The sequence below is a fragment of the Macaca mulatta genome, chromosome 19 (assembly GCF_049350105.2).
Source record: "Macaca mulatta isolate MMU2019108-1 chromosome 19, T2T-MMU8v2.0, whole genome shotgun sequence".
In the NCBI taxonomy this organism is placed as follows: Eukaryota; Metazoa; Chordata; class Mammalia; order Primates; family Cercopithecidae; genus Macaca; species Macaca mulatta.
The window spans coordinates 64430503-64502044 of record NC_133424.1 but is presented as its reverse complement, the minus strand read 5'-3'; the positions used below and the strand labels follow the sequence as shown (position 1 = coordinate 64502044).

The 71542-nt window shown below is 43.6% G+C and overlaps 2 protein-coding genes, 2 long non-coding RNA genes, 1 other non-coding gene and 1 pseudogene across 26 annotated transcripts in view; 2 read left to right on the top strand and 4 right to left on the bottom strand.

The window, feature by feature from the left end:
- Positions 1 to 20353, bottom strand: part of ZNF480 (zinc finger protein 480) — a 28084-nt gene extending 7731 nt beyond the window's left edge. Inside the window, exons 1-7 of one of the 20 annotated variants that reach the window (XM_077981610.1) lie at positions 18877 to 20353; positions 18406 to 18507; positions 17684 to 17802; positions 16899 to 16989; positions 8847 to 8964; positions 5367 to 5493; positions 3201 to 3329 (exon numbers count right to left, since the gene is read on the bottom strand). In XM_077981610.1, the coding sequence (XP_077837736.1) occupies positions 3201 to 3329; positions 5367 to 5400 (163 nt within the window). In that variant the 5' untranslated portion in view covers positions 5401 to 5493; positions 8847 to 8964; positions 16899 to 16989; ... (1 more) ...; positions 18406 to 18507; positions 18877 to 20353. The other 19 variants (XM_077981607.1, XM_077981602.1, XM_077981603.1 and 16 more) reach the window with 19 other exon arrangements.
- Positions 19541 to 21997, top strand: LOC106994838 (uncharacterized). Its single transcript, XR_001441533.3, has 2 exons — positions 19541 to 20223; positions 20483 to 21997. It is a non-coding gene; the product is annotated as an uncharacterized LOC106994838 (long non-coding RNA).
- A 9333-nt stretch (positions 21998 to 31330) lies between these two features.
- Positions 31331 to 54137, bottom strand: ZNF766 (zinc finger protein 766). Of its 3 annotated transcripts, XM_028839371.2 has the most exons (5): positions 54093 to 54137; positions 45607 to 45688; positions 40916 to 41042; positions 39733 to 39861; positions 31331 to 33704 (listed from the first exon to the last, which is right to left on the bottom strand). In XM_028839371.2, the coding sequence occupies exons 2-5, from the start codon at positions 45667 to 45669 to the stop codon at positions 32572 to 32574; spliced, it is 1452 nt and encodes a 483-aa protein (XP_028695204.1). In that variant the 5' UTR covers positions 45670 to 45688; positions 54093 to 54137; the 3' UTR covers positions 31331 to 32571. The 3 variants fall into 3 exon arrangements, with proteins under 3 accessions (XP_028695204.1, XP_028695207.1, XP_028695206.1); XM_028839374.2 differs by lacking the exon at positions 39733 to 39861; XM_028839373.2 differs by lacking the exon at positions 45607 to 45688.
- MIR643 (microRNA mir-643) lies at positions 41260 to 41356 on the bottom strand. Its single transcript, NR_032664.2, has one exon. It is a non-coding gene; the product is annotated as a microRNA mir-643 (primary transcript).
- Positions 50808 to 54131, top strand: LOC144337314 (uncharacterized). Its single transcript, XR_013410288.1, has 2 exons — positions 50808 to 51873; positions 52830 to 54131. It is a non-coding gene; the product is annotated as an uncharacterized LOC144337314 (long non-coding RNA).
- Positions 58076 to 59010, bottom strand: MACMULV1R-PS1043 (vomeronasal 1 receptor macMulV1R-ps1043 pseudogene; annotated as a pseudogene).

The window sequence follows — 71542 nt, the reverse complement described above, 5'->3', positions numbered from 1 at the left end:
AGTGCTGAAGAAAAAGGATGCCCATATGCAAAGGAATGAGGCTGAACCCTTACTTTACACCCTGTGCAAAAATTAACTTAAAGTCTATTCATGACCTAAAATGATAAAACTCCTAGAAAAAACCATAGGTAAAAAGCTTCATGAGATTGGATTCAATGTTTCCCCAGATATAACACTGACAGTATGGGAAAGAAGGTAAAAATACACACGATGCACTATGACAAAATTGACAACTATTGTGGATGGAAGAAAACATTTACCAAAATGTAAAGAAAACCTACCATATGTGAGAAAATATTTGCATAATATATCTGTAATAAAAACTTAATATCTAAAATATATATAGGCCGGATGTGGTGGCTCATATCTATAATCCCAGCACTTTGAGAGGCGGCTGCAGGTGGATCACCTGACGTCAGGAGTTCAAGACTAGCCTGGCCGACATAGTGAAACCCCAACTGTATTAAAGATACAAAAATTTAGCCGGGCACGGTGGTGTGCATCTGTAATCCCAACTACTTGGGAGGCTGAGGTGGGAGAATTGCTTGAACCTGGGAGGCACAGGTACCAGTGAGCTGAGATCACGCCACTGCATCCAGTCTCGGTGACAGAGAAAGACTCCATCTTAAATAAATAAATAAATAAAATAATAAAATAAAAATATATAAATAACTCTTATAAAGCAAAACAAATAATCCAATTAAGAAATGTAGAAAGAAATACACATTTTTCCAAAGGTGATATATGACCATATGAGAAAATGCAAAATATCACAAATCATTAGAGAAATGCAAATAGAAAACATAGGATATTTTTCCTCACACACATACAGAATATCACCTCATACCCATATAGAATATTTATTGTCAAGAAAGGAAAAAAAAAATGAAACACCAGAAAATCACAAGTGTTGTCGAAAATACGGCAAAATAGGAGAATTCTGTGCTCCTGTTAGTGGAAATGTGAAATGGTGCGGTCACTTTGTAAATAAGTATGACATTTTCTGAAAGAATCTAAAATCAAATAATTAGTATACGCAACAACTCCACATCTGGGTATACAGATTAAAAACTAAAAAGTCAGGCACAATGGTTCGTGCCTGTAATGTTACTACTTTCGGAGGCCGAGACAGCTGGATCACCTGAGGTGGGGAGTTTGAGACCAGCCTAGCCAACATGGTGAAACCCTATCTCTACTAATAATACAAAAATTAGCTGGGTGTGGTGGTGCACACCCATAATCCCAGCCGCTCAGGAGGCTGAGGCAAGAGAATTGCTTGAACCTAGGAGGTGGAGGTTGCAGTGAGCCGAGATTGTGCCATTGCACTCCAGCCTGGACAACAAGAGCGAAACTCCATCTCAAACAAACAAACAAACGCACACACACACAAATGAAAAATAAAATAAAAATAAAGACAGCATCTTGAAGAGATACTTAAAAATCCATGTTCAAGGCCAGGCACGATGGCTCATGCCTATAATCCCAGCACTTTGGGAGGCTGAGGTAGGTGGATCATGAGGTCAGGAGTTTGAGACTAGCCTGGCCAATATGGTGAAACCCTGTCTCTACAAAAAATACAAAAATTAGCTGGGCATGGTGGTGGGCACCTGTAGTCCCAGCTGTTTGGGAGGCTGAGGCAGGAGAATCACTTGAACCCTGGGGGCAGAGGTTGCAGTGAGCCAAGATCACACCACTGCACTCCAGCCTGGGCGAGACAGCGAGACTCCGTCTCAAAAAACAACAACAACAACAACAAAAACCCATGTTCATAGCAGCATTATTAAAAATAATAAAGAGGTAGGCGCAATGCAGGTGTCCACCAATGGATGAATAGTTAAACTGTGGTACAGACAAATAGAAAAACATTATTCAGTCCTGAAAGAGTATACAAATTTCTTGATGTGCTACAAAATAGATGAACCTGAAAGACACTACACTAAGTGAGATACGCCAGTCATAAAAAGACATATACTGTATGATTCCATTTGAGTATCTAAAATACTGAAATTCATACAAACAGAACAGAAAGGGAGAGGGGAGAGAGTGAAATTGTAGGAGGAATGAGTTAAATATTACTGGTAATCAATTAAATCTAAATTCAAAAAAAAAAAAATAAGACTAGGCATCGTGGCTCACGCCCATAATCAGAGTACTTACGGAGGCTGAGAAAGGAGGATTGCTTGAGCCCAGGTGTTCAAAATCAACATAGGCAACATAGCAAGACCCCTGTATCTGAAAAACAAAAATAAGCTGGGCACAATAGCTCATGCCTGTAATCCCAGCACTTTGGGAGGCTGAGGCGGGCGGATCACTTAAGGTCAGGAGTTCGAGACCAGTCTGGACATGGTGAAACCCCGTCTCTACTAAAAATACAAACAAAAATTAGCTGGGCCTGGTGGCAGGTGCCTGTAATCACAGATACCTGGAAGGCTGAGGCAGCAGAATCCCTTGAAGCTGGGAGGCGGACGTTGCAGTGAGCTGAGATAGCGACACTGCACTCCAGCTTGGGAAACAGAGCAAAATTCTGGAAGGAAGGAAGGAAGGAAGGAAGGAAGGAAGGAAGGAAGGAGGGAGGGAGGGAGGGAGGGAGGGAGGGAGGGAGGGAAGGAAGGAAAGAAGGAAGGAAAGAAGGAAGGAAAGAAGGAAGGAAAGAAGGAAGGAAAGGAAGGGTCTCCAGTCAAATAAACAAAAAATATATATATTTATTTATTTGAAACCGAGTCTTGCTCCATCTCTCAGGTTCTGTTTCACAACAGAGTGAAACTCCGTCTCAAAAAAAAAAAACAAACACAAAAATAAAAACAAAAAAACAGGCCGGGCGCGGTGGCTCAAGCCTGTAATCCCAGCACTTTGGGACGCCGAGACGGGCGGATCACGAGATCAGGAGATCGAGACCATCCTGGGTAACACAGTGAAACCCCGTCTCTACTAAAAATACAAAAACTTAGCCGGGCGAGGTGGCAGGCGCCTGTAGTCCCAGCTACTCGGGAGGCTGAGGCAGGAGAATGGTGTGAACCCGGGAGGCGGAGCTTGCAGTGAGCTGAGATCCGGCCACTGCACTCCAGCCTGGGTGACAGAGCGAGACTCCGTCTCAAAAAAAAAAAAAAAAAAAAAAAAACAAAACAAAATTAGATAAAAGAAAACAAAACAAAAAGCCCAAACAACAGCATGGCTTCCACCCTGCCCATCTGAGCTCTTACCTGTGTTCACACCTTTGATGTGCTCCTTCCCATCTGAATTTTTTGCTATTTTCACTTCACTCTCACCAGACCAGGGCTCCCTCCTTTGCTCCAACATGGAATTAATATTCAGGTCAGGAAGAGAGATTCCTGTTTGTAAAAAAAGAATCAAAATGTGCTGTGGTATCTCCAAAATCCAAGCCCTATGTGTAGGAAGGAGAAAGGATATCACAAATGAATCAAGAATAACGTTTCACAAATTAATCCACAGACTGCCTCCTTCTGAATGCTTAGGGAATGTAATAACAAGCAGACATCGAGCCCCTTTCCAGTAACTACTGAGTATAAAGCACAGGAGTAGAGGCCAGGTGCAGTGGCTCACACCTGTAATCGCAGCACTTTGGGAGGCTGAAGCGGGCGGATCACCTGAAGCTGGGAGTTCGAGACCAGCCTGACCAACACGGAGAAACTCCGTCTCTACTAAAAATACAAAAACAAAACAAAAAAAATAGCCAAGTGTGGTGGCGCATGCCTGTAATCCCAGCTACTCGGGCAGCTGAGGCAGGAGAATCGCTTGAACCCAGGAGGCGGAGGTTGCGGTGACCTGAGATCGCGCCATTGCACTCCAGCCTCCAAGAGTGAAACACTCCGTCTCAAAAAAACAAAACATTAAAAAAAGCACAGGAGTAGAAAACAGGGAAGTGGGTATCTGAAGTTTGCCATAAGGTTTTATGCAGCTGGGTGCTCATGCCTGTAATCCCAGCACTTCGGGAGGCTGAGGCAGGTGGATGGCTTGAGCCCAGAAGTTTGAGACCAGCCTGGCCAACACTGTAAAAATGAAAAATACAAAAATTAGCCGGGTGTGGTGGCAGGCGCCTGTAATCCTAGTTACTAGGGAGGCTAAGGCGAATTGCTTAAGCCTGGGAGGTGGAGGCTGCAGTGAGCCAAGATCATATCAGTGCCCTCCAGCCTGGGTGACAGCAAGACTCAATCTCAAAAACCAACAAAAAAGGTTTTATGCATAGTTCAGCCCTGGTATCACCCAATGATGTATAATGAAGGGGACAGAACCTCTGAAGAAAATCGACATTTCAACTCCAGAAAACACTATGGAGCTTTTCATTTCTGAGTCAACAAGACTTTTAGATTTTTTTTTTCTTTTCTTTTTTTTTTTTTTTATGAGACGGAGTTTTGCTCTTGTTGCCCAGGCTGGAGTGCAATGGTGCGATCTCAGCTCACCACAACCTCCAACTCCCAGGTTCAAGCAATTCTCCTGCCTCAGCCTCCCGAGTAACTGGGATTACAGGCATGTGCCACAAAGCCCAGCTAATTTTGTATTTTTAGAAGACACAGGATTTCTCCATGTTGGTCAGGCTGGTCTTGAACTCCCAACCTCAGGTGATCTGCTCGACTTGGCCTCGCAAAGTGCCGGGATTACAGGTGTGAGCCACTGTGCCCAGCTGTGTGTGTAATTTTTAAGAGAGACTGGGACTCGCTCTGTTGCCCAGGCTAGTCTTGAACATTTAGCCTCAAGAGATCCTCCCATCTCAGCCTCCCAAAGTGCTAGGATTGGAATGAGACCACCACTTTTCCTGTTGTCCTTCCCAGCTTCTCTGCCACATCCCTTTTCCCTAGTTTATAAGACAAGAGAAAAGGGAGAAAGCAAAGATCACTCTTGTTGCCCAGGCTGGAGTGCAATGGCTTGATCTCAGCTCACCGCAACCTCCACCTCCCAGATTCAAGCAATTCTCCTGCCTCAGCCGCCCAAGTAGCTGAGATTACAGGCACACACCACCATGCCCAGCTAGTTTTGCCTTTTTAGTAGAGATGAGGTTTCTCCATGTTGGTCAGGCTTGTCTTGAACTCCCGACCTCAGGTGATCCTCCTGCCTTAGCCTCCCAAAGTGCTGGGATTACAGGTGTGAGCCATTGGTCCCAGCCCGAGTCAATAAGGTTTTTTTTTGTTTTTTTTGTTTTTTGTTTTTTGGGGGGAGGACAGAGTTTCGCTCTTGTTGCCCTGGCTGGCTATGACGTGATCTTGGCTCACCGCAACCTCTGCCTCCCAGGTTCAAGTGATTCTCCTGCTTAATGTCAGTCAAACAATGCAGGCGCTCCCAGGAGGCACACAAGGGAAAATGCTGAAATAACCAAGGGCAGATCCCGGCTTCTGCAGGGGCACAATCCTCACCCAGGGATACCAGGTTCCTGTAGTTCTCCAACATCACATCCTTGTATAAAGCCCTCTGTGCAGGGTCCAGGCATTTCCACTCCGCCTGAGAAAATTCTATGGCCACATCCCTGAATGTCAAATGTCCCTAAAATGAAAAACACATTTCACCAACAGGATATGTAAAGGGTATTTATCTTCACTCAAAATGAGAAGGGAGTTATAAAGATTAACTCGATTGAAGAGAATGTTCTGACGAATCTAATTAAGGTATTTGTGATGTAGTTATGTGTCTGTAAATGTTTTTTTTTTTCTTTTTGAGACAGTCTTGCTCTGTTGCTCAGGCTGGAGTGTAGTAGTGTGATCTCGGCTCACTGCAACCTCCATTTCCTGGGTTCAATCAACTCTTGTGCCTCAGTCTCCCAAGTAGCTGGGACTACAGGTGCACACGATCACACCAGCTAATTTTTGTATTTTCAGAAGAGACAGAATTTCACTGTGTTGGCCAGGCTGGTCTTGAACTCCTGATCTCAAGTGGTCCAAACATCTCGGCCTCCCTAAGTGCTGGGATTACAGGTGTGAGCCACCATCCCAGCCTGTGAGTTGTGTTTTATTATGCTTTTCCAAAATAAGTTATATTTTAAAAATCAATATAGATTTTTCATTTTGTGGACATACAAGAAATACAAATAAAAAAGTAACCCATGGTAATCTCTATAGAAGGATTAGATATTATTTTTTACACTCCAAGTGATATTCAGTATCTACCTGATCTGAATATCTACCAATAACACCACCACTACTATACAAGTGGTGTCTTCGGAGAGGACGATGTCCACAGTGGCTTCAAAAAAAAAAAAAAAAAAAAAAGAATTATAAGCATGGTGGCTAATGCTTGTAATCCCAGTACTTTGGGAGGCCACGGCAGCAGATCACCTGAGGTCAGGAGTTCGAGACCATCCTGGCCAACGTGGTGAAACCCCGTCTCTACTAAAAATACAAAAATCAGCTGGGTGTACTGGTGGGTGCCTGTAACCCCAGTTACTCAGGAGGCTGAGGCAAGAGAATCGCTTGAACCCAGGAGGCGGAAGTTGCAATGAGCCAACATCAACGCCACTTGCACTCCAGCCTAGGCTACAGAGTGAGACTCTGACTCAAAAAAAAAAAAAAAAAAAGAAGTATAAAACTGTGATAATAACAATAGCAATGACTAAAGCTTTTGAACGCTTCCCATGAGACACGCACTACTCTAAATGCTTTACATGTACTAACTGCTATAACAACTAAAGCCCAGGAAAGAAACACCTGTCCCTGTCTTACTGAGAAGACAACTGTGTCACAGATACTCTAAGAAACTCGCCCCAGGTGTAAGGACTAAAAACAGCAGAGTAAGCACTGCCTCCCAGGTGTCCGGGCATTAGAACCAAACCAAAGAAATCGAACAATGAACAGATCAGCATCAAAAGTAAATTGACAATTACCTAAGAAAAAAGTTAAAACAAGTTTAGGGATAAAATCATGGACCTTCATAAAAGGTCATTATATATGAGTACACACATGTATCCCATAATATGCTACTATTCACAGCTATCAACTCATTAACATGATGATGTAGGATAATATCTGAGGTCATGGAAAATATTTGAAATGTAATTTCAACTGTTAAAAAAATAAAATACATAAAAATGATGATGTGTCTTAATAAAACCATAGGCTTGCTCATCTGTGCAGTCATGGACACATGTCACATGTACACACATAAATATGTACATTTAGACCCATATACACTAGCACACATATACACTTATACACATTAACTGAAATAGGAGTTGTCTGTCAATAATCTATTTTTTAGATGACATTTGTCATCACTTTTGTTTTTTAATTCTTAGAGACAGGGTCTCATTATGTTGTCCAGGCTGCATGGTGGTGGCTTATTCACAGTGTACTACAGCCTTGAACTCCTAGGGCTCAAATGTTTCTCCCTCCTCAGCCTCCCAAGTATATGGAACTAAAGATTTGTACCACTGCACCCACCTGTCATTGTTATTTTTGCTATGTACATTTCAGCATGTTTGCAACAAAAATGTAAAAGCTGTACTCAATTTAGTTTATAAACATGGTTGTATATTAAGCCATTAAAAAATTATAGACGATAAAAAAACACAGAAAGTTGAACTCCAATCTCTATTAAATACCCAGATTCAAAAATATAAATGCAGGCTGGGCATGGTAGCTCTACCTGTAATCCCAGGACTTTGGGAGGCCAAGGTGGGAGGCCTGCTTGAGGACAGGGGTTTGAGAACAGCCTGGGCAACACAGAAAGATCCCATCTCTATTTATATAAAAAATATGATTATATATAATACTTCAAAAAATTGAGATGGGGTTTCAGTACGTTGCCTAGGGTGGTCTCAAACTCCTGCGTTCAAGGGATCCTCCTGCCTCAGCTTTCCAAGAAGCTGGGATTCTACACACATGTGATTGACTCCGACTTACATAAATATAATAATTATGTCCATAAAATTTACGTGTTTAGGTATTTATAAAAGCCCAATGGGGCTTATCAATATATTCCATTAATAAAATAAAACATTAATGCAGGATAGAAAATTTATTATTATATAATAATTTAACAAAATAAGTCAAAGAAAATATCTCAGCAGTATACATCTTAAGAAATTACTAGATAAGGCCGGGCGCGGTGGCTCAAGCCTGTAATCCCAGCACTTTGGGAGGCCGAGACAGGCGGATCACGAGGTCAGGAGATCGAGACCATCCTGGCTAACACAATGAAACCCCGTCTCCACTAAAAATACAAAAAAATTAGCCGGGCGTGGTGGCGGCGCCTGTAGTCCCAGCTACTCGGGAGGCTGAGGCAGGAGAATGGCGGGAACCCGGGGGGCGGAGCTTGCAGTGAGCCGAGATCGCGCCACTGCACTCCAGCCTGGGCGACAGAGCGAGACTCCGCCTCAAAAAAAAAAAAAAAAAAAAAAAAAAAAGAAATTACTAGATAATTAAAAACAAGGCCAAAAATAAAATTCGAAAACAAAAACAACAATATCATTAAGCAAGAACATCTCATGAAACACGATAATCAGCAGTAAACATGGCAGACATTTGCTCGACTTTAAGGCAGGGAAAAGGGGGCTGGTCTGTGCTACAGCCAATCACCACTGCACAGGATGCCTGAGCAGGGACCAGAAGGAGAGGTTAAAAAAAGAAAAAATTAGTGGGGCTGGGGGCAGGAAAAAGCTGTATTTAAAAATATATATAATTAATAAAATTATTGTAACCAAGACAAAGAATGTCATTTTAGCATATTAACTAATAAGAATATATTAGCCTGGTGCAGTGGCTCACGCCTGTAATCCCAGCATTTTGGGAGGCTGACGCAGGTGGATCACTTGAGGTCAGGAGTTCGAGACCAGCCTGGCCAACATGGTGAAACCCCATCTCTACTAAAAATATAAACAATTAGCTAGGCGTGGTGGTAGGCACCTGTAATCTCAGCTACTCGTGAGGCTGAGGCATGAGAATTGCTTGAACCCAGAAGTCAGAAGTTGCAGTGAGCTGACATCTTGCCATGGCACTCCAGTCTGGGTGACACAGCAAGACTCTGTCTCAAAAAGAAAGAAAAAAGAGTTAAAAGAAGAAAATAAATTTTAAAAAAATATATTATATTGAAAAAAGTTTCCTTCTTTAGCAGCAATATTTATAAAATGACACATACAGTAAAGATACATCTGACATCTCCCTTAGGAAATATACATGGCCCCTAACTAGAAGGCATTCCAGACCTGTGTAAGAAATCTGCAACTCTACTAAAAGAGTAATGTCAGCAAGACAGAGGAACAGGAAGCCCTAGACCATTTTTAATCCATGTAGACACAACTTAAACAAGAATATGTGGGCCAATTGCCTTTGTGAGAAATCTAGAAGACACTCAGGAGGCTGCACTGAGAGGTGCACCAGTACCAAGTCAAGCTACTGGGAGCTGATTGTGAAAATATGTGACACACGCTCACCAGAACCCCTGCCCAGGCATGACATGCCATCATCCAGAGGATACTACGAACTCTAGATTTCTCCTGAGAGAGGAAAACAATGGGAATGTCTTTCCAACCTTCTGACTTTTCAAGGGACTGAGTAAGCTTTGAAGTAACAGGGCCCCACGTCAGGAAGCCACTGAGAACAAAGGCACCAGCATAAACCAGAGCCAGCAGTAATGCAGGCAGACACTAGGTGGCGGTGCAGACCCCAGCTTCCTATTGCCCCACACAGGCTGCAGAGCAGGTGCAGAAAGGGGAACTCCTGAGCAGAACCTGGTCATCCCCTTCAGTGAGGAGGTAACAAGCAAAGCCCAGAGAGGACGCATCCCAGATAAGGCGCGGGACCTCCAGAGTCTCCAGCTGGGCTGTCCAGAGTGCATCCTCCCTGAACCAAGTCAGACACTAAAAACAGAGAGGTGAATGATTTTTAATTCAGACAACGTTCACATGAGGGTGTAAAGGAGCAAATTTTCACAACTTACAGAATAAAGTATCATAAAACAATCACCGAGAATTTTACGTAAAACACCATAATGTTGTATAAATATAATTCTACAGGACTTGCTCTCACTCCTGACAGAGCTGACAGCAGTGGGTCCCCAGTGAGACTGAGGGAGGGTTGAAGACTCCCTCCCATAACAACTATTTACATGTCACTTAGACATTTAGGACAGGGAATGCTTTGTATTTGATGGCCTAACCTGTACATTTGGAGTTTTCCTGTAAGACAAATGTATATATAACTTGATGTTGAAAAAAATGATAATAATTGGTGGACAAGAATATTATTTCCTCCTCTCTAATTTAAAAAAAAAAAAAAATCTGCTCCAATCTCTGAGCAAAATTACCATATTCTTTGCCTAACATAGCTGGTGCAGGAGACCCCCTGAAGGAAAATCAGTCTCTGGGAGAGGTACATGCTGAGGATGATGAGAGAACGTTCTCCCTGAACCAAGCTAGATGTAAAAAACTGGGAAAGGCATTTAGCTTCAAATGTAGTAAAAATCAGGCAGGAAGGCTGGGCATGGTGGCTCACACCTATAATCCCAGCACTTTGGGAAGGTGAGGCAGGTGGATCAACTGAGGTCGGGAGTTCAGGACCAGCCTGGCCAGTATGTTGAAACCCCATTTCTACTAAAAATACAAAAATTAGCCAGGTGTGGTGGTGGGCACCTGGCATCCCAGCTACTCGGGACACTGAGGCACAAGAATTACTTGAACCAGGGAGACAGAAGTTGTAGTGAGCTGAGATCGCACCACTGCATTCCAGCCTGGATGACAGAGACTCAGTCTCAAAAAACAAAACAAACAAAAAAAAATCAGGCAGAAAAGGTTTCTCCTTCCTGTACTCTTTTCCTACAATTTACTAGGTGCTTGTGCACAATAATACATGACTTCTATGTGCAGTTTCTGGTCTACAGAGAGGTGATGGTGCACTCAGATGTGGCCCCTGAACAATCCCTACTGTCCAACAGCTCTAATGCCACGGGGCCCACACCCCATCTCCATCCATGTTAGGGAATAAGCCCTTCCCAGAACCATGCCCGGTGGAGCCTCATCCCCAGTTCATGTCACTGGGTAATGGGAGATGGAATCTAAGTGAGATAAGAGGGACTGAGGTGCTGACAACAGGCCCTAAGCTTGTCATAAACAGGCTTTAAAGAAACTGGCCATAAACAGGATTTCTGCAGCAATGAAACATGCTCGTGATGGCTATGACGCACACTGCTACAAGTTGTTGGTTTACTGGAGCAAGGCAAGGAATACCTGGCCTGCCCGGAGTGGAAAACTGCTCAAACGACAAACAATAGCATGAGTGGCCTGGGCCTTAACAACATGTTTTTGCTGCAGATAATTAGCCAGAGCCCGTTTCTCTACTCCTTGCTAAGAATGTTTTGTTTCCCATAAGGAATGCTTTTAGTTACCCTAGAATCTATAGAAACAATGCTTATCAATGGCTAGCTGTCAATAAATATGTGGGTCAAACTCTGTTCACAGCTCTCAGCTCTGAAGGCTGTTGGCCCCGATTCTACTTTACACTCTATTCTTATGTCTATGTCTTTAATTCCTCTAGTTCCGCTAGGTTAGGGTCCCCACGACCGAGCTGGTCCCTGCAAGTGGCGCCCAATGTGGGACTCGAACCCAAATCAAAGGGTCGCCAGAGCTGGAGAACGTGGAACTATGCTGGAGGACACCCGAGTACTCTTAAGCAATCCCCATGGTAAAAGAGGAGCTCAGAAGCATCAGGGTAACAATGGGAAAAGGGTCAAGCAGACATGAGGCTTATTTGAGCCTGCTTTGGCAGCTCCTAAGAAAAGGAGGAATAAAGGTTAGCACTAGCTGACTCATGCAGGTTTTTAGGTGTGGTAAAGAAATATTGCCCCTGGTTTCCGGACCGAGGAACTATGAATGTAGAGGTCTGGGAAAAGGTAGGCAGCACACCAAAGAAGGCATATAACAATGGTACTGAGGATATTCCTATAACTGTCTGGTCAGTGTGGGCTCTGGTTCGTTCCACCTTGGAGCCTTTCCACACAGATGACGAGGAGGAGGAATCAGAGGAAGAAGGAGCATGTAACGAAGTAACAGAAGAAGTGACAGAGCAGGTTTCCTTACCAGCTAAAGCAGCAAAGGAGGGAGAGGTTTGTCCGTACCCGTCTACATCCCCTCATCATTTTGAAGAAAAAGAGTGGCCTGACCCTCCAGATCTTTCTTTTCCAGAGGACACTGGGTGAAAAGTAGTTGCCCCAGTGACTGTTCAAGGAGCACCTCAAGGGACTGCTCTCGGTTCTATTCAGGCAGGAATCCAGGAAGCTAGACGAGAGGGTGATATGGATGCTTGGCAGTTCCCTGTTAGAATACACCCACCTGATCAACAGGGGAATATTATGGCTACATTTGAGCCTCTTCCTTTTAAAATACTTAAACAATTTAAACAAGCTATTAATCAATATGCACCAGGTTCTCCTTTTGTAATGGGATTGTTAAAGAATGTTGCTGTCTCCATTCAAATGATTCCTACTGATTGGGATGCACTTACTTGAGCTTGTCTAACTCCTGCTCAGTTCTTACAATTTAAAACTTGGTGGGCAGATGAGGCTTATGCAGGATGATGCCATAGAGCAGCTTAGAGGACTGTGCATTAGAGCTTGGGGAAAAAATCACCTCAGGTGGGAACAATACCCCTCAAGTGCTGTAAAGCAGGGACTGAAAGAACTGTATACAGATTTTATAAGTAAATTACAGGAGTCTCTTAAAAAGGTGATCGCAGATTCAGCTGCTGAGGACATAGTATTGCAGTTATTAGCTTTCGACAATGCCAATCCTGAGTGCCAAGTCACTCTGCGACTTATTAGGGGAAAAGCACATTTGGTTGACTATGTTAAACCTTGTGATGGTATCGGAGGTAATCTGCATAGGCTACTCTGCTAGCCCAGGCAATGGCAGGAATGAAAGTGGGTAAAGGAAATACTCCATTTCCTGGAGCTTGTTTTAATGTGGGAAACATGGTCATACTAAAAAAGACTGTAGAAAAAATCACCAAGTCAGGCCACCAGTTTGGGGGGAAAAAGATAACTGCTAAGCCTGGAATATGTCCAAAATGCAAAAAAGGAAAACAATGGGACGATATTCTTTGTGCTGCCCCCACTCAGGAAATATTACTCCAATGTTACAATCACTTACAAAATTTGATTTCTCGTGCCAGTTTAATTATAGCTCCTGACGAAATTCAGGACAAGTACTCCTTACTCCGACTTGGGGAGTAAATGACACTACAATAGTAAATGACACTACTTAGTAAATGACACTACAGTACTGCCACAGAAAATAATCATATGTAAGGATCAATTGAAAACACTGAATGACTTTCAAAAATTACTAGGGGACATTAATTAGATACGACCTGCTCTAGGCATTCCTACTTATGCAATGAGTAATCTATTTTCTATCCTTAAAGGAGATCCTAGTCTCACTAGCCCTTGGCAATTAACAAAGGAGGCTGAGGCAGAGTTACAACTGATTGAAAAACAAGTATATAAAGCTCAAATAAATAGAGTAGATCCAGAAAAGACTTTAGACTTACTGATTTTTCCAACTCAGCATTCACCTACTGGTGTTATTGTCCAAGAGCAGGACTTGGTAGAATGGCTCTTTCTTCCCCATACTAATTCGTGGATGCTAAGTCCTTATTTGGATCAAATTGCTACTCTGATAGGCAATAGGAGAACTTGAATTGCTAAATTGCATGGAATTGCGAAATTGCATGGATATGATCCTTTTACGAAGGCACAAATACAACAAGCCTTTATAAATAATCTTACTTCGCAAACCCAGTTAGCTGATTTCGTGGGTGTTCTTAATAATCACTTTCCAAAAACAAAATTATTTCAATTTTTAAAATTAACTAGATTCTCCCTAGAATAACTAAATTTAAACAAATTAAAAGTGCTGAAAATGTTTTTACAGATGGGTCTAGTAATAGTAAATCTTTTTATTCTGCATCAAAAACTAAAATTTTCCAGACGCCCTATACTTCAGCTCAAAAAGGAGCTTGTAGCTGTAATTAAGCTACTGACTGCTTTTAAGCTGCCTGTCAATGTAATTTCTAATTCTTCATATGTAGTCCATTCCACACAATTAATTAAAAACGCTCAGTTACGATTTCATACAGATTAACAACTAATGACTTTATTTACCCAATTACAAACCAGTTAGGAATAGAATGCACCCTTTTACGTTACTCATATTGGAACTCACACACACTTTATAGGACTTTTAACTGTAGGGAATCAAATGGTTGATCGCCTAGTTGCTACTGCAGTATCTAATTCTAGACACTTTCACAATTTAACCCATGTTAATGCCTCTGGTCTCAAATGCAGATACAGCATTACCTGGGAAGAAGCTAAAGCTATTATCCAGCAATGCCCAACTTGCCAAATGGTGCATTCCTCATCTTTTACAGGAGAAGTTAATCCTCGAGGATTGGAACCTAATTGTCTTTGGCAAATGGATGTCATTTATGTTCCTTCTTTTGGTAAATTGGCTTATGTGCATGCATGTGTAGATACCGTTTCTCACTTTGTTTAGGCTACCTGTCAAACAAGGGAATCTTCTGTCTGTGTTAAATGGCATTTTCTGCAATGCTTTGCAGTGATAGGCATTCCAGCTTCTGTTAAAACAGATGATGCCCCAGGCTGTACTAGTGAAGCTCCAGCTAGATTTTTCTCTCTATAGCATATTAAACACATTACTGGCATCCCATATAATTCACAAGGACAATCCATTGTGGAAAGAATGAATCTCCCCCTAAAATAGCAATTACAAAAACAGAAAGGGGGGAACAGTGATTATGGAACCCAAAATATGCAATTGAATCTAGCATTATTGACTTTAAATTTTTTGAGCCTGCCTAAAGTCCAGATGCTATCAGCAACTAACAGCATCTACAGAAATCAGCTGCAAAGATGGAAGTGCAACAACTGATTTGGTGGAGAGATCCGACAACAAAAAGTTGGGAAATAGGTAAAATAATAACTTGGGGTAGAAGTTATGCTTGTGTATCTCCAGGCCAAAACCAGCAGCCGATTTGGATATCATCAAGACACCTGAAGCCTTATCATGAGCCAGATGCTGAGGAAGAGATTTTTGGGAGGAACGTGAGGACCCCCCAGTTGCAGCCATGTCAAGACTGACAATAAGGCCTCCTTTCCTGTTTGTAGTGGGTGATTTAAAACCTGATGTCCCTAACTATCATGTGACTTGTCAAGAATGTAGATTGTTTTCTTGTGTGAATTCTTCCTTGTATACTATTGATCATTCTATTTTAGTGGTAACAGCCCAAGAAGGAGTATGGATACCCATAAAGCTTTCCTGTCCTTAGGAAGCCTCTCCTTCTGTACATATTATTACTGAAATTCTTCAAAAGAATTCAGCCGGGCGTGGTGGCTCACACCTGTAATCCCAGCACTTTCAGAGGCCGAGGCAGGCTGATCACGAGGTCAGGAGATCAAGACCATCCTGGCTAACATGGTGAAACCCCATCTCTACTAAAAATACAAAAAATTAGCTGGGCGTGGTGGTGGGCACCTGTAGTCCCAGCTACTCAGGAGGCTGAGGCAGGAGAATGGCATGAACCCAGGAGGCAGGGATGGCAGTGAGCCGAGATCACACTCCAGCCTGGGTGACAGAGCGAGACTCCATCTCAAAAAGAAAAAAGAATTTGAGGTGCTCTCGGCGTTTCATTGCCACTTTAATTTTAATCATCATGGGATTGATTGCTGTCACAGCTACTGCCACAGTAGCTGGAGTTACTTTGCATTCCACAGTACAAACAGCAGACTATGTAAATAATCGGCAGAAAAATTCTACTTTGCCGTGGAATTCCCAAACTAATACAGACCAAAAACTACCTAATCAAATCAGTGATCTCCAACAAACTGTAATGTGGCTAGGAGATCGAGTAGTTAGTTAGTCTAGAATATAGAATGCGGTTACAATGTGATTGGAATACTTCTGATTCTTACATTACTCCTCATCTGTATAATGAAACAGAGCAAGAGTAGGAAAGAGTTAAGAGACATTTAAAGGGTCATACTGGAAATTTATCTTTGGATATTGCAAAACTGAAGGAACAAGTACTTCAAGTCTCTCAGGCACATCTGATGCTAATTCCAGGAACTAAAGAGCTTGAAGGAGCTGCAGACAGATTAGCAGCTATTAACCCATTAAAACGGATCGAGACACTTGGAGGCTCTGATTTCAACAATGATTGTGCTTTTAATCTGTGTTGTTTGTCTTTGTGTAGTTTGCAGATCTGGATCCCAAATCCTGTGAGAAGTAACCCACCATGACAAAGCCTTTATCGCTTTGCAAAAACAGAAAGGGGGACATGCTAGCAACAGGCCCTAAGCCTGTCATAAACAGGCTTTAAAGAAACTGGTCATAAACAGGATTTTTGCAGCAATGAAACATGCTTGTGATGGCTATGACGCACACTGCTACAAGTTGTTGGATTATTGGAGCAGGGCAAGGAACACCTGGCCTGCCCGGAGTGGAAAACTGCTCAAGCCACAAACAATAGCATGAGTGGCCTGTGCCTTAACAACACATTTTTGCTGCAGATAATTAGCCAGAGCCTGTTTCTCTACTCCTCATTAAGAATGTTTTGTTTACTGTAAGGAATGCTTTTAGTTCATCTATAATCTATAGAAACAATCCTTATCAACGGTTTGCTGTCAATAACTACATGGGTCAAACTCTGTTTGCAGCTCTCAGCTGTAAAGGCTGTTGGCCCCTGATCCTACTTTTGTCTTGTGTCTGTGTCTTTAATTCCTCTACCGCCAGGTTAGGGTCCCCCTGACCGAGCTGGTCTCAGCACTGAGGGAAGGCATAGATGAGTGCAAGCAAACCTGTCAGACTCAGAGAAGATTCCCAACTCCAAGGCCCAACGTTTCTGAAACAAAGGAGACAGAAAAATCCACCAAGAATATCACCTCACCTGAGGAAGAGCCGTCCCTGACTCCTTTGCTTTCCTCTTCCTTCTCTTCTGGGCTTTTTCATCACACAGCATGACTCTTTAGAAGTCAATCCTAAATGTCAAAAATATGCTGTTTAGGGCTTAGAATCACACCCTCTTCCTGTGCCACAACCACACACACAGGTTAGACCTCACTCTGTGGAAAATGTCCTCTGCTGTCCGCTGCACCAGAGTTGATGCAGGGACAAGAAACTCCTACAGAAAGAACAACAAGTGAGTTTTTTACTCTTTTCTTCAGAATCTGCTCCTCTCCTAGGGATGCCCACATGCACGCTGCAGCAGTGGGGAGCTGGCCTGGACTAAGCTCCCCTTCAGGGCCAGACCCAGCCCTGACCAAACCCCATGCAGAGCACAGCCCCACTCCCATCTCTATGGATCCCAGACTCATGTAATCACTCAGAAATGGAGGACACAGAGCCTTGGTGCTCAGCGCCAGATACAGAACACAGTGGAATCTGCTTATCCATGAGGGACATGTCCCAAGTCCCCCATTGGATGCCTGGAACTTCAAACAGTACTGAACTCTATTTATTCCACTTAAAAGATGCATGTGATAGCTTCTCATTGGCATATCTAAACTGCCAGTGTCAGCCAGGCATGGTGGCTCATGCCTGTAATCCCAACAGTTTGGGAGGCTGAGGCAGGTGGATCACCTGAGGTCAGGAGTTCAAGACCACCCTGGCCAACATGGTGAAACCTCATCTCTACTAAAAATACAAAAATTAGCTGGGCATGGTGGCACATACCTATAATCCCAGCTTCTTGGCAGGCTGAAGCAAGAGAAATGCTTGAAACTGGGAGGTGGAGGTTGTGGTGAGCTGGGATCACACCATTGCACTCCAGCCTGGGCAACAAGAGTGAAACTCTGTCTCAAAAAAAAAAAAAAAAAAGAAAAAGAAAAAAAAAATCAGGGTATCCCAAAGCCCCTTCTTTTGATTAATTTGCTAGGAGGATTCTTCCATCGGGCTATTCATCTGTATCTTTTGCAATATTCTTCATAGCAAACAGATAAAACTAAACAAATGCTTCCTTGAGTTCTGTGAACCAGGCTAACAAATTAATAAAATCTGAGCAAAGGGTCAAGGGAATCCTCAATTTTTAGATGTTTGGTTGAAGTTCAGGTCCCAACCTGGAACTTACAACCAGCACATGAAATAGGGGCAGGCTTGTGGAACTGAGCCCCCAACCTGTGGGATCTGATGCTAACTCCATGTAGACAGTGTCAACTTGAGTGAAATTACAGATCCCCCAGGCGGTGTCTGACGAATTGCTTATTGGTGGGAAGAAATCCCCACACATTTTTTTCATCAGATATGAAGCATTTTGTGTTAAGTGTTCATTATTGTGTTGATTGCAAGAGTAGGAAGAACACTGGTTTTCCTGCTATCTTATACATTCGCCCACACCATACCCCATCCCAGGAAAAGGAAAGTGGGTGACCCACACCTGAATGACTCAAGTCACTGACCTGTGCCTGAATAGGGAATGTGAGTGGAAGCTAAAATCTGATGCCAAGAATTATAAAATGCACCAGCCTCACAGACAGGAGTTTTGCACATCTCATCTTCATCTGTATTTTTAAAGCACATTTCATATAATCAGATTAATCAATGTCACAACTTCATCATAATAGCCAATCAACTCACCATTCATCTGCACCCAGGGTTCCCTCTATTCTCACTACTGTGTTTCCCTCCCTCATTCTGTACGCATCTATCATTCTCACCTTCTTTCTCTAGCTTTTTTTCCCCCTCTTTACTTTTCCCCTAAGATTCTGCTCACTTTGAGCCTCTCTCTTCTCCTAATGTTTCTCCCCTTATTCCTTCTCTTCCTTCTCTTCCACCTGTTCTGCTCCATTCTGGCAACTTGTTCCACACCTTTTCCAAACTTTCTGCTCAATCTTTGATCATCCCAATCTCCACCTATTTCTGCCTCTTACTTTTTGTTGTTGTTGCTGTTGTTGTTGTTTTCTGAGACGGAGTTTTGCTCATGTCGCCCAGGCTGGAGTTCAATGGCACGATCTCAGCTCACTGCAACCTCCGCCTCCAGGGTTCAAGCGATTGTCCTGCCTCAGCCTCCTGAGTAGCTAGGATTACAGGCGCGTGCCACGATGCCCGGCTAATTTTTGTATTTTTATTAGAGACGGGGTTTCATCCTGTTGACCAGGCTGGTCTCAAACTCCTGACCTCAGGTGATCCACCCACTTCGGCCTCCCAAACTGCTGGGATTACAGGCATGAGCCACCGTGCCCGGTCCTGCCTCTTTCCCTGTCTCTGTTCCCCCTCTGCTCTCCCTGTTAAACCCCTTCTTTCCTGTTGCACCCCTTGTCCCCACTCTCTGGCACCCGGAGATCCCAGCCCTCCCCCTGGTGTGGTTCTCCCTCTGCTCTCCTTGTCACCAGCTGACCCCTCTTGCTGTCCCAGCACTACGCTGCTCTGTCTGCCCTGGCTCCAAATCCCTCCTCCTCTCCCCCACTCTCAAACTGAGGAACTTCCCACTTTGCTGCCCCTCTCACTATCTTGCAGTCCTTCATCTCTCCGGAGATGGCACTTTTCTCTGCATTTCTTCAGTTGCTTTTCTCCCCCTGCTACTTTCTCGGCTTCATTCGCTGTCTCTGCAAATGCCCCATCCACTTTCTACTTTGCCATCTGCTTAGGGCTCTCCCTCAATCTTCCTTTCTCCTTCAAGATGTTTCTCTTTCTTCTCCCTCGCTCTCCAGATCTTTCTGCACACATGCACATGGAAGGAATTGGGATCAGATGCCCACATGCAGAAGAACCTTTTCAGTGGGGTGTTATTTAGACTGCAAGAACACTGGATGCCAAAAGACAGAGTAAGTCACCTCCCCACACCCAGGGTCAGGAGAAGCGGTGGCTGGGAAGAGGAGGCCTGGGAAGTAGCGGGGCCCCGGATCAAGGAGGGTCTGGATCAAGAGAGGGGTGGCGTCTGCAGAATCCCAGGACTCGGCAGAAGACGCGGCTTCTCCTGGACTGCGATTGGAGCGCTGCGCTCCAGGGTCAACAAAGGCGAGGCTTGGGGGACCTGATAGACCGGAATCCACCTAGCGGGGGAGGACTTTACGCGGTGCGGGGCGGATGTAGGCATCACAGAAGAATTTGAAGCAGGAAAACTCCTCGATAGGAGGTGACTACATGGCCCTGTGGCAGAAAGACGGGGGACAGGACCCGCCGCGGAGCGATTTAAACACACAGGGAAGCGACCGCGGGACTCTCACAGAGACGCCTGAATTTGGTCGGGGTAGAGGGAGCGGTGCCAGGATTTCAAGGTCTGTGTGGCCTCTCAGATCCCGGGTACAGAAGCGCGGGGGAGCTGGGAAGCTCAGATTTTAATTTACACAAAGGGAAACTCACGCGCCGCGGCGTGACCTTCACTCCACGCGATCCGCTTCCGGGTTTGTGGGAAACTGCGCGCGCAGCGGAGAGGTCGCAGCAGGGCGGCCTGGCCGGGGCGGGGTGGGGCGGGGTGGGGCGGGGCTTGCGCTTCCCTCCGCCTCGCTTCCAGCGCCTGTTTTCCGGGTTTTGCAGGAGACCTGCCAAGGAGGCTGAAGCAACTCAGCTGTCTCCGCACTGTACTCTTGCCGGGACAGAGCAAAGTCTGCTGATGATTAGATCCAGGAAAATTCCTGCTATTAAAGTTAACCTTAAGCCGGCTGTGGGGTGGGGCACCTGTACCAGCTACCCCGAAGACTGAGGCAGGAGGATCGCTTGAGCCCAGGAGTTCGAGTTTACACTGAGTTATAATGGCCACTGCGCTCCAGCTTGGGCGACAGAGACTCAGTCTGTAAAATACATACATGAAAAACTAATTTTAGCAATTTAATTAAAAAGCCCTGGGATTGTCTGTGAAAGCTGTGGGGAAAAGAAAGAGAGATCAGATTGTTACTGTGTCTATGTAGAAAAGGAAGATATGAGAAACTCCATTTTGATCTGTACTAAGAAAAATTGTTTCTGTTTTTCTGCTAACCTGTAGATGCTGTTAACCTGTAACTTTAGCCCCAACCCTGTGCTCACAGAAACATGTGCTGTAATGAATCAAAGTTTAATGGATTTAGGGCTATGCAGGATGTGCCTTGTTAACAGTATGTTTGCAGGCAGTGTGCTTGGTAAAAGTCATCGCCATTCTCCATTCTCGATTAACCAGGAACACAATGCACTGCGGAAAGCCGCAGGGACCTCTGCCCAAGAAAGCCTGGGTATTGTCCAAAGTTTCCCCCCATGGAGACAGCCTGAGATATGGCCTCATGGGAAAGGAGAGACCTTACATCCCCCAGCCCGACACCCATAAAGGATCTGTGCCTACAGTGAGATGTTTGGGTAAAGAGAAACATAAATCTAGCCTATGTGCACATCCGGGCACAGCACCTTTCCTTGAACTTATTCATGATACAGATTCCTTTGCTCACATGTTTCCCTGCTGACCTTCTCCCCACCTGTTGCCCTGCTACACTCCCCTCACTAAGATAGTAAAAATAGTGATCAATAAATACTGAGGGAACTCAGTACAGTACCGGCGCCAGTGCAGGTCCTCCGTATGCTGAGCGCCGGTCCCCTGGGCCCACTGTTCTTTCTTTATACTTTGTCTCTGTGTCTTATTTCTTTTCTCAGTCTCTCATCCCACCTGAGGAGAAATACTCACAGGTGTGGAGGGGCTGGCCCCCTTCAAAAACCAGGCAAGTGAATACGTGAACTGCAAAGCCCTGTCTGGGTGGAATGTGCAATTTCATGCTGATGGCTCACAAAGCAGAATAGAAATCCTCTCCTTTTCTATTCCCTGTTCTTATGGGAGGGACAGAGGTAACCCTGTGCTCAGCTCCAGAGAGTTTCCGAGTGACAGCACCTGGGGCATGGAGGGCTAAGGCCAGTGAGAATTCAGGTCACCAATTGTTGCTTTTAAAAAAGCGTTAACTGACCGGGCGAGGTGGCTCACACCTGTAATCCCAGCACTTTGGGAGGCCAAGGCAGGTGGATCACTTGAGGTCAGGAGTTCGAGACCAGCCTGGCCATGATGGTGAAACCCTGTCTCTACTAAAAATACAAAAATTAGCCGGGCGTGGTGGCGCATGCGTGTAATCCCAGCTACTTGAGGTGGAGGCAGGAGAATCGCTTGAACCCCGGAGGCAGAGGTTGCAGTGAGCCAAGATCCTGCCACTGCACTCCAGCCTGGGTGACAGAGCGAGAGATAAAAAAAAAAAAAAAAAAAAACTTTTAAAAATAGATGTAAATTACATAGTTCTTATTTACATTTGTTATTGTATGTTATTCTATTCCAATTTGAGATGAATGAACCTCAAATCCCTTTCAGATAAACTTAGTTGACATTGTAATATGCTTACATCAATAATTTCTAAGTATACTGTAATTTCAAATTCACTTTATATGCATTCTGAAAGTAACTAGAAAATGTACTTTTAACAATTGTGATCCTTTTTTAGGTGTTTTCTTTTCTTAATATTCTCTCATGTGGGAATAACAAAGCCTGTAGAGAGTCTTCAGAAGACTACTGGATTGATTTTCACCAAAGAACAATTTTGCAATAATGCAAGATTATTTGGTGAGCAAGTTATTCTTTTTCATGTGAACGTAGAAGAAAGTAAAACTAAATTATCAAAATTTAAACAGCCTCGTGTCTACTGGCAATAATTTTATGGCAATATTTGTGAATTCACATGTACTAATAAATACGCTTTTCTCTCACATCCCTATTATTGGAAGGTTGCATTCATCTTGAAGTGCTAATTAATTGAAATATGATCCTGTTGGCCAGGCAAGGGTATATAATCCTAGCACTTTGTGAGGTTGAGTCGGTGGATCCCTTGAGGTCAGGAATTCGAGACCAGCCTGGTCAACATGGTGAAGCCTCATCTCTACTAAACATGCAAAAATTAGCTGGGCGTGGTTGTGCATGCCTGTAATCCCAGCTACTCGGGAGACTGAGGCAGGAGAATCGCTGGAACCCGGGAGGCGGAGGTTGCAGTAACCCAAGATCAGGTCACTGCACTCCAGCCTGGGTGACAGTGTGAGACTCCATCTATCCTTCTAAGAAAAACAAAACAAAACAAAACCCAAATATGATCCTGTTAGGATATAAAATTAGCATAAAATTTTCAAGAGACCAACATGGATACAGTTTTTTCTCTAATAAGTAAAAATGGGTATTTCCTCAGTCAGAGATCTTAACATATGCTTACCCTGTAACATCATTATAACACAGATGCAAATCATTGAGGATTCAAAATATTTTACTAAAGTAGGAATTATTTTCAACTGTTGAGTATATTTTATAGCCTATGCCACACACAAATACAAAAGAATGAACAGATCTCAACACAGATGGCATAATGAAAATATTTACGTCTCTCAAAACACAAATTCATACTTTAGTTGGGAGAGATTGTATTCAAAAGGATTATTACAGGCCGGGCGCGGTGGCTCAAGCCTGTAATCCCAGCACTTTGGGAGGCCGAGACGGGCGGATCACGAGGTCAGGAGATCGAAACCATCCTGGCTAACACGGTGAAACCCCGTCTCTATTAAGAAATACAAAAAACTAGCCGGGCGAGGTGGCGGGCGCCTGTAGTCCCAGCTACTCGGGAGGCTGAGGCAGGAGAATGGCGTGAACCCGGGAGGCGGAGCTTGCAGTGAGCTGAGATCCGGCCACTGCACTCCAGCCTGGGCGACAGAGCGAGACTCCGTCTCAAAAAAAAAAAAAAAAAAAAAAAAAGGATTATTACAGTAGGAAGGATACTCCAACCACAAGCTCTCCACATGACCAAGAGCCACAAAGAAAAGTTTTTTTTTTTTTTTGAGACGGAGTCTCACTCTGTCGCCCGGGCTGGAGTGCAGTGGCACGATCTCAGCTCACTGCAAGCTCCGCCTCCCGGGTTTACGCCATTCTCCTGCCTCAGCCTCCTGTGTAGCTGGGACTACAGGCGCCCGCCACCTCGCCCGGCTAGTTTTTTGTATTTTTTAGTAGAGGCGGGGTTTTACCGTGTTAGCCAGGATGGTCTCGATCTCCTGACCTCGTGATCCGCCTGTCTCGGCCTCCCAAAGTGCTGGGATTACAGGCTTGAGCCACCGCGCCCGGCCGAAAAGTTTTTCTTTTATGTGGAGCAGGGAGCAAGGCTAGAAAGGATCAGGTATGGGGCAGTGCATGAGCACCTACCTGGCAGTGAGGACAAACAATCCAGTAATCCTCGATGTCAAAGAATGTGAATTTGGAAGATCTCTGTCTGGCTTTTACTTTTGTAAACAAGGTGGGGATCATTAGACTTAATGAAGTGCTATGAGGAAGAGTAATTCTTCATTGCTGGTTCTTTCCAGTAAGCTGTTCCTAGGAAAACAAAGGTGAGACAGGGAGGAAGGGGCGGGTGGGAGGGTGCTCTGGTAGTTGTTTAACCCTTGCTATTTTCTTTTCTTTTTTTTTTTTTTTTTTTGTGAGATGGAGTCTCATCTTGTCGCCCAGGCTGGAGTGCAGTGGCGTGCTCTTGGCTCGCTGCAAGCTCCGCCTCCCGGGTTCGAGCGATTCTCCTGCCTCAGCCTCCCCAGTAGCTGGAATTACAGGGACACTCCACCATGCCTGGCTAATTTTTTGTATTTTTAGTAGAGACGGGGTTTCACCATGTTGGCCAGGCTGGTCTTGAACTCCTGACCTCAAGTGATCTGCCCACCTCGGCCTCCCAGAGTGCTGGGATTACAGGCGTAAGCCACTGAACCTGATTCCTTTTTTTTTTTTTTTTAATCACGGGGTCTTGCTCTGTTGCCCAGGCTGGAGTGCAGTGGTGCGACTGGGGTTCACTGCAGCCTGGACCAGTCTCAAGAGATCCTCCATTTTAGCCTCCTGAGTAACCAGGATCACCAGCACAAATAATTTTTATTTTTATTCTATTTTATTTATTTTTTTCTTTTTCTTTTTTTTTTTTTTTTTTTTTTTTTTGAGACAGGGTCTCGCTCTGTCACCTAGACTGGAGTGCAGGGATCACTGCAGCCTTGACTTCCCCGGGTGCAGGTGATCCTCCTACGTCAGCCTCCAGAGTAGCTAGGATCACGGGTGTATGCCAGCATGCTCTGGTAATTTAAAAAAACAAAATAAAACAAAACACTTTGTAGAGATGGGGCCTACCTCTGTTGCTCAGGGTGGTCTTGAACTCCTGGGCTCAAGAAAGCCTCCTTCTTCAGCCTCCCAAAATGCTGGGATCACAGGTGTGGGCCATGGCACCCGGCCACTCTTTGCTTATTTTCTAGGAATTTAGGAGTGGAGTCAGTTTCAACATTGTCACCACATATTCTAACATGAAAAATTGCAAACATAATAAACACACGTTATAATTGTCAAATGGAACATGAAAAAGTTTAAACTGATAATAATGTCGGCATACACTTCGCCCATACCTCTTTGAATGGTATTGAGGAGCCCTAAGTATTCATGTTGGTTGTCTGGTATCTGTTCCTGTCACATACAAGAGACAACACTAGACGCGCACAGTGACACAGGCCTGTGATCCCAGCTACTCAGGACTATGAGGCAGGAGAATTGCTTGAGCCCAGAAGTTCCAGCCCAGCCTGGGCAACACAAGGAGACCTCCTTTCAAAGAGAGCGATATTAGATATAAATTGTTGCAAAGTGTGCTTGATCAATTTCCATTGTTAGGGTCTGTGTACCTGTTAAATGGAACAAAAACTTAGAATTACATTTAGGCTGGGCATGGTGGCTCACACCTGTAATCCCAGCACGTTGTGAGGCTGAAGGTGGATCACCTGAGGTTTGTAGTTTGACAGCAGCCTGGCCAAAATGGGGAAACCCTGTCTCTACTAAAAATACAAAAATTAGCCTGGCGTGGTGGTGCACAACTGTAATCCCAGCTACTTGGGAGGCTAAGGGAGGAGAATTGCTTCAACCCAGAGGCGGAGGTTGCAGTGAGCTGAGATTGTGCCACTGCACTCCAGCCTGGGCAACAGAGTGAGACTCTGTTTCAAGAAAAAAAAAAAGTTTTTCTCTTTCCTACTTTCCTACTAATCATGGGGAAACAGCATATAGAATTATGAATTCTTTGGTCTTACTAGAAGATACAAGCAGTAATTAAAATGTCATGTCTATGTAACATTAAAAAAATTAAATTATCGTGATATTTTCTCTTGTACCATCTGAGCCCTGCTGAAGACAAGAGAAGACGTTTTCTTTATCGGAGAAGTGAGTTGATAAAAATAAACTTTTATTTATTAATTCAAAGAAGAGTCTGTTTTCTGTAACCAGGAAAAAAAAGGCTATAATTGAATTTGAATTCAGACTGTGTATGTAGAGAGTACATATAGATGTGGATGAACTAGCCATTACTTTAAAATTATTTTCGTCAGCTGGGCACGGTGGCTCATGCCTGTAATACCAGCACTTTGGGAGGCCAAGGCGAGTGGATCGCCTGAGGTCAGGAGTTGGAGACCAGCCTGGCCAACATGGTGAAACCCTGTCTCTACTAAAAATATACAAATTAGTCAGGTGTTGTGGGCAGTGGCTGTAATCCCAGCTACTTGGGAGGCTGAGGCAGGAGAATCGCCTGGACCCAGGAGGCACAGGTTGCAGTGAGCAGAGATCACACCACTGCACTCCAGCCTGGGCAACAGATTGAGACCCTAAGAAAAAAAAAAAAAAAGGCAAACGACAACAACAACAACAAAGAAGGCTCACCCTTGTATATGACCCATTATGTACTTGTTTTTTCTTTCTTTTTTTCTGAGACGGAGTTTCGCTCTTGTTTCCCAGATTGGGATGCAATGGTGCGATCTCACTGTAACTTCTGCCTTGCGGGTTCGAGCGATCCTCCTGCCTCACCTCCCAAGTACCTGGGATCAAAGGCACCCGCCACCAAGCCTGGTTAATTTTTGTATTTTTGGTAGGGACAAGGTTTCACCATGCTGGCCAGGCTGGTCTCGAACTCCTGAACTCAAGTGATCCACTTGCCTCAGCGTCCCAAAGTGCTGGGGTTATAGGCATGAGCCACCATACCTGGGCAAGAATACATTTTTTCTTGTTTTAAGGCATTCACTCCAGTAGCAAGAGGAAACTAACAAAATAGCTGTATGTAGAATATTCCAAAAAAAATCTACAAAAGTCTCCAAACTAAAATTTAAAGGTCTCAAGGTACAACATCAACATACAAAAATCTTGTATATTTCTTTTTTCTTTTTTTTTCTTTGAGACGGAGTCTCGCTCTGTCACCCAGGCTGGAGTGCAGTGGCACGATCTTGGCTCACTGCAAGCTCCGCCTCCCGGGTTCATGCCATTCTCCTGCCTCAGCCTCCTGAGTAGCTGGGACTACAGGCACCCGCCACCACGCCCAGCTAACTTTTTTTTTAAGTTTTAGTAGAGACGGGGTTTCACCATGTTAGCCAGGATGGTCTCAATCTCCTGAACTTGTGATCCGCCCGCCTCGGCCTCCCAAAGTGCTGGAATTACAGGCGTGAGCCACTGTGCCCGGCCAAAAATCTTGTATATTTGTATCCACTAGCAATTAACACATGGAACCTGAAATTAAAAATACAATACTACATATGATTGCTCAATAGAAAGGTCAATGAAGGCCAGGCGTGGTGGCTTAGGCCTGTAATCCCAGCACTTTGGGAGGTCGAAGCGGGTGTATCATTTGAGGTCAGGAGTTCAATACCAGCATGGCCAACATGGTAAAACCCCATCTCTACTAAAAATACAAAAATTAGCCAGGCATGGTGGCATACTCGGGAAGCTGACGCAGGAGAATCGCTTGAACCTGTAAGGTGGAGGCTGTAGTGAGCTGAGATCGCACCACTGCACTCCAGACCAGGCAACAGAGCAAGACTTTGTCTCAAAAAAAAAAAAAAAAAAAAAGTAAAAAAAATGTTAATTTAACATTCTCAGGATTTTAAAACTACAAAATGCTGATGAAAGACATCAAAGACACCCAGATAGAGACATATACAGTATCAATTTATTGATAGACTCAACATAGAAAAAATGTGAAATTACCCCAAATTGATACACACGTTTAATATATTTACTATCAAGGCACTTTGTAGATACTGACAAGATTATACAAACAATTATGTAGAAAGGCAAAAAACCTGGAATAGCTCAAACATCTGAAAAAAAAGATAGAGGAGCACGCTCCCAGGAGGTGAAGGTTGCAGTGGGCTGAGATCGCGCCACTGCACTCAAGCTTGGGCAACAAGAGTGAAACTCCATCTCAAAAAAATAAATAAATATTAAAATAAATAAATAAAGGGTTGAAATCACTTCACGTTATTTCAAGTCCTCTAATATAATGAAAGCATTTTTCCTTTTTCATATTTACCATAAAACGTTTATACCTGCCATTGTCTTGTGCATACTCTTGTCACAAAATATTGTCTCTAAACAACAGTCTCATTTTTGTGTCCCCTAAAGTTTTACTACAGTGACACTGGGAAAAAATGTATTAAGCACAGCATCTGGCCAGGCGCAGTGGCTCATGCCTGTAATCCCAGCACTTTGGGAGGCTGAGGTAGGCGGGTCACCTGAGGTCAGGAGTTCAAGACCATGCCTGGCCAACATGGTGAACCCCATCTCTATTAAAAATACAAAAATTAGCCAGGTGTGGTGATGTTGCACATCTGTAATCCCAGCTCTTCGGGAGGCTGAGGCAGGAGAATCACTTGAGCCCGGGAGGTGGAGGCTGCAGTGAGCCAAGATCACGCTACTGCACTCCAGCCTGGGTGACAGAGCAAGACTCTGTCTCAAAGAAAAAAATACAAGCATAGCATCTGGATGCAATGTATAGAAAAAGAAAAAAGTAAAAAAAAAAAAAAAAAAGTGTGTGTGTGTATATATATATATATACACATAAAGACAAAATATAATTTTATTAGAGTTGAAAATGAACCATAGAATATACTGCTTAATGCTATAATGGGAAAATGACATTTCCATAGTTTTTAGAGAAATGCCCTTCTAGTAATATATTTATAATAAATATATTTTAATAAATCATATTATATAATACATTATATTATAAACCCTTCCACACAATAATTTTCATTGTCTACTGTAAAAAGTAACTTAGGCAATTTTACTACAAAATAATTCACAAGCATTTTCAACAATCATATTGTACAATGAGACTTGCATCTGTAGCTATAAAAGGAACATAAGATATTATCATGAAGAAAATTTGGGGTCTTTCCTAACCAAGATGGCAGGAGTTCCAGAGGAAACATTCAGTGTTGTACTAGACTTGACTGCATTTTGTGATGTCTGAACACTAACGCCTTTGACACCTCTGCACTCCCTCTTCCTATTCTGCCCATCTGGCCAACTGAAAAATCCTCAGTGCCCACTCCTTTGGCACCAGCTGGAAGTTCAAACCACAAGTGGGCACCCCTGCCCCAGCCATATCCCTTAACAATCATCTTACCCCAAGCCAGTGCCGATTCCCTAAAGTCATTTTTGAACCAGCTGGGGAAGTCTACCCTGCTCTCCCCAGAAAGCCTCATTATGGGTAAACATTTTCAGATCACGTTACTGAATGGCATCATCATTCTCAAAATCCGAACCAAACTTCAGGTGGATGTCAAAGCAGTTCCAGAAGAGTGATCAAAAGTTCAAATAACCAAAAATGTTATGAGGGCGAAAATATGAAGTTTCTAGTTAATCTACCAAAGGAAAACAAAATTCCCATTCTGTATGTTCATCCTTAAGAGAACATTTCTGAACATTAATATTTTCAAATTATGTCACTGAGCACTACAAGGTCAATAGCAATATTGTTACAATATTTTCATCCTGAAGTCCACACTTTGTCCTATTTTCCACATTACTGTATCTGTGTTTTTGCTTCCTGAAAATGAAGGTGCTTGCCACAGGTCTTATTTAGCACACAAGAAAAAGGCACATAGAGGGCCGGGTGCGGTGGCTCAAGCCTGTAATCCCAGCACTTTGGGAGGCCGAGACGGGTGGATCACGAGGTCAGGAGATCGAGACCATTCTGGCTAACACGGTGAAACCCCGTCTCTACTAAAAAAAAAAAAAAAGAAAAAAGAAAAAGGCACATAGAAACATAATACAGTGCATGTTCATCAACAATGATGAACACAGAGGGTGTTGATGAAGTTGATGATGAAGTTGCGCTGTTATGTGATTTTTCACTTTATCCACATAAGCATCTTACGGCAGAGTAGAGAGGTAAGCCAAGTGCGGTGGCTCACACCTATAATTCCAGCACTTTGGGAGGCCGAGGTGAGCAGATCACCTGAGGTCAGGAGTTTGAGACCAGCCTCATCAACATGGAGAAACCCTCTCTCTACTAAAATAAAAAATTAGCCAGGCATGGTAGCATATGACTGTAATCCCAGCTACTCGAGAGGCTGACACAGGAGAATCGCTTGAACCTGGAAGGCGGAAGTTGCGGTGAGCCAATATCACACCATTGAACTCCAGCCTGGACAATAAGAGCGAAACTCCATCACAAAACAAACGAAACAAAAAACAAAAACAAAGAGTAGAGAGAATAACTTCAGTACTAAGTATTACCCAAAATCATACTTACCTAAGTATATATACCCAAAAGTGTATGTCATTTCATTTCACACACAAAATTGTTGTGGATGCTTCAACCTTAAAAATCCTGGTCAGGTATGGTGGCTCACGCCTATCATCTTAGCACTTTAGGAACCCAAGGCAGCCAGATCACCTGAGGTCAGGAGTTCGAGACCAGCCTGGCCAACATGGTGAAACCCCATCTCTACTAAAAATACAAAAAATGTGCCAGGTGTGGTGGTGTATGCCTGTAATCCCAGCTACTTGGGAGGCATAGACAGGAGAATCGCTTGAACCCGGGAGGCAGAGGTTGCAGTGAGCCAAGATCATGCCACTGCACTCCAGCCTGAGCAACAGAGCAAAACTTCATCTCAGAAAAAAAAAAAAAAGGAATACTATGCAGCCATAAAAAGGATGAGTTCACGTCCTTTGCAGGGACATAGATGAAGCTGGAAACCATCATTCTCAGCAAACTATCACAGTGACAGAAAACCAAACACGCCATGTTCTCACTCATAGGTGGCAACTGAACAATGAGAACACCTGGACACAGGGCGGGAAAGATCACACACCGGGGCCTGTCAGGAGGTGGCGGGCTTGGGGAGGGATAGCATTAGGAGAAATACCTAATGTAAATGACGAGTTGACAGGTGTGGCAAACCAACATGGCACATGTATACCTAGGTAATAAACCTGCATGTTGTGCACATGTACCCTAGAATTTTAAGTATAATAAAAAAATAAAAATAAAATGCTAATGGTGCCTCATTATTGTCTGCTATAAAGTATCCTCCTGAGATAAACAATATGGTAGAAAGAAGGTGAATCATTCACACTTTGGAAAATTTCAACTTTATTGTTCCAAACATGAGAACTATGGACATTCTAAATCAAACAGAAGCAAATTATGCCAGCAGTTAAACATGAATCCTACTCAAGAACATGTTCCATTGGTAGTTTTGATTAAACTCTCTACTCTGATGTAACTGTTCTCTCTTCCATTTCAAAAATAAGAGTACTTTTTAATCAGTCTTTGCTAAACAGGAGCTATTGCTATTCAATGGAGAAGGTGGCCACCATTTCCCCTGCATTCTCTCTACTACGTAATCAGTCCCTAATGACTTGACTCTCTTCCCATAAAAATCCCTGTGTCCTAAAGTCATGGCATGCTATATTTCATGGTCACTTGTAGAGCACAGCAGCACTGTGCCCGTCAGGAAAATAGTGTGCTAACTGCAATAAACATGATGACTACCATCACGGTTTTGTTCTTCTCTGTCCATCTCCATGGCCTCTAAATCAGACAATCTTTAATCTGAAAAGGAAGAGTCCTTATTCTTCCAGGAAATTGGATAGAAACGTTCCTCAGCTAATGAAGTCAGCCCTGTCATCTGACTGATTCTTTCCCAGAGACCACAGTGAAAGGCCTGTAGGGAAGGCACATGAAGAGATTTCAAAGTTCAGGTTGAAGTCATAAAAACTAGCCTTTTTTTTTTGCTTTCTTTTGAGACAGGGACTCGTTCTGTCACCCAAGCTGGAGTACAAATGGCAAGATCAGAGCTCACTGCTCAAACTCTCAAACTCCTGGGCTTGAGCAATCCTCTTGCTTCGGCCACTCGAGTAGCTGGAACTACAGACACATGCCAAGGGCTTGGGTTTTTTATTTTGTAGAGATAGGCCTTGCTACGTAGCCCATGCTGATCTTGATCTCATGGCATCAAGTGACCCTCCTGTCTTGGTTTTCTATTGTGCTGAGATTATAGGCATGAACCACTGCACCTGGCCTTTCAAATCCAAATAATTACATTTTTAATAACCCGAATATAACAGACCATTTCCACGTGTCCTTGCACCCTTTATACACATCATATCATCAGGTTCAACAGATTTTGACTTGTTAGCCTTGGCACACACCATCCATTTGTGTGGTTTCACCAAAGACGAATGTTTTGATGTCTACTGATTTGGTAGGTGTCGATACAGCCTGTGCCATAGATAGTATATTTAAATGATATCTTTCTAGTATGGACTCTTGGATGTTGATTAATGCTAGAACTCATGATAGAGTTTGCCAAACTCAGTTTGTAAGGACTCTCTCATGAATGCTTCTCTGATGCTGTACAAGCCATGAGCTGTGCCTAAAGACCTTACCGCACACACGGCATTTGTAAGGTTTCTCTCCAGTATGGATTCTCTGATGATTTGCAAGGTGTGAATTCTGAGTGAAGACTTTGCCACACTCATTACATTTGTAAGGTTTCTCTCCAGTGTGAATTTTCTGATGTCGTGCAAGGTGTGAAACTTGAGTGAAGACTTTGCCACATTCATGACATTTGTAAGGTTTCTCTCCATTATGATTTCTCTGATGAACTGTTAGGGAGAACTTGTGCCTAAAAGCCTTGTCACATTCTTTACATTTGTAAGGTTTCTCTCCAGTGTGGATTAACAGATGGGTGGTGAGGCTTGAATGTCCACTAAATTCTTTGCCACATTTATTACATTTGTAAAGTTTCTCTCCTGTATGAATTCTCCAATGTTGTGCTAGGTATGAACTGCTACTATAAACCTTGCCACATTCGTTACATTTATGAGGTTTCTCTCCAGTATGAATTTTCTGATGTCGTACAAGGTATGTAATACGACTGAAGACCTTGCCACACTCATTACATTTGTAAGGACTCTCTCCAGTATGCAGTTTCTCATGTCGTGCAAGGTATGCAATTCGATTGAAGAGCTTGCCACATTCTTTACATTTGTAAGGTTTCTCTCCCGGACGAATTTTCCAGTGTTCTGCAAGGCCTGACTTGTACCTGAAGGCTTTACCACATTGATGACATCTGTTAGGTTTATCTGCAGTGTGGATTACTTGATGATTAGGAAGGCTTGAAGACACTCTGAAGACCTTGCCCTGCTCATTACATTCGTAAGGTTTTCTCCTAATGTGTGCTTTCTGTTCTTGTGACAGCAATGGAAAATCAACAAAATCACTCCTGTGTTTATAAAAAATGTGGGTTTTGACCCCAGAATAAAATATTTGAAGTGGTGAAACTGAAGAACTGTGGCTGATGAACTTTTCAACTTGATTACATTCATAAATCTTCCCTTCACCTTGAAATATCTCCAGTTCTGGCAGAGGTAACTGAAAGGTTAATCCAAGTTGATTTGTAATAGGCTTGTTTCCTGCTTTGCTTCTCATTGCACAGCACCTCCCTAGGAAAGCAAGTAAAGAGTGTAATTGGAACCCATGGTTCTGGTATGTTTAGACCCTGACGGAGGGACTGGAATCTGCCTCATCTGACTTAGACACTAGAAGAAATATCAGCATACTTCGTATTATCACACTGGCAGTGGAGAAAACCCAAAAGGTGGGGTGATGCACTGAGCAGTGGGGAATCTGCAGGAGTCAGCTGAGTTTGAGAGGGATTATGAGCAGAAAAATACAACAGAAATTGAAAGCTTCTAAGAAAAAGCAGGATGAGCCTCTCAGGGAAAATAAGACACTTAAGAGCAGCTGCATAGGCCAGGTGCGGTGGCTGTAATCCCAGCACTTTGGAAGGGCGAGGCGGGTGGATCACTTGAGGTCAGAAGTTCGAGACCAGCCTGGCCAACATGGTGAAACCCCATCTTCACCTAAAAATACAAAAATTAGCCAAGTATGGTGGCATGTGCCTGTAATCCCAGCTACTCAGGAAGCTGAGGCAGGAGAACTGCTTGAACCTGGGAGGCAGAGGTTGCGGTGAGCTGAGACTATGCCACTGCACTCCAGCCTGAGTGATAGAATGAGACTACGTTTCCAAAAAATAAAAATAAAAGCCGGGTGCGGTGGCTCACGCCTGTAATCCCAGCACTTTGGGAGGCCAAGGCAGGTGGATCATGAGGTCAGGAATTCAAGACCAGCCTGACCAACATGGTGAAACCCTGACTCTACTAAAAATACAAAAAAAAAAAAAAAAAAATTAGCCGGTTGTGATGACGGTGTGTGTGCCTGTAATCCTAGCTACTCAGCAGGCTGAGGCAGGAGAAGAATCACTTGAACCCGGGAGGCGGAGGTTGCAGTGAGCCAAGATCATGCCACTGCACACTGCACTCCACCTTGGGCGACAGAGTGAGATTCCATCTCAAAATAAATAAATAAAAGTAAATAAATAAATAAAAATAAAAGGAAAATTAGAAAATATCTTGATATAAAAGAAAATATAAATATAACACAGCAGAACTCATGAAATGCAACAAAAATAGTGCTGGAAGGGATATTGTAATGATGTATGCATATATGAAAAATAAAGAAATGGCTGGGTGGCTCACACCTGTAATCTCAGCACTTTGGGAGGCTGAGGTGGGAGGATCTCTTGAAGCCAGGAGTTGCAGACCAGCCTAGGCAACAAAGTAAGATCCCCTATCTCTAAACAAAATAAATAAAATAAAATACATTCCTGTTTTAATTAGTGAGGCACAGTGTCGTGTGCTTGTAGTCCCAACTACTCAGGAGGCTAAAGTGAGATCATCACTGGATCCCAGGATCTATAATCATGCCGCTGCACTCAAGCCTAAGTGACACAGTGAGACCCTATCTCTTAAAACATAAATAACTAAACTAGAATAAAATAACATATAAAAAAACCTAACTTTATACCTCAAAAAGAAAAACATGAACATGGCTGGGCGCAGCGGCTTACGTCTATAATCCCAGCACTTTGGGAGGCCGAGGCAGGCGGACTGCCTGAACTCAGGATTTCAAGACTAGCCTGAGCAACACGATGTAGCCTCATCTCTACTAAAATTCAAAAAATTAGCCAGGCATGGTGGCGTGCGCCCATAGTCCCAGCTACTTGGGAGGTTGAGGCACGAGAATTGCTTGAACCTGAGAGGCAGAGGTTGCAGTAAGCTGAGATCGTATCACTGCACTCCAGCCTGGGTGACAGAGCAGGACTCCGTCTAAAAAAAAATGAAAAAGAAAAAAATGAACACAAAGATAGCAGAAAGAAAAAATAAAGGTTATAAAACAAAGAAAACAGCAGAGAAGCACTAGAGAAAGTCAGGAAAGTAAGAGTTCACACTTTGAATAAGACTGACAAATCCTTACCTAGATAAACTAGAAAAAAGAAACATGAAGCATACGACCGAAAAAACTACAATGAGAAAGGTAAAAGAGGACATTACAAACAAGTCTATACAAATAAAAATGGAAGTTAAATGAGACTCAACAATTACATAACAAAAAATATGATAACCAAGAAAAAAATGGATACATTTGTAGATAGACACCACTTACCAAGACTTAACGATGAAGAAGTAGAAAATCTAAACACACCAGTAACAAATAAGAAGACCGAATCAGTTATCAAATACCTACCAAGTAAAACAGCAATGGACCAGATGACTTCAGTGTAAAATTCTATCAAATATTGAAAAAGATTTAACACTAATCCTCCTCAAAACATGCCATAAGCTTGATGAGGAGAACCACTTCTACACTCATTCAGTGAGGCCGGTGTTACCTTGAAAGCAGAGGCAAAGGCCCTAAAGAAAACCGCAGGGCAGGCTGGGCACAGTGGCTCACACCTGTAATCCCAGCACTTAGGGGGGCTGAGGCAGGCAGATCACCTGAAGTCAGGAGTTCGAGACCAGCTTGGCCAACATAGTGAAACCGTCTCTATTGAAAATATAAAAGTTACCCGGGTATGGTGAGAGGTACCTGTAGTCTCAGCTACTTGGGAGGTTGAGAGAGGAGAATCACTTGAGCCCAGGAGGTGGAGGCTGCAGTGGGCCGAGATCACACCACTGCACTCCAGCTTGGGCCACAGAGTGAGACTCCATCTTAAAACAAAACAAAACAAAACTGCAGAGCAATATTACTGATTAATCTAATGCAAAAATCCTCAACCAAATGGTAGCAAAATAAATTTAGCAGCGTAGTAAAATGGATCACACCTCATGACCAAGCAAAATTTATTTCAGGAATACAAGAAGGATGCAACTTTGGAACATCAGTCCATGTAAAACCCCACAATAACAGAATAAAGAAAAAGAAATCCATGCAATAATCTCAGCTGATGCAGAAAAACATTTGAAAAACCTCAGCAATCATTATGATAAAAACACTTGCCAGGCTCATGCCTATGATCCAAATACTTTGGAAGGCCAAGATGGGGGGATCACTTGAGATCAGGAATTCCAGACCGGCCTGGCTAACATAGCGAAACTCCACCTCTACAAAAAATACAAAAATCAGCCAAGCGCGTGGCCTTGGTCACAGCTGTTCAGGCGGTTGAGGTGGGAGGACCATTTGAGCCTGGGAGGTAGAGGTTGCAGTGAGCCAAGATCGAGATCATGACAGCAAGAGACACCCCCTCAAAAGAAAAAGAAAACAACACTCAACACACTAGGAATACAAGGAACCTGCTTAATAGAGGCCATATATAAAAAGCCGAAAGGTAACATACTCAATATTGAAAGAATGAAGGCTTTTCCTTTATAATTAGGGGGGAAAAAAAAAGTCCGCTGGGATTCTTTCTTTTTTTTTTTTTTTTTAATTGAGGGCTTCCGGGATCCAGGTCTTTCTTGACTTTCTGGTCTTAAGTCATCTAAGTGCAGTGGTACCCACTTGTGCTTATTAGCTCTCTTTCACTGATTACTGACTGGGCGCACATCATTATTTCTATTCAGAATACCTCCCTAGGTATCCAGGGAGGACACGTTCCAGGCTCCTCTGTGTGGTGTTATGATACACACATACATTGGTTTTTGTCCGCAGTTCCTGGCTCATAACTCCCATAGCCCTTGCTGCAGTCTTTGGTTATGTTGGCTTAGGCCTTCTGTGCAGGCCTTAAGAAAAATAACCTCTCCAACCTTCTCCTCCTCTCCTTTCACCTGCTCTAAGGCAGGATTCTATAACTTCCCCCCCACCTTTCTGATTGCTGGTCTTACGACCTCCCCAGAGAGGGTCCTGCTGTATACGCTGGGGGAAGGAATGCTGATGTCACAAAGCTTCCATCAAAACCCAAGAGGATTAGGTTCCAAGAGCTTCAGGATGTCGGAACACATGGCGGTTTCCTACAGAGTGGCATGCCCAGGGAGGGCATGGAAGTTCCACAGTTCTTCCCCCATACCTGTCCCATATGTCCCTTCATTTGTATCATTTGCAATATCCTTCATAATAAACTGGTAAACGTCAGTGTTTCTGTGAGCTGCTCCAACAAATTAATTGGGCCCAAAGAGGGGATCGTGGAAACCTCAACTGGAAGCCAGTTGGTCAGAAGTTCTGGGGACCCAGACTTGCAACTAGTGGGAAGTGGGGCAAGTCTTGGAGACTGAGCCCTAAACCTGTGGGACCTGGCCCTATCTCCAGGTAGTGTTGGAAGTGAGTTGGAGGACACCCAGCTGCTGTCTGCTGCTTGGTATATGGGGAAAAATCCCCACACCTTTGGTCAGAGAAGTCTTCTTCTGTGTTGGTAATTGCGGTGGTGTGAGAGCAGAGGAAAAACATGGTTTGCGAGTTTTGTGCTAAAAAACCCTAAGATACCGAATGTGTGATGCTCAAGTCCCTTACTATTGGCCTTCATATCCATGGTTTCTGTATCTGCAGATATAGAAAGCCCAGAAAGACCAGGCCATGGTTAGAAGCATGGAATTGTCAGCACCAACCACCATCCTCCAGGAAGGGTACAGGGGCTGGAGACTGAGTTAATATCAATCATGTCTATGTAATGAAGCCTCCATAAAAATTCCTGAGAGCTTTCAAATGCTGAACACATGCGGTGGGACTGGAGGATGGCACAGCCAGTGAATCTCCCCACGTGCCTACCCTGTGAATCTCCTCATCTGGCTGTCCATCTGTATCCTTGGAAACATCCTTCATCATGAAGCAATGAACATAACGAAGTGTTTCACTGAGTTTTGTGAGCCACCCGAGCAAAGTAACCAAACAGAAGAAGGGGGTCAAGGGAACCCTGACTTGTGGCTGGTCAGGTGGAAAGGTGACTACCCACTACTGGCAACTGGTGGCTTAGGTGGGGGACAGGCTTGGGAACTCAACCCTTACCCTGTGGGATGCGACTCTAACTCAGGTACACAGTGTCACGAATGAATTGCAGGAAACCCCAAAACTGGTTTTTGGTGGGGAGAAATCTCCACACATTTTGGTGACCAGAAATGAAGCATTCTGTGCCAAGCAGCATGTGAGAGTAGGAAAATCACTGACTTTTTCCCACCTCAAACAGACCAGAACAGGCAAAGTGGGCTTGAAACAGCTCTATGCAGTTTCCAGGCCCCAGAAGCAAAAGACAACAACCTATGTTTTCCCTTCTCCCCATCAGGTCTTCCCAATACAGGAAATGGGCGGATCATGAAAAAGTCAAGGAGGCAGGTCTATGCGGACCTCAGCTCTGATGTATAAGGACAGAGAACTGAGCAACAGATAAAATCCCATACAGAGAGAGACCACAGGGGAAAGAAACTCCTTTGCAATGGCACTCCCTTTGCCCGCAGAATCAAGGAACTAAAGAGTTGACACAAGCCACATGACAGGATATTGTCCATCATGATAAAAGGCTTTGATTTTGCTTCTGTTTGGGCTGCAGTAACACTGGAGGGCAAAAACATAAAACTATTACACATTTAAATGAAAGGGTGGGCTGGGCGCAGTGGCTGACGCCATAATCCCAGCACTTTGGGATGCCGAGGTGGGCAGCTCACGAGGTAAAGAGACTGAGACCATCCTGGCTAACAAGGTGAAATCCCGTCTCTACTAAAAATACAAAAATTAGCTGGGCATGCTACTCGGGAGGCTGAGGCAGGGGAATCACTTGAATCCAGGAGGCAGAGGTTGCAGTGAGCTGAGATCGCACCACTGCACTCCAGCCCGGAGACAGAGCGAGACTCTCTTTCTGAATAAATAAATAAGCAAATAAATAAATAAAGGACGTGGTGACAGGTGCGGGTCAAGAAAGATTTCTCTTAAGAACTCACAGGATTTCAACTCCTATTTCTCCACATAGTTCTCCCGCTTACAGAGAGTTTCCCAAACACTATTTAATAGTGTGGCTCTGGTAGGCATGGGGCACGTGCCTATAATCACATCACTTTGGGAGGCCAAAGCAGGAGGACTGCTGAAGCCCAGGAGTTCAAGGCTGCAGTGAGCTGTGATGGCCACTGAACTCCAGCGTGGGGGACAGAGACTGTGTCAAAAAAAAAAAAAAAAAAAAAGTGTGGCTTCCACTCTGTCCATCTGAGCTCTTACCTGTGTTGATATCTTTGATACCTTCCCACCTAACGGGATTTTTTGCTACTTTCATTTCATTCTCCACAGTCCAGGGCTCTGTCCTTTGCTTCATCATGGAGATAATACTCAGATCAGGAAGACATATCCCTGTTTATAAAAGAAAGAATCAAGATGTGCTGTGATGTCTCCAAAATCCAAGCCCTCTGTTTAGGCAGGAGAGACGATATTAAAAATTAATCCTTTTACGCCAGTTAGAACGGCGATCATTAAAAAGTCAGGAAACAACAGATGCTGGAGACAATGTGGAGAAACAGGAACGCTTTTACACTGTTGGTGGGAGTGTAAATTAGTTCGACCATTGTGGAAGACAATGTGGCAATTCCTCAAGGATCTAGAACCAGAAATACCATTTGACCCAGCAACCCCATTACTGGGTATATACTCAAAGGATTATAAGTCATTCTACTATAAATTAAAAAACAAAAAAAACTAATCAAGATTTCAAGAAAAACGTTTCAGAAATTCACCCACAGAGTGTCTCCTTCTGAATGCTTAGGGAACCCTGTAATAATTGGATATCGAACTCTCTTCCAAGAACTACAGAATCAAAATCACAGGGGTAGAAAACAGGGAACTGGATATTTTAAAAGTTTGTCATAAGGTTTTACACACACGTAAGCCCAGGTACCAACCCAAAGGTGCATCATGAAGGAGACAGAAGATCTGAAGAAAGGGGGCATTTCAAGTCCAGAAAGTATACGGGAGCTTTTCATTTCTGAGTCAACAGGCTTTCTTTTTTTTTTTGAGACAGAATCTTGCTCTGTTGCCCAGGCTGGAATGCAGTGGCATGATCTCAGCTCCCTGCAACCTCTGCCTCCTGGGTTCAAGCAGTTCTCTTGTCTCAGCCTCCCGTGTAGCTGAGATTACAGGCATATGCCGCCATGCCTGGCTAATTTTTGTATTTTTAGTAGAGATGGGGTTTCATCATGTTGGTCAGATTGGTCTCGAACTCCTGACCTCAAGCAATCCACCCACCTCGGCCTCCCAAAGTGCTGGGATTAGAGGCATGAGCCACTGCGCCCAGCCAAGTCAACAGGGTTTCAATCTCAGTCAAGCAATGCAGGGGCTCCCAAGAGGCACACAAGGGAAAATGCAGAGATACTAAGGGCAGACCCCAACTTCTGAGGGGCATTATCCTTACCTAGGGAGACCAGGTTCCTGTAGTTCTCCAACATCACATCCCTGTATAAAGCCTTCTGCACAGGGTCCAGGCATTTCCACTCCTCCTGAGAGAATTCTATGGCCACGTCCCTGAATGTCAAGTGTCCCTAAAATGAAAGATGCATTTGACCAACAGGGTATGGAGAGAGTAATTATGTTCACACAAAACGAGAAGAAGGTTGTAAGGATTGACTCAACTAAAATGCTGACGTGAACATTCTGACATATCCACATTAAGGTATTTTTGAGCTAGTTATGTGTCTGTGATTGAGTTTTATTATACTTTTCCACAAAAAGTTATGATAGTCTTTAAAGCAGTGTAGATTTTCCATTCAGTATCTACCTGAGCTAGAATACAAGTGTCTCTGAAGACACCAACTACTTGTATTCTAGCTCAGGTAGATAATGCGTATCAGTTGGTGTGTTGAACATAATACCTAACACTTCTATAGAGATAACTGTGGGTTAATTTTGTGTCTGGGCATTAGAATCAAACCTAAAGAATCAAACTGTTAAGTAACAGATCAGCATCAAAAGTAAACTGACAATTACCTGAGTAAACTTAAGTTCATGAACAAAAACCTAAATCTGCATAAAAGGTCATTATATATGCATATACACGTATCCTCCTCGTAATACATTACTATTCTTACTGTCATTAACTCATTAATGTGATAGTGTAGAACACATTTTTTTTTTTGACAGAGTCTCCAGTCTGTCACCCAGGCTGGAGTGCAGTGGCGCGATCTCCGCTCACTGCAACCTCTGCCTTCCAGATTCAAGTAATTCTCCTGCCTCAGCCTCCCGAGCAGCTAGGATTATAGGCATGCGCCATCATACCTGGATAATTTTTATATTTTTAGTAGAGACAGGGTTTCACCAAACCCTGGTTGGCCAGGCTGGTCTTGAACTTCTGACCTCATGTGAGCCACCCTTCTCGGCCTCCCAAAACACTGGGATTACAGGCATGAGCCCCGTGCCTGGCCCAATAGTGTAGAACACTTATAAGGTCATGGAAAGTATTTCAGATGTAATTTCAACTGTTCAAAAATATAAATTTTTTGTTTTTGACATGGAGTTTTGCTCTCGCTGCCCAGGCTCAAGTGCAATGGTGTGATCTCAGTTCACCACAACCTCTGCCTCCCAGGTTCAAGGGATTCTCCTGCCTAGCCTCCCGAGTAGCTAGGATTACAGGTATGTGCCACCACACCCAGCTAATCTTGTATTTTTAGTAGAGACAGCGTTTCTCCATTGGTCAGGTTGGTCTCAAACTCCCGACCTCAGGTGATATGCCCGCCTCGGCCTCCCAAAGTGCTGGGATTACAGGGGTGAGCCAACACACATGGCCAAAAGTATTGGCTAACGCCTGTAATCCCACCACTTTGGGAGGCCAAGGCGGGCAGATCACGGGGTCAGGAGATCAAGACCATCCTGGCCAACACGGTGAAACCCCATCTCTATTAAAAATATAATAATTAGCTGGGTGTGGTGGCGCACGCCTGTAGTCCCAGCTACTTGGGAGGCTGAGGCAGGAGAATCACTTGAACCCGGGAGGCGGAGGCTGCAGTGAACCGTGATCACGCCACTGCACTCCAGTCTGGGTGACAGAGCGAGACTCTGTTTCAAAAAAATAAAAAATAAAATTAAAATTAAAAAATTTATATAAAATGATGTTGTACCTTAACTATAGGCTTCCTTATCCATGCACTCATGCAAACACATCACAGGTACACACTTACACACACTTAGCTTATAAAGTAATAAACATATGCACTTTACATATAAATTAAATAAAGAGTTGTCTCTCAATGACTATTTTTTAGATGACATTTGTCATCTTTTTAAAAAAAAAATCTTACAGACCAGGTCTTGCTATGTTGTTCAGGTTGGGGTGCAGTGAGTAATCACAGCACAGTACAGCTTTGAACTCCTGATCTCAAATGATCCTACCTCCTCAGCCTCCCAAGAAACTGGGACTAATGGTGCACATACGGCCCGGCAGTCATTATTATTTTTGCTAATGTGTATTTCAGCATGTTTGCAACAATAAAAATGCATAAATAGTACTCAGTTTAGTTTACAAACATTACTGTATATTAAGCTATTAAAAAAAAAAGTAGACTGGCTGGGCACGGTGGCTCACGCCTATAATCTCAACACTTTGGGAGGCTGAGGCGGGCAGATCACCAGAGGTCAGGAGTCTGAGACCAGCCTGGCCAATATGGTGAAACTCCATCTCTACTAAAAATGCAAAAATTAGCTAGGCCTGATGGCAGGCGCCTGTAATCCCAGCTACTCACAAGGCTGAGGTAGGAGAATTGTTTGAACCCAGGAGATGGAGGTTGCACTGAGCCGAGATCACATCACTGCACTCCAGCCTAGACAAGAGAGTGAGACTCTGTCTCAAAAAAAAAAAAAAAAAAGGAGATCATGAAAAAAACATAGAAACTTGAACTCCAGTCACAAATGCCTATTTTCAAAAATATAAATATAATCTGTTTTAAAATTTATGTGAGGTCTCACTATATTGCCCAGGGTGGTCTCAAACTTAAGAGATCCTCCCATCTCAGCCTCCCAAGAAGGTCAAGAAGCTCAAATTACAGGCTTATACTACTACACTAACCCACTGCTTTGTCCATTAAAATTTAGATTATTCTCTACAGTGAGAATTACAAACCACTGCTCAAATTGAAATCAGAGAAGACACAAACGGAAAAATATCCCATGCTCATGGATAAGAAGAATCAATATAATTAAAATGATCATACTGCCCAAAGAATTTACAGATTGAATGCTAATCCTAACGATGTTCTTTGCAGAACTAGAAAAAACTATTTTAAAATTCATATGCAACCAAAAAAGAGCCTGAATAGCCAAGGCAATCCTAAGCAAAAAGAACAAAGCTGGAGGCATCAAGTTATCCAACTTCAAACTATACCACAAGGCTACAGTAACCAAAACAATATGGTACTGGTACAAAAACAGGCACAAAGACCAATGGAACAGAATAGTCAGCTCAGAAATAAGGCCGCACATCTATGACCAACTGATCTTTGACAAAGCTGACAAAAACAAGCAATGGGGAAAAGACTCCCTATTTCATAAACAGTGCTGGATAACCGGCTAGCCACATGCAGAAGACTGAAGCTGGACACCTTCCTTACACGATATACAAAAATCAACTCAAGATGGATTAAAGACTTCAATGTAAAACCCAAAACTATAAAAACCTTGGAAGACAACTCAGATAATACCATCCTGGACACAGGAATGGGCAAAGATTTCACGACAAAGACACCAAAAGCAATCGTAACAAAAACAACAATTGACAAGCAGTATCCAATTAAGAGCTTCTGCACAGCAAAACAAACTATCAACAGAGTGAGCAGACAACCTACAGAATGGGAGAAAATTTTTGCAAACTATGCATCTAACAAAGGTCTACTATCCAGCATCTACAAGGAACTTAAACAAATTTACAAGAGAAAAACAACCCCATTAAAAAAGTGGGCAAAGGGCCAGGTGCAGTGACTCATGCTTATAATCCCAGCACTTTGGGACACCGAGGCAGGTGGATCACCTGAGGTCAGAAGTTGCGAGACCAGCCCAGCCACCACGGTGAAACCCCGTCTCTACTAAAAATACAAAAATTAGCTGAGTGTGCTGGCAGGAGCCTGTAATCCCAGCTACTAGGGAGGCTGAGACAGGAGAATCGCTTGAACTCAGGAGACAGAAGTTGCAGTGAGCTGAGATCGCACCATTGCACTCCCTCCTGGGCGACAAGAGCGAAATTCCTTCTCAAACAAACGAAAAAAGTGGGCAAGGGACATGAACAGACACCTATCAAATGAAGACATACATGTAGCCAACAAGCATATGGAAAAAAAGCTCATTATCACTGATCATTAGAGAAATGCAAATCAAAACCACAATGAGATACCATCTCATTAGTCAGAATGGCTATTACTAAAAGTCAAAAAAGGCCAGGCGTGATCATGCCTGTAATTCCAGCACTTTGGGAGGCTGAGGTGGGTGGAGATGGTGAAACCACATCTCTACCAAAAATTCAAAAAATTGCCGGGCATAGTGGTACGCATTTGTGGTCCCAGCTACTCAAGAGGCTGAGGTGGGAGGATCGCTTGAGCCTGGGAGGTAGAGGTTGCAGTAAGCCGAGATTGCACCACTATACGCCAGCTTGGACGACAGAGCGAGATTCTTGTCTTAAAAAAAAAAAAAAAAAAAAAAGCACAAAATCTTCCTAATTTTTTATTGCACAAGTTACCAGGTACTTGTGCACATTAATACGTGACTTCTGTGGGCAGCTCCTCTAATCCTGGTCCACAGAGACCTGACAGTGCATCCAGATGTGACCCCTGAACAATCCCTGCTGCCCAACAGCACTGACACCACGGGGCCCTCACCCCGTCCCCATCCATGCCTGGTGTGAGCCCTTCCCAGGCCCATGCCCAGGGTCGCCTCTTCCCAAGTTCATGTCACTGGGTCACGAGGGATTGAATCTAAGTGAGATGAGAGGGACTGAGGGAAGGCATGGGTGAGTGTGAGCAAACCTGTCAGGCAGGACACTTGAGACTCAGAAGACTCTCAACTCCAGTACTCTGCATTTCAGGAAGAAATAAGAAACAGAACAATCAACTGAGAATATCACTTTACCTGAGTAAGTGGCATCCCTGACTCCTTTGCTTTCCTCTTCTGCGCTTCTCCTTCACATAACATGACTCTTTAGAAGTCAATCCTGAATGTCAAAAACATGCTGTTTAGGGTTTAGAATGAACATACTTTCTTCCTGTGCCACAACCACACACATAGGGGAGACCTCACCCTGTGGAAATACAGTCCTCTGCTGCCCACTGCAACAGAGTTGATGCTGGGACAACAAACTCCTACAGGAAGAACAAGTGAGTTTTTGGCCCCTTTCTTCAGAACCCGCTCCCCTCCTGGAGAAGCCCGAGCACACACTGCAGCAGTGGGGAGCTGGGCTGGACTCAGATTCCCTTTAGGGCACAGACCTGGCTCTGACCAAACCCCATGCGGAGCACAGTACCCCTCACCTCTTTGTGAATCAGAGGCTGAGCTCAGCCTTCTGAAATGAGGACACGGCTTCGGTGCTCAATGCTGGATACAGAATACAGTAAAATCCCTTCATCCAAGGGGATATGTTGCAAAACCCTGAATGAATGGAACTTGGAACAGTACTAAACCCTATCTACTCCATGTAAAGGATGCACGTGACAGATGCTCACTGGCATATCCAAACTGCCAACATCAATGCTCATGTGCTTGGGGGCCATGTTAAATAAAATAAGGATTACTTAAACAAAACCACTCAGATACCAAAGATTGGATCTGATCAAAAAGACTGCTATTAAAAACAAAACAAAACAAAACAAAAAAGAAGACTATCAATGGATTGATGGGCAGACAGAGTATACAGTGCATGGGGTCTGTATCCAAGGATTCAACCAATTATAGACTTAAATAATTAAAAAAAAAAGGAAGCAACATACCAATATAAAACAGCAATAAAAAAAATATAAAATAAAAATAATACAAGAAAACCAGCCAGAATAACAAGTATTTACATAGCACTTATATTTAATTAGGTATTACAAGTAATCAGATGGTTTACTGTGGGGAAAAGAAAGTGAAATTAGACTGTTACTGTGTCTATGTAGAAAGAAGTAGACATAAGAGACTCGATTTTGTTCTGTACTAAAAAAATTTTTCTGCCTTGAGATGCTGTTAATCTGTAACCCTAGCCCCGACCCTGTGCTTGCAGAGACATGTGCTGTGTTTACTCAAGTCTTAATGGATTTAGGGCTATGCAGGATGTGCTTTGTTGAACAATTGCTTGAAGGCAGTATGCTTGGTAAAAGTCATCGCCATTCTCTAATCTCAAGTACCCAGGGACACAAACACTGCTCTGCCTAGGAAAGCCAGGTATTGTCCAAGGTTTCTCCCCATGTGATAGTCTGAAATGTGGCCTCGTGGGAAGGGAAAGACCTGACCGCCCCCCAGCCTGACACCAGTAAAGGGTCTGTGCTGAGGAGGATGAGTGAAAGAGGAAGGCCTCTTTGCAGTTGAGATAAGAGGAAGGCATCTGTCTCCTGCTCATCCCTGGGCAATGGAATGTCTCAGTGTATGTTCTATTTACTGAGATAGGAGAAAACCACCTTAGGGCTGGAGGTGAGACTTGCTGGTGGCAATACTGCTCTTTAATGCACCGAGATGTTTATGTATGTGCACATCAAAGCACAGCACCTTTTTCTTAAGATTGTTTATGACACAGAGACATTTGTTCACATGTTCTCCTGCTGACCCTCTCCCCACTATTACCCTACTGTCCTGTCACATCTCCCTCTCCAAGATGGTGGAGATAATGATCAATAAATACTGAGGGAACTCAGAGACCAGTGCCTGTGCGGGTCCTCCGTATGCTGAGCGCTGGTCCCCTGGGCCCACTTTTCTTTCTCTATACTTTGTGTCTCTTTCTTTTCTCAAGTCTCTCCTTCCACCTGATGAGAAACGCCCACAGGTGTGGAGAGGCTGGCCCCCTTGGGTTTACAGTATATGGGGGGATGGGGAGGATGTGCATAGGTTATATGCAAATACAGTCACACATTGCTTAATAACAGGGACATGTTCTGAGAAACACATTTTCAGACCATTTCATTACAGAGTGAACTTACACAAACCAAGATAGCATAGCCTACTACACATCTGGTATATATAACATAGCTTACTGCTAAAAACCTGTAGGGCATGCTATGTCCTGAATACTACAGTCAACTGTAACAATGCTAAGTACTCGTAAGTCAAAACATATCTAAATATAGAAAAGGTACAGTAAGGCCAGGCACGGTGGCTCACGCCTGTAATCTCAACACTTTGGGAGACCAAGGCAGGTGGATCATCTGAGGTAGGGAGTTTGAGACCAGCCTGGCCAACATGGGGAAACCCCGTTTCTACCAAAAACACAAAAATTAGCCGGGCATGATGATGGGTGCCTGTAATCCCAGTTACTCGGGAGGCTGAGGCAGGAGAATCACTTGAACCCAGGAGGCAGAGGTTGCAGTAAGCTAAGATTACACCACTGCACTCCAGCCTGGGTGACAGAGTGAGACTCTGTCTCCAAAAAGAAAAATAAAAGAAAAAAAAATACGGTAGTCATTTGGTATAAGAGTTTAAAAAATGGTACACTTGTCTAAGGCACTTACCATGAATGGAGTTTGCAGGACTGGAAATTGCTCTGGGTGAGTCAGTGAGTGATGAATGAATGCGAAGGCCTAGGACATGACTATACACTACTACAGGCTTTATAAACACTGCACATTTAGGCTACGCTAACTTCACAAAAAAATACTTTTTTCTTCAGTAATAAACTAAGCTTATTTATTGCAACTGTTGTACCGTACAAACTTTTAAATTTAACTTTTTGACCCTTTTGCAACAACAGCTTAAAACACAAACATGTTGTACAGCTATACAAAAATATTTTATCTTTTTACCTTAATTCTCTAAACTTTTTCTTGTTTTCAATTTTTTAACCTTTTTAAACATTTTTGTCAACAACTAAGACACAAACACACACATCAGCCTACGCCTGCACAGGGTCAGGACCATCAGTGTCACTGTCTTCCAGTGCCACATCTTGTCCCACCAGAAAGTCCTCCTGTGGTAACAATGGTTTCTCCCAGACGCCTCCTGAAAGACCTGCCTGAAGCTCTCCTTTCAGAATAGTCCACGGTAGTTTGCTTGCTTTGTTTCTTTTGTCTTCCTAAATGTTCTTATGAGCAGATAATGCATCATGGACGTTCCTTTCTATTAATGAAAATCTTTAGGTGTTGGTGCCTATGTTTTCAAACCTTTTAAGGAGCTTGTCAAGGTCTGCAAAAGCTTCTGCTATATATTTAACTGTGAATTGCCTTGAGAGTTCTTTCTTTTTCTTCAGTTTCCTATTGGCTCATTCTCTTTTTTTTTTTTTTTTGAGATGGAGTCTCACTCTGTCGCTTGGGCTGGAGTGCAGTGGCGCGACCTTGGCTCACTGCAACCTCCGCCTCCTGGGTTCAAGTGATTCTCCTACCTCAGCTTCCCGAGTAGCTGGGATCACAGGCATGTGCCACCACTCCTGACACCACTGACCTCAAGTGATCCACCTGCCTCGGCCTCCCAAAGTACAGGGATTACAGATGTGTGCCACTACGCCCAGCCAGTTCCCTATTCTCTTGCCTCTTCTTCAGCTATGCATTCCTGTATCAGTTCCAATGACTCCTCATTAACCCATTCCTCATGAACCACCTCTAAGAGATTCTTAATGTTATCCTCCTCCACATCCAGTTAAAGCTGTCTGGTAACGCACTAGGTTTGTTTCCCCCAGCATCACCACCAACACTGCACTATGATGTCATGACTGCTCTGAGGTAGCCAGGCAACAGGAATTTTTCAGCTCCAGCGTAATCTTATGGACCACCATCATAGGCGTGGTCTGTTGTTGACCGAAATGTCCTTATGTGGCCGTATTATGCAATTTTATATAAGGGTCTTGCAGATCATCTGATTTGGGTAATCTTGGGGGGGATCTTGGAAGCAAATCCTATGTGATACCGAGGGATGACTGTACAGAAGGACATACTGGACAAAGAGATGATTCAAGTCCTGGACAAAACAGAGTGGGACAGTGAGAGACTGCATCATCCTACTAAGAAGAGTGAGAAATTTAACACTTATGAATTCTTCATTTCTGGAACTTTCCATATAATATCCTTGGACTACTAAAACTGTGGTTGACCATGAGTAACTGGAACCTCAGAAAGTACACTGGAAGATAAGGAGCAACTACGGTAGAATCAACTTCAAATATTAATGCTGAGCCCAACCTGAGTATGTGAACGGGAATCTCAGGTAAGAGACTGGAGGCACAAGACGTGTATCTGCACTCCAATGTGAAGCCAGGGGTGAGCTCCACTCAGACAGCGGAAATCCAGCACACCCCCACCTTCTGGCTCTGCTCTATCCTTGGGTCTTGTTACCAGGATTTAGGTAGTGGAGCAGAAAGAAATATCCAGAGCAGGCAATGTGGACCACAGTGGGGGTGAGGGTGTAGCTGGAGTGTTAAACGTGGGGTGGAGAGGAACACAGAAGCCTCCATGAAGGAGGCAATATCAGAACAAAGACTTGGGGAAGAAAAGGTGTTTGTACCTGCAGCTGACAGGCTAGAGATATCCAGGCAGAGGGACAGCCCAGGTAGAAGCCCTGAGTCAGGAGCAACCCTGGCTCCAGGAAAGAGGCCTGTGTGGCTGCAGCAGAGGGAACGAGGGGGACACAGGCAGGAGGTGAGCTCAGAGAGGTACTGGGGCACAGATCACACAGGGACAAGGCCGCAAACATTTTCTCCCATACCTCAAAGGAATTTCGGAAACAACAAATTTCCTCACCTGTTTTAGTAAATATGTAATTATTTATGTTAAATTAATGTACTTACAGGCTGGGCGTGCTGCCTCACGCCTGTAATCCCAGCACTTTGGGAGGCCAAGGCGGGCGGATCACAAAGTCAAGAGATCAAGACCATCCTGGCCAGCATGGTGAAACCTTGTCTCTACTAAAAATACAATTAGCCAGGCGTCGTGGTGCATGCCTGTAGTCCCAGCTACTCGGGAGGCTGAGACAGGAGAATTGCTTGAACCTGGGAGGCGGAGGTTACGCTGAGCCAAGATCGTGCCACTGCACTCCAGCTTGACGACAGAGCAAGACTCCATCTCAAAAAAAAAAAAAAAAAAAAAACCTAATGTACTTACAATGTAATATCTTACATATTTTGACTATATGACAAGAAGTTCAGCTAAGCCCCAGGAAGTACAGGGTCACCCTCATCTGAGATGTGCAGGACTGCAAGGGAATGCATTTGGGGGAGCTCAGAAAGTGGCACATACGAGGTGGAGATGCCTGTTAGGCAGAAGTGAGGGGACAACTGAACACAGGTTTCTAGACCTCAGGCCAGAGGTCTGCAGGGGACATGGAGACAGGTAGATGGGGTTCAAAGCCATGAGATGAGATGATAAGGAACGGTAGTGTGTGTGGACAGAGATCAGAAGAGTTTTGAGATCTAAGCCTATTCAACATAGGGAAACCCAGTTTGTACTAAAAAATTAAAAAATTACTCGGGTGTGGTGGTGTGCACCTAGAGTCCCAGCTACTTGGGAGGCTGGGGCAGGAGGACCTCCTGAGGCCAGGAGTTCGAGGCTGCAGGAAGCTATGATTGCACGATGGCACTCCAGTCTGGGTGACAGGGTGAGACTGTCTTAAAAACAAAAACAAAAATGAAAAAGACCTAAATCACGGAACACTCCCACATTCAGAGAAGACAGCTTCAGGAGACACCAGCAAAGGAAACTGGTAAGACAAAAATCTGAAACAAAGTAATCAAATAAATTTAGAGCTAAGAAAAAAGAACAGGGAATGATCAGCTGTGCAACATGTTGCTAACTCAAAAAGATGAGGATAGGAAATTCAAAATTGGACTTCGAAACACAGAGGTCACTGGTGCAGTCTGGAAAAAAAAGGATCAAAGGAATGGTGGAGGTGAAAGTTTAATTGGAAGGGGGTAAATCAAGAACTTGAGGCAAGACTGGAGACAGAGTATATAAACAAGATTTTAGTGTACTGTGTTCTCAAATGGAGCATTGAAGCGGGGTGCTAACTACAGGGAGAAATGTAATTAGTAGAATATTTTTTGTTTTAATCATGGAGGAGTAGCAAGAAATAAAGACTTCATTCTGTGCCTTTTTTTTTTTTTTTTGAGACACCGTCTCACTCTTGCCACCCAGGCTGGAGTGCAGTGGTGCAATGTCGGCTCATTGCAACCTCCACCTCTAGGGTTCAAGTGATTCTCCTATCTCAGCCTCCCGAGTAGCGGGAATACAGGTGCGCGTCACCACGCCCAGCTAATTTTTGTATTTTTAGTAGAGGTGGGCTTTCACCGTGTTGGCCAGGCTGGTCTGGAAGTCCTAGTCATAAGTGATCTGCCCACCTTGGCCTCCTAAAGTGCTGAGATTACAGGCATGAGCTACCGCACCCAGCCAGCGTGTCTGTGTGTGTTTTAATGGACAATACCTCCACGTGGGTACACTAATCAAAGTAATCCCTTGAAGTAAATATTGGTGATGCCACAGAGAAAGGATGCCACACTGTCCTGAGATTGTGAGTAGGGCTGGCACATGGTGCACAACTGCAGGGTCAGCAACAGCCAGGGGGAGGGACAGACCATTCCCAGTTACTACAGAGTAGAGATCGCAGGCCCTGAGACAGGTGGGTGGGCCGGTTGGAGATCTCTTCCCTTTACTGTTTGAGGTGGAAATGTACACGTGTTTTTTCCCATGCTGAACAGTTCTCTGGCACACTCCCAGCTGGATGACCTACAATTTAACTCAATTTGGATAGTATCTACCTGGAGATAGAATCAGATCCCAGTTAAGGACTCAGTCCCACATGACTGCCCCTCACTTCAGATACGGATAAAATTAACGGTTTCCAAAACCCACTCCTCTGTTTTGATTTGTTAGGACGGCTCTTCCATCTATATCCTTTGTCATAACCTTCATAACCAATAGTAAACCTAAGTAAAATTTTCTCTGAGTTCTGGGAACCATTCTACCAAATTAATGTGAGGAGGCCGGGCAAGGTGGCTCAAACCTGTAATCCCAGCACTTTGGGAGGCCGAGGTGGGCAGATCACCTGAGGTCTCAAGAGCTCAGGACCAGTCAGGCCAACATGGTGAAACCCTGTCTCTATTAAAACTACAAAATTAGCCAGGTGTGGTGGCGGGCACCTGTAATCCCAGCTACTCGGGAGGCTGAGGCAGGAGAATCGCTTGAACTCAGTAGGCTAAGGTTGCAGTGAGCCCAGATTTTGAGCCCCTCTCCTCTCCCAGTTTCTCCCCTTCTTCCCTCTATTCCTTCTTTTCCACCTGATCTGCTCCATCTTGCAAATTTTTTCCTTTTGTTGCTCTTTCTCTCCAATCTTTTGATTGTCTCCAATCTCCATATATTTCTGCCTCTTTCTTCTCCCATCTGTGCTCCTCCTGTTAAATTCCCTCTTCTCTGTTATGCCCCCTTTTCCCCACTGTCTGGCAACCCCAGATCCCTGGGGTGGTTCTCCCTCTGCTCTCCTTGTCACCGGCTGCCACCTCTTGCTGTCCCTGCACCACGCTGCTCAGTCTGCCCTGGCTCCAAATCCCTCCTTCTCTCCCCAACTTTGTCTGAAGAGCCTCCCGCTTTGCTGCCCCTCTCCCTACCTTGCAGTCCTTCATCTGTCTAGAAATACAACTTTTCTCTACATTTCTCCAGTTGCTTTTCTCTCCCTGCTACTTCCTGGGGTGCTTCTTTCACTTTGCCAATCTCTCACCGTCCCTCTACGTTGCCGTCTTGATATGGATCTCCTTCATTATTTTCTCTCTAAATTTTTCTGTTTCCTCTACCTTGCTCTCCATCTCTTTCACTACACATTCACAGGGAGGGGACTGGAATAAAATGCCCACCTCCTCAAGAGCACAGTTTCCAACGGGAGGAATTTGGGACAGAAGAACACTGAGTGCCCTATGATAGGTCCCGGCCACCTCCCCCAACACAGGGTCAGGAGAAGCCGTGACTGCGAAGAGGCCTGGGGACAGAAGGGTCCAGCCCAAGGAGGTCTAGGGCGGCAGGCAGATCAGGGGTGGGGTCTGCAGAATCTCCAGGACAAGCAGAGGACGCGGCCCCTCCCGATTTGCGGCTGTGGCGCTGCGCCCCCAGGGGCCGACAAGGGCGAGGCTCGGGACCCGGAGGGCGTGGATCGGGCTCGCAGGTGGGGACTTTACGTGGCGCGGGGCTGGCGGAGGGGTCACTGAAGGGTTTTAAGCAGGAAAACGACGCGAAAGCAGCTGCCTACGCGGCCCTACGGCAGAACCACCGGGGACAGAACCAACCCTAGGGCGATTTTAACACACAGGGAAGCGAACCCCAGTATTCTGACGGGACGCGTGAATTTACTCGGGGTGGAGGGAGCGGTGCGGGGATTTCAAGGTCTGTACCGCCCCCCACATCCCGGGTACAGAAGCGTGAGGGCACCGCTAAGCGAACACTTAATCTAAACAAAGGAAAACTCACGCGCCGCAGTTGCGCCATCTCTCCACGCCATCCACTTCCGGGTCTGCAGGCGACTGCGCGCGGACCCAGAGGCCAGGCCTGGGCGGGGCCAGCGAGGTGGTGGGCGGGGCCTGAATGCTTATGGGCAGGGCCTGCGCTTCCCTCCTCCTATCTCTGGGCGTGTCTCGCTTTTCCGGAGTTTGCAAGCAACACTTCCCAGTCAGGCTGGAGCCGCTCCACGGTTTGTGACCTGGGATCTCACTAGGAGGGTCAACGTCTGCTGTTTGGATCCAGGAAAGTTCCCACAATTAAAATTAAGGAATTCAGGCCTGGCGCGGTGGCTCACGCTTGTAATCCCAGCACTTTGGGAGCCCGAGGCGGGCGGATCACGAGGTCAGGAGATCCAGATCATCCTGGCTAACACGGTGAAACCCCGTCTCTACTAAAAATACAAAAAATTAGCCAGGCATGGTGGCGGGCGCCTGTAGTCCCAGCTACTCGGGAGGCTGAGGCAGGAGAATGGTGTGAACCCGGGAGGCAGAGCTTGCAGTGAGCCGAGATCGTGCCACTGCACTCCAGCCTGGGCGACAGAGCAAGACTCCGTCTCAAAAAAAAACAAACAAAACAAAAAAATAAATAAAATTAAGGAATTCAATTAAAATTTAGAAATGTAATTGAAAAACCCTTAAATTGCCTGTGAAAGGAATGCAAACTAAAATACAATATGCAAACTCAGCCTGTGCGGAATGTGTAATTTCATGCTGATGCCCCACAGAATAGCATAGAAATCCTCTCCATTTCTGTTCCCCGTTCACTCTGGAGAATAGAGTTCCAAAGAGTTTCCTAGGGACACCTCTGGGGCGTGGAGGGATAAGGCCAGTGAGAAGTCAGGTCACCAACTGTTGCTTTTAAAAAAGCAGTAGAGGCTGGGCGAGTGGCTCACGCCTGTAATCCCAGCACTTTGGGAGGCCGAGGAGGTCGGATCACTGGAGGTCAGGAATTCGACACCAGCCTGACCAAAATGGAGAAACCCCGCCCCTACTCAAAATACAAAAATTAGCCGGGCGTGATGACACACGCCTATAATCCCAGCTACTTGGGAGACTAAGGCAGGAGAATTGCTTGAACCCTGGAGACGGAGGTTGCAGTGAGCCGAGATCGCCATTGCACTCCAGCCTGGGCGACAAAAGCAAAACTCCGTCTAAATAAATAAATAAGCAAAAGCTTTTAAAAGTATATGTAAATTACTTCTTCCTTTCACTTGTTCTATTCCACACGAGTTATTTTAAACACCTTTGAAATATGCTTAGGTCAATATTTTCTAAAAATACTGTAATTTCAGATTCACTTTAGGTGCATTCTGAAAGTAATAAGAAAACATACTTTTTATTTTAAAATTGTCATCTCTTTTAAATCTTGTTTGTTTTCGTTTCTCCAATGTGCTGGCACCTCTAGATAATAAAGCCCTTAAAATAGTCTTCGGAAGACAATTGTTATTTATTGATCTAAAGAATAATTCTGCAGTAATTCTAAGTGTATTTGGTAGGCAGATTATTCTTTTATAGAACGGTGATAGAAGTAAAACTAGATTATCAAATTTTAAATAGCCTTACATCTGCCGCCAATAATTTTATGGCAATATTTTTGCATTAACAGGTACTAATAAGTATGTTTTTCTGTCATATCTCACCTCCCCAACTTTTTTTTTTCTTAAGACAGAGTCTTACTCTGTCACCCAAGCTGGAGTACAGTGGCACGATCTCAGCTTACTGCAACCTCCACCTCCTGGGTTCAAGCAATTCTCCTGCCTCAGCCTCTGGAGTAGCTGGGATTACAGGTGCGTGCCACCACGCCTGGCTAATTTTTGTATTTTTAGTAGAGAGGGAGTTTTGCCATGTTGGCCAGTCTGGTCTCAAACTCCTGACCTCAGGTGATCATCTGCCCACCTTGGCCTGCAGAGTGCTGAGATTACAGGCGTGAGACTCAGCACCCGGTCTTAGATCCCTACTTTTGGATCCCTTCATCCATCTTGAAGTATGATCATGTTTAGATATGAAAATGAACATATTTAAAATATTAACAGGTTAAAATGAGAATAATATAGTGATGTGTCACAAAGATGGATACAAGATGACATATCAGCATTTTTTTTAATTTTTTTCAGACGGAATCTCGCGCTGTCGCCCAGGCTGGAGGGCTGCCGCGTGACCTCCGCTCACTGCAACCTCCGCCTCTGGGATTCAAGCGATTCTCATGCCTTAGCCTCCCGAGTAGCTGAGATTACAGGCACCTGCCACCATGCCCAGCTAATTTTTTGTATTTTTAGTAGAGACGCAGTTTCACCATATTGGCCAGGCTGGTCTCCAACTCCTGACCTCGTGATCTGCCCACATTGGCCTCCCAAAGCACTGGGATTACAGGCGTGATCCACTGCACCCGACCCATATCAGCATATTTTACTTCAATTATTATTTTTTTTTCTTAGAGGCAGGGTCTCACTGTGATTTCCAGGCTGCATATGAACTCCTGAGCTCAAGAAATCCTCTTGCCTCAGCCTCTTAAGTAGCTGGGACTCCAGGCACACTCCACGGTGCCCTAAGTCAGCATTTTGTTGTTGTTGTTGTTGTTGAGATGGAGTCTCCCGCTGTTGCCCAGGCTGGAGGGCAGTGGCGCAATCTTGGCTCACTGCAAGCTCCTCCTCCTGGGTTCACGCCATTCTCCTGCCTCAGCCTCCCAAGTGACTGGGACTACAGGCGCCCGCCACAATGCCCAGCTAATTTTTTGTATTTTTAGTAGAGACGGGGTTTCACCTTATTAGCCAGGATGGTCTCCATCTCCTGACCTCGTGATCCGCCCACCTCGGCCTCCCAGAGTGCTGAGATTACAGGGGTGAGCCACTGCGCCCGGCCAGCATTATTTTTTGAAGATGCAGTATCTGGGATAGATTTTGGGATCTGTACAAGACAGATATCTATATTATGCAATATTGCTAAATAGCTATGTTGCCACAAAACAACGTTTAGCATTGACTTCTATGATCTGAAGCAAAGAGTTTCACTGTTGTCACCCAGACTGGAGTGCAGTGGCACAATCTTGGCTCACTGCAACCTCCGCCTTCCCAGGTTCAAGCAATTCTCCTGCCTCAGCCTCCCGAGTAGCTGGGATTATGGACGCCCACCACCACGCCCAGCTAAATTTTTTTATTTTTTAATTTTTTTTTTTATTTTTAGTAGAAACAGGGTTTCACCATGTTGGCCAGGCTGGTCTTGAACTCCTGACCTCAGGTGATCCACCCACTTCGGCCTCCCAAAATGCTGGGATTACAGGCGTGAGCTACCATGCCCAGCCTGAGGGCTTTTCTTGATATGGGTTGAGGATCAGGAGACTTCTCAGGCTTAATTTTTTCCCTGAGCTCCAAAATTCTTGACTTTGGGGGATATTGCTATTTCTTGGCTGGAGTCTCTTATTACTCTGTACAGCAAACACATCTGTCCTGTACCCCAAAAAGGTAACACTATCTCTATCATTCAAGTCTCCTTATTAGTATAAACGTTCATGAAAAGAAAGTCCAGAGCAAATTGCACGTGTCTCTGCCTATAAGATCTGCACATGTACAGGTAGCCCACAGAGAATTGTCTTACAACTTCATCCACCACCCATTTCTTCACCATATTTACTTTTGGCAAATATTTTCATCGGTACATCGTGTACTAAACCACCCCAATTCGTCAGATGCAGGAGGTAAAACAAAACACATTTAGTTCCCTCAAGTAACATTTGATTAAGACTGCTGTAAACGGGATAATACACACCAGAATTAGGCTAACCTGCTTAAATCAACTCCACTCTGCTCATGGAGGTACCACATTCAGCCAGTGGAAGAAACTCCAATAACCATGAGGGTTTATCCCAGAAATTAATGTGGCTTCTCCTTCAATTTCTATATCGACTTTTTGAGGATGATGAGCAAATAAACTACTCAACACTGTGCAAAAATATAAAGTTTATGTCTTTCTAATAACATGATGGAATTTTTTATTCCTCGTCCAGACAAAAAAGAGCCTGGACACATTGGAATCACAGCTCATGAGCAGAAAGGGGCTGACAGTTGGAAAACATAGAGAAATTAATTTAGAGATGTTTGCCAACCACCAGCTGAGATTATGAAAGAGGGCGATAGAAGTGTGAAACATGGAGGAGAGGGTGTAGGAAGATACAAAGGTGCTCGCCAGGACGAGGATGCTTTTGGTGGCTCTGGACTCGGGGGAGGATCCAGGAGAAGCATGAGTTCTGTGAATGTACTGGACCTGCTGCTTGTGCCTGTACAGAATGAAAATCATTGAGCCACTCGCCCAGATTATAAGCACAGAAAATAAAACTTCAAGAAGCACTATCAATGCTGTATACACGGAGCCAGTGATTTTCTCATGATCTTCTCATGATCAAGTACAAAACAGTATCCCAAATCTCTTGTCTTCAAGATGTTTGGGGGGATCCATTTGCTCGACAAGTACAAAAAACATATGAGGAAAATAAAATTGACTACCATGTGTAGGATCCAGCAAAGGGAAATTGAGAAGCCAATATACTTTGGAGCTTTTACTTTAAGATCCTTCAGACAAGAGTTCACAGGGCTGATCATGATGGTCTGGAAGACACTCAAGAGGCAGGTGTTGCCAATGGACACTCCCCTGCCCACTATCTGAACATACAAAAGAAGGTTGCATTCAAAATCATTGATGAAATATTTCAATCCAAAGGCTACTATTGTCTGGGGAACTCCATTATAGAGAAGGATCAAGCAGTTGGCTATAGCCAGGTGCTTGAAAATCAAATCTGTGCACCTCAGCCTGCATACGGTGTGGTCAAGGAAGAGATAATGGTAAAGAAGAGATAAATTGCCCAGGATTCCAACGGTTGTCTGTGATAAGAACATCATTCCTATTGCCACGTCCCTGGAAGATGTTCTGTCATTCAGCACACTTTCCTTTAAATTATAGCAGCAATCATTCCTCTGAGCAAAATGGCTCATTGCAAAGTTTTGACACCAAGTATAACATTGGAGATATGCTCTTCTGAGATCACCAAAGACTTCAAAGAACAGGACGAGAGCACTTTATGGAGAAGTCAACACTAAGAATAAGGCAGCAATAACCTGTGTAAAAAAATGACAAGTGGGAGCAAATGGACAGAGAGCAATATCTAACATTTTCGGAATAACCTGGAATGTATCCTAGTCATATTTGAGAAAGAAAAACCTCAAACATTACCTACATCATATAATAAATCAAGTCTGACTGGACTGTTGATCCAGCAGTTTAAACTAAATTATAAAGGTTTTAAGGGGAGAAGAGCCTATTATCTGTGGTCTAAGGAGAAAATATTTCTTACAAAAAACAAAACACATTAGCCATATAAATTAAATAAAGATTATCTTAAAACTATTGGGCCTTCTTAGCAAAAAACATACACATAGGGACATGTAGGGGAGGAGACAGAGAGAGACAGAGAGACAGATGAAGACTTGTATCCATCATGAAAGAACTTTAACAAACCACACAAGAGGTTACAAAATGGGCAAAATGTTCCTCTTGAAACTGTAAAAAGCAAGTTAGTCAGTGGCTAAGGAATATGTGAAAAGTACTCAATGTCTTCAGTAATCAGGAAAATTCAAATGAAACGGATACCTACTACCCTCATACACCAAAGAGTAAGTGCAAATGAAAATGACAGGAAATGGCCCAGCATGGTGGCTCACACCTGTAATCCCAGCACTTTGGGAGGCCAAGGAGGGTGGATCACCTGAGGTCAGGAGTTCGAGACCAACCTGGCCAACATGGCAAAACCCTGTCTCTACTAAAAATACAAAAATTAGCTGGGCATGGTGGCAGGCACCTGTAATCCCAGCTACTCAGGAGGCTCAGGCAGGAGAATCACTTGAACCCAAGAGGTGGAGGTTGCAGTGATGTGAGAGCTGAGAACATACCATTGCACCCCAGCCTGGGTGACAGAGTGGGACTTTGTCTCAAAAAAAAAAAAAAAAAAAAAAGAAAGAAAAAGAAAAAAGAAAAAAAGAAAATCACAGAAAATATTAAGTGTGGCAAGGATGTAAATAAACCCAGAACTCATGCACTGCTGGTGGGTGCTGAAATGGATACAAGCATTTTGGAAAACTGTTTGGTAGTGGCTACGTAAGCCTACCAGATGTCAATTTATGCTGCAATAATATCACTTCTGTGAATTTATCCATCATAAATTCATATATATATATATATACACACACACACACATACACACATATATATCACCAAAAGACAAGTTACATAGTTTATATAAGTAGGATTATTCATTACTTATAAAACCCACAAACTCAAAATTACCACATACCCTTTAACAATAGTATAACTGGGCTGGGCACTGTGGCTCATGCCTGTAATCCCAGCACTGTGGGAGGCCAAGATGGGTGGATCACCTGAGGTCCGAAGTTCAACACCAGCCTGGCCAACATGGTGAAACCCCATCTCTACCAAAAACACACAAAAAAATTAGCCGGGTGTTGTGGCGGGCACCTGTAATCCCAGCTACTCAGGAGGCTGAGGCAGGAGAATCACTTGAACCCGGGAGGCGGAGGTTGCAGTGAGCCGAGATCATGCCATTGCCCTCCAGCATGGGTGACAAGAGCCGAGACTCTGTGTCAAAAACAAACAAACAAAAGTAAAAAACAAACAAAATAGTATGACTCAATCATCTGATTATTCATACAGTGGAATCATAGGAACCAATGCTAATGAATATCACCAATAGAATGCAATAATTAAGGTATGTTCACACAAAACAAATTCTAATGGAATGGATATAAAAGCTAAATATAAAAGAATTCATGTTGATTCCATTTATATATAGTAGCAAACAGGCCAAAATAATCTAATCCCTTAAATACCAGAAGAGATGTAAACCAAAATCTCAAGAGTTCCACTCCTGCAAATAGAAACAACAGAATTATAATGTCGTGGGTAGTGACTTAGAGGGCAAAGAAGGAGCTTCTTGTGAACAGAACAATGTTCTGTTTTTGCATCTATATATTGCATAAAGAGCTATGTTTGTTTGCAAAATTCCAATGAGCTGTGATTTATAACCTGTGATGGGTCTTTAATTTGATAAAAATACGTATGACCAAAAGGAGTTAAAATAATTTTGGTGTGGGTAGGGAATATTGGTGCTAAGATTATGAATGACCTTCCACTTATGTCTGTACAGGAGAAAACTTATAGAGTCACAGATTAAGAAACACGGGACAGGCCGGGCGCAGTGGCTCACGCCTGTAATCCCAGCACTTTGGGAGGCGGAGGCAGGTGGATCATGAGATCAGGAGATCGAGACCATCCTGGCTAATAAGGTGAAACCCCGTCTCTACCAAAAACACAAAAAATTAGCCGGGCGTTGTGGCGGGCGCCTGTAGTCCCAGCTACTCGGCAGGAGAATGGAGTGAACCCGGGAGGTGGAGGTTGCAGTGAGTCGAGATCGCACCACTGCACTCCAGCCTGGGTGACAGATATAGGCTCCGTCTCAAAAAAAAAAAAAAAAGAAAGAAACACAGGACATGTTAGGGAATAATAACAATGTTGTAGACATTGACCCTCTGATTTGATTTTGTCATGAATACAGCAGAAAAGTATCCTATCTTCTTTTCTTTGTGATGTTTTTGCTGCTATATTTGGCAATTATAACATAGGAAAAATCCTTTTTTTTTTTTTTTTTTTTTTTTTGAGACAGCCTCGCTTTGTCACCCAGGCTGGAGTGCAGTGGCATGATCTCGGCACACTACAACCTCCACCTCCTGGGTTCAAGTAATTCCCGTGTCTCAGCCTCCCAGGTAGTTGGGATTACAGACCTGCACCACCACACCTGGTTAATTTTCATATTTTTCGTAGAGATGGGGTTTCACCATGTTGGCCAGGCTGGTCTCCAGCTCCTGGCCTCAAGTGATCTGCCCACCTCGGCCTCCCGAAGTGCTGGGGTTACAGGTGTGAAATAATGACTGTGCCCAGAGATGGTGGCTTTTGAGGTGTCACTGCATCATCCCCAGACTGTGCTTGTTAGACCTGTGGCAGCTTCCCATGTGCTGAGTGCCCTCTACATGGACACTCACAGGAGGAGCAGCTGGGTGTATTTGGAGCATTGGGCCTCAAAGCTGCAGCTTGCAGAGATCTAGTAAGAATTTAGCCCATACTGAAGAGAGAGATGATCTGATGAGATGGAAATCAGTAGAGCTTCACTAAGGAAATGTGGTACCAGGACCTCCTATTTCAGAGGAAAAGACTCCCCAAGTCCTGAACACAGGTGTAGGAGAAAAGCATGTGGACAAGACAATCTATTCCTGTCAGAGAAAGAACAAACTCTTTCAAAAGTTCAATTACGGCCAGGCATGGTGGCTCATGCCTGTAATCCCAGCACTTTGGCAGGCCGAGACAGGTAGATCACTTGAGGTGAGGCTTTCGAGACCAGCCTGGCCAACATGGTGAAACCCCGTTTGTACTAAAAATACAAAAATTAGCTGGGCCTGGTGGCAGGCACCTGTAATCCCAGCACTGTGGGAGGCTGAGGCAGGCAGATCATCTGAGGTCAGGAATTCAAAACCAGCCTGGTCAACATGGTGAAACCCTGTCTCTCCTAAAAATACAAAAATTAGTCGGGCCTGGTGGCAAGTGCCTGTAATCCCAGCTACTCGGGAGGCTGAGGCAGGAGAATAGCTTGAATCCGGGAGGTGGAGGTTGCAGTGAGCCAAGGTCACGCCATTGCACTCCAGCCTGGGGGACAAGAGTGAGACTTTGTCTCAAAAAAAAAAAAAAAAAAAGACTAGAAGTTTTTGGAAAAAAAAAAAAAAAACCCAGGATTTCTCTTTCTTTTTGTGACAAACTCTGTTTTAAATATGTTTCTTTAGATTTTGTATTTGTCTGTTTGGCACCTGTCCATCACAGGACTAATTATATTTATTATATTTCCTTATTTTCTGTGTTCTTGGTGCTGTGACTGTGTCATCCCTGACCAGGCAGAGACTGCCCATCTTGGGGCTAGCAAATTCTTAGAGGTAGAAGTGGGTTTCCTGAATCCAGCCTTTCCTATGAAAATTTACCCACCCAGAGCCCATGCCCCAACCCTCTCCTTGTCAAACTCTCAGACACCAAGCCAATATTCTGCTGTCCTAAGTCAACACAAAGTCAGGTACTAGAGAACTAGGAACAGCCCCTTTCCCCAAGGCCCTCAGAAATGCTTCAATCTGGCCAATCCTAAACCGTGTACCCTGCTCTGCCCTGCCTTTCCTTTAAAAATCCATTGGCCTCTCTGTATCATCACTCGGTCACTTTTCTAAATTAAGACCCATACACTGAATAATGTCAGAGCTAGAAGATAGAAGGCTGCTTCTCATGTGGTGAAAATTAAGAACAAAGAGATTTTACAGAAGGTTGAGAAAAATGCCCTTTTTGGTTAAATCCTGTAATTTTAGATTCTGTGAGCATCAGAAATCAGGAAGAAGATGAAAACATCTATGACTATAATATGAAGCCTCACACATGTGCAGTGATTTATATTTACCACCTCCTTTCACATGCAGAATGCCCTGGGAGACTCACAGTATCCCTGCGAGGAATGACAACAACATGCTATATCACTGGAAGATTCAGACTTAGAAAAGTTACCATTTGTCCAAAGTCAGTAACAGGAAGTTCTGCCTCTAAAACCAATCAATACTCTTCACGCTGCATCTCAATAGTTTCCCTCTAATGGAGAAGACCCCTTGCTGACTTTGTTATCCTTTAATTCCTGCAGATGGGCAAACAATATAATGGGAGATGTATCCCCAGGTTCTGTTTTCTTTATGCCTCCCTGTGAAGCCTCTCCTGAGAGGGTCAAGCTGTAAGAACCTCAGAGACTGGGAACCTGGAACTAATGAGAATGAGATATTATGAGAAACTCATAGAGGTATCAGCACTGAAAAGGGAGATTCTGCTGGGTGCAGTGGCTCACACCTGTAATCCCAGGACTTCGGGAGGCTGAGGCGTGTGGATCACTTGAGGTCAGGGGTTTGAGACCACCCTGGGCAACATGGCAAAACTCCGTCTCTATTAAAAATACAAATAGCCAGCCAGGTGCGGTGGCTCAAGCCTGTAATCCCAGCACTTTGGGAGGCCGAGACGGGCGGATCACGAGGTCAGAAGATCGAGACCATCCTGGCTAACATGGTGAAACCCCGTCTCTACTAAAAAATACAAAAAACTAGCCGGGCGAGGTGGCAGGCGCCTGTAGTCCCAGCTACTCGGGAGGCTGAGGCAGGAGAATGGCGTGAACCCGGGAGGCGGAGCTTGCAGTGAGCGGAGATCGCGCCACTCCACTCCAGCCTGGGCGACAGAGCGAGACTCCGTCTCAAAAAAAAAAAAAAAAAAAAACAAATAGCCAGGCGTGGTGGCGGGTCCCTGTAATTCCAGCTACTGGGGAGGCTGAGGCAGGACAATCGCTTGAACCCAGGAGGCAGAGGTTGCAGTGAGCCGAGATGGTGCCACTGCACTCCAGCCTGGGCGATAGAGAGAGAGCCTGTCTCAAAAAAATAAATAAAATAAAATAAAATAAGAAAAGAAAAGAAAAAAGAAAAGGCAGATTCTTACCTTGTGTATTAATCCACTCAGGCTGCCATAACAAAATGCCATTGACTGGGTAGCATAAACAACAGAAATTAATTTTCTTACTGTTGTGGAGACTGGAAGTTCAAGATTGAGGTGAAGGCAGGCTTGTTGTTTTCTCCTTGGCGTGCAGATGGTCACCATTATGAAGTGTCCTCAAAGTCTTTATGTGCACAACACTGTGGTGTCTCTCTCTGTGTCCATACTTTCCCTTTCTATAGGAGCATCAGTCAGATTGATTGGATCCCACTCTAACACCCTCATTTTAATGTAATCGCCCTTCAAATGTTCTATTTCAAAATACAGTCACATTCTAAGGTACTGGAGATTTGGGGCACTTCGATATTTGGATTTGGGTAGCAGCACAAAATTTCTCACATAACACCTTTCGGTGATCCACCCTTTGGCCCTTTTGCCTGAGCAAGGTGGCTTATGCCTGCCTGTAATCTGAGCACTTGTGGAGGCTGAGGTGGAAAAATCCCTTGGGCCGAGTTCAAGGCTGCAGTGAGCCATGATCGCCACTGGGTGGCAGAGCAAGATCCCATGTATTGAAGCAAAAAATGAATTAATCAAGGAATTTAGGATACCCATCATATTAAATGCTTATCATTTATTTGCGTTGAGAACATTTTAGATCGTCTCTTAGCTATTTTGAAATGTATTGTTAACAATAATCTCTACTGTGCTAACAATAGAACTTATTCATTCTAACCATATCTTTGTACTAATCAAAATTTCTTCACAACCACCACCCCAACTTTTTTTTTTTTTTTTTTTTTTTGAGACGGAGTCTCACGCTGTTGCCCAGGCTGGAGTGCAGTGGCGCGATCTCGGCTCACTGCAAGCTCCGCCTCCTGGGTTCACGCCATTCTCCTGCCTCAGCCTCCTGAGTAGCTGGGACTACAGGCGCCCGCCACCGCGCCCGGCTAATTTTTTGTATTTTTAGTAGAGACGGGGTTTCACTGTGGTCTCGATCTCCTGACCTTGTGATCCGCCCGCCTCGGCCTCCCAAAGTGCTGGGATTACAGGCTTGAGCCACCGCGCCCGGCCTACCACCCCAACTTTTTGCTGTACAGTTTTTTATATAATCCCAGTTGTCTATTTTTGCTTTCATTGACTGTACTTTTAGGGTCATATCCAAAAATCATTGCTTGGACAAATATGATGTAGCTCTCCTCCTATGAATTCTAGTAGTTTTATAGTTTCAGACCTTATAGTTTAAGTTGTTAATGCATTTTGAGGCAATATTTGAATAAAAATCGGATTAAAAAAACAATGTTATTGTTTTTCTATGTAGATATCCAAATGCATCCTTCCACATCATGTGTTCTTGGCACTGTTGTTGAAGTCAATTGACCATGAATGCAAGGGTTTATTGCTGAGCTCTCTATTCCATCCCATTGGTCCATGTGTATGTTTTTATGCCAGTGTCATGTGTTTTGATTAGTATAGCTTTGGAGTAGATATTGAAATCAGGTAGTGTTACAGCTTTGTTTCCTTTACCCAAGATTACTTTGGAAAATTTGGGGGGTTTGGGGTTTCATATGAATTTCAAGATTTTTTTTCTATTACTGTGAATAGTATCATTAGAATTTTGATAGGGATTGCACTGAATCTGCAGATTGATTAGTATGCTTTGGTTAGATGGACATTTTAACATTGTTAATTCTTCCAATTCCCAACCATGACATATCTTTTCATTTTTTCGTATATTCTTCATTGTTTTATCAACATTTTATAATTTTCTGCTTACAGATTATACATCTCTTTAGATAAAATCACTTCTATGTATTTTATTGTTTTTCTGGTTATTGAAAATAAGATTGTTTTGATTTCTTTACAGAGAGTTCATTGTTAGTATATAAAAATGCAACAAATTTTGCTCACCAACTTCATATCTTCAAACTTTAAAGTTCATTTATTATCACTTATTATTTCTTTTTTTTTTTTTTTTTTTTTTGAGACGGAGTCTTGCTCTGTCGCCCAGGCTGGAGTGCAGTGGCCGGATCTCGGCTCACTGCAAGCTCCGCCTCCCGGGTTCACGCCATTCTCCTGCCTCAGCCTCCCGAGTAGCTGGGACTACAGGCGCCCGCCACCTCGCCCGGCTAGTTTTTTGTATTTTTTAGTACAGACGGGGTTTCACCGTGTTAGCCAGGATGGTCTTGATCTCCTGACCTCGTGATCCGCCCGTCTTGGCCTTCCAAAGTGCTGGGATTACAGGCTTGAGCCACCGCGCCCGGCCCCACTTATTATTTCTTTTTTTTTTTTTTTTTTGACACGGAGTCTCACGCTGTTGCCCAGGCTGGAGTGCCGTGGCGCGATCTCGGCTCACTACAAGCTCCGCCTCCTGGGTTCACGCCATTCTCCTGCCTCAGCCTCCTGAGTAGCTAGGACTACAGGCGCCCGCCACCGCGCCCGGCTAATTTTTTGTATTTTTAGTAGAGACGGGGTTTCACTGTGGTCTCGATCTCCTGACCTTGTGATCCGCCCGCCTCGGCCTCCCAAAGTGCTGGGATTACAGGCTTGAGCCACCGCGCCCGGCCTCACTTATTATTTCTAACAGTATTTTTGTTTAGTCTTGAGTTTTCTGTGTATAAGGTCATTAACAAACAAGAATAATTTCACTTCTTCACTTCTTTCTTTTTTATTTTAATGTTTTATATCACTTTTTCTTGCCTAATTACTCTGGCAAGGACATTCACCACTATGTTAAATAAAAGTGGTGAGAGTGTGCATCCTTGTCCTGTTCCTAATCATAGAGGCAAGGCTTTCAACTGTTTATCTTTGGGCATAGTATTAGCTGTGGGTTGGTCATATGTGGCCTTTGTTGTGCTGAGGTACATTCCTTCTATACCTAATTTGATGAGAGTTTTCATCATGGAAGAATATTGAATTTTGTCCAATGCATTCAGTGAATCTGTTGAGATGCTCATATGGATTATGTCTTCATTCTTCGTATGTGGAGCATCACAATCACAGATTTGCATAGGTTGACCCATCCTTCTTCCAGGGATAACCTACCACTTCATTATGGTAAATAATCCTTTAATATGTTGCTTTCTTTTTTTTTTTTTTTTTTTTTTGAAATGGAGTCTCATTCTGCCACCCAGGCTGGAGTGCAATGGCACTATCTGGGCTCACTGCCTCAGCCACCTGAGTAGCTAGGATTACAGGCACCTGCCAGCACGCCCAGCTAATGTTTGTATTTTTAGTAGAGACAGAGTTTCACCATGTTGGCCAGGCTGGTCTCAAACTCCTGACCTCAGGCGATCCACCCGCTTCAGCCTCCCAAAATGCTGGGATTACCGGTGTGAAGCCACCATGCAGGCCAATTTTTTTTTTCTTTGCTAGTATTCTGTTGAGGATTTTTGTATCTAAGTTCATAGGGAATGTTGACCTGTAGCTTTTTCTTGTAGTATTCTTGTGTGTAGCTTTGGCATCAGGGTAATGCTGGCCTCAAAAAAGAGAATGGAAATGTTTTCTACTCTTAAATATTTTGAAGGAATTTGAGAATGATTGGCATTACTCTCTTCTTAATGTTTGGTAGAATGCTTCAAAGAACACATCACATCCTGGACTTTACTTGGATGCGAGTGTTTTATTGCTGATTGAATCTCGTTTCTCATTCTTGGTCAGTTCCGATTTTTAATTTGTTTTCAGTTTTTTTTTTATTTTTTTTTATTTTTTATTTTTATTTTGAGACAAGAGTCTCCCTCTGTTGCCCAGGCTGATGTGCAGTGGTGCGATCTAGGCTCACTGCAACCTCCACCTCCCGGGTTAAAGTGATTATTGTGCCTCAGCCTCCCAAGTAGCTGGGATTACAAGCATGCACCACCAAACAAGCTAATTTTTGTATTTTTAGTAAAGACATCGTTTTGCCATGTTGGCCAGGTTGGCCTCAAAATCCTCACCTCAAGTGATCTGCCTGCCTCAGCCTCCCACAGTGGTGGGATTACAAGGGTGAGCCACTGTACCTGGCCTAATTTGTTTTCCTTGATGCTGCATTAATGAAAGATATTTTCTATTTCCTCATGATTCAGTCTTAGCAGGTTTTCTCTTTCTAGAAATTTCTCCACTTCTTTTAGATTGTCTAACTTGTTGGCATATAATTGTGGATAATGTTGTCTTATGACCTTTTGTATTCCTGCGATATTAAGTGTAATGTCTCATCTTCCATGTCTGATATTATTTGAATCTTCTTTGTTCTTGGTTTGGCTAAAGGTTTGTGATTTATCTTTTCAGAAAAGCAATCTTAGTTTCAAAGATCTTTGCAACTGTGTTTTTCTGCTCTTCCATTTTTTTCTGATTACATTGGATCTTTATTACTTCCTTCTTTTTACTGACTTCAAGTTTAGTTTGCTTGTCTTTTTCTAGTTCCTTAGGGTGTAATGTTAGGTTGTTTACTTGAGAGACCTTTTTTGTTGTTGTTGTAGGTATTTATTGCTCTAATCTTCCCCCTTAGAACTGCTCTTGCTGCATTCCATAAGATTTAGTATGTTGTGTTTCTACTGGTTTGTTTCAAGATATTTTAAAATCTCTCTTGTGATTTTTTTTTTGACCCATTGTTTGTTCGGGAGCATGTGGTTTAATTTTCCCCATATCCCTCCATCTTAAAATTCCTCATTATTGATTTCTAATTTTGTCCCATTGTAGTAGGAATACTTGATATAACTTCAATTAAATTTGATAAGATTTGCTTTGTCTTATCTATACAATCTGTCCTGGCGAATATTCCATATGCGCTTGAGAAGAATGATACTCTGGTACTATTTCATGGAATGTTCTGTGTATGTCTATCAGGGTACATTTGGTCTAAAGAACAGTGTGCATCCAACAATTCCTTACTGATTTTCTGTCTGAATGATCTGTCCACTGTGGAAAGTGAGATATTTAAGTTCTCTACTAGTATTGCATTGCAGTCTGTCTCTCCCTTCAGATTTATTAATAATTGCTTTATCTATTAAGGTTCTCTGATGGTAGGCATATCTACAATTCTTATATCCTCTTGATGAATTCACCTCTTTATCATTGTATAATGACAATTTTTGTACTGTTACAGTTTTTCCTTAATGTTTATTCAACCTCTACTCTGTTTTGGTTTCTATTTGCATAGAATATCTTTTTCTAGTTCTTCACTTTGTGTTCTTAATGGTGAAGTTAGTCTCTTCTCACAGCATATACCTGGGTCTTTTGAAAAATTATTATGACATTCTGTGTCCTTAGATAAAATAACTTAATCCATTTACATTCAAGGCAATTATTTATTTATTTTTAATTTTTTTTTTAGATGGAGTTTTGCTCTTGTTGCGCAGGCTGGAATGCAATGGTGCAATTTCGGCTCACAGCAACCTCCGCCTCCTGGGTTCAAGCGATTCTTCTGCCTCAGCCTCCCAAGTATCTGGGATTACAAGTGCCCGCCACCACACCCAGCTAATTTTTTGTATTTTTAGTAGAGACAGGGTTTCACCATGTTGGCCAGGCTCGTCTTGAACTCCTGACCTCAGGTGATCCACCCGCCTCAGCCTCCCAAAGTGCCGGAACTACAGGCTTGGGCCACCACACCCGGCCTCATTCAAGGTAATTATTGATAGTTAAGAACTTACTCTTTTCATGTTATTATTTCCTCATTGTTTTGTAGATTTTGTTTCTTCCTACTCACTTGCTGTCTTTGCTATTAGATGCATTTATGAACTGGTATGTTTATATTTCTTACTTTTTATCTTTTGAATACTTACTATAGGTTTTTTTGCTTCATGATTAGCATCTTACATATAACACATTTTACTTATAAAAGGCTATTTTAACCTGATAAAAAGTTAACTTCTATCACATAGAAAACACTACATTTTATTCTTCCACTCACATTTTATATTTTTGATATTAGACTTATATCTCTTTTATATTGTATGTCCCTAAACAAGTTAATATACCTATTAAGTTTTGCCTTTCAGACTTTATACTCAATATATGTGATTATCATAATTCCATTAGTGTGAGAGTATCCTGAAATTTGATTCTGCATTTACTTTTATCAGAGTTCTATCCTTTTACATGTTTCCATGTTACTACTTAATGTTCTTTTATTTAAAAAACTCCCTTTATCATTTTCATAAGACAGGCCTAGAAGTGATAAACTCGCTTACATTTTGTTTGTATGGGAAAGTCCTTATACTGTCCTTCGTTTCTAAAGGACAGCTTGCTAGGTAAATTATTCCTAGCTGCCAGGTTTTTTTCTTCTGTGATTTAATAATATCATCCTACTGTCCTTCTGGACCATAGAGTTTTTACTGAGAAGACTGTTGATAGCTTTATAGAGTTCCATTGCAAATGATGAGTCTTCTTTTGTGCTCTTAAAACTCTGTCTTTGGGCCGGGTGCGGTGGTTTATGCCTGTAATCCCAGCACTTTGGGAGGCCAAGGCAGATCACTTGAGGCCAGGAGTTTGAGACCAGCCTGGCCAACATGGTGAAACCCTATTTCTACTAAAAAAAATACAAAAATTAGCCACGTGCGGTGGTGCACACCTGTAGTCCCAGCTGCTTGGGAGACTCAGGCACAAAAATAGCTTGAACCTGGGAGGCGAAGGTTGCAATGAGCCAAGATGGCGCCACTGCACTCCAGTCTGGGTAACAGAGCAAGACTCTGGCTCAAAACAACGAAAACCAAAAACCCTCTTCTTTTGTCTTTGACTTCTGACTGTTTATTATAACATGTCTTGCTGAAGTTTTATTTGAATTAAAACTAACTGGAGACCTTTAAGCTTCCTACACCTAGACATTTATATCTTTTCCCAGAT

What these genes read in the sequence shown, in the direction of transcription:
- ZNF766 (XM_028839371.2), bottom strand. Translation starts at nt 45,669, where the DNA reads ATGTTATGTGAAGGAGAAGCGCAGAAGAGGAAAGCAAAGGAGTCAGGG. An exon ending in CAGGAACCTGGTCTCCCTAG is followed by an intron (nt 39,862 to 40,915) that starts GTAAGGATAATG and finishes TTTTATAAACAG; the next exon opens with GGATATGTCTTCCTGATCTG. An exon ending in TATCAAAGATATCAACACAG is followed by an intron (nt 33,705 to 39,732) that starts GTAAGAGCTCAG and finishes TTGCTTTCCTAG; the next exon opens with GGAGGTGCTGTGCAATGAGA.